Source organism: Hordeum vulgare, chromosome 2H (assembly GCF_904849725.1).
Source record: "Hordeum vulgare subsp. vulgare chromosome 2H, MorexV3_pseudomolecules_assembly, whole genome shotgun sequence".
NCBI classification, from domain to species: Eukaryota; Viridiplantae; Streptophyta; class Magnoliopsida; order Poales; family Poaceae; genus Hordeum; species Hordeum vulgare.
The window spans coordinates 355,915,861-355,987,949 of NC_058519.1; the positions used below are offsets into that span (position 1 = coordinate 355,915,861).

General features: G+C 45.9%; 3 protein-coding genes across 3 annotated transcripts; 2 read left to right on the top strand and 1 right to left on the bottom strand.

The window, feature by feature from the left end:
* Positions 1 to 37,581: 37,581 nt before the first annotated feature.
* LOC123426267 (pentatricopeptide repeat-containing protein At4g21065) lies at positions 37,582 to 40,334 on the top strand. The gene has a single exon (XM_045110066.1). The coding sequence runs from the start codon at positions 37,618 to 37,620 to the stop codon at positions 39,406 to 39,408; it is 1,791 nt and encodes a 596-aa protein (XP_044966001.1). The 5' UTR covers positions 37,582 to 37,617; the 3' UTR covers positions 39,409 to 40,334.
* On the top strand, positions 39,869 to 42,860 carry LOC123426268 (major pollen allergen Ole e 10-like). Its single transcript, XM_045110067.1, has 5 exons — positions 39,869 to 39,956; positions 41,051 to 41,757; positions 41,858 to 42,193; positions 42,361 to 42,391; positions 42,564 to 42,860. The coding sequence occupies exons 2-5, from the start codon at positions 41,703 to 41,705 to the stop codon at positions 42,661 to 42,663; spliced, it is 522 nt and encodes a 173-aa protein (XP_044966002.1). The 5' UTR covers positions 39,869 to 39,956; positions 41,051 to 41,702; the 3' UTR covers positions 42,664 to 42,860.
* Positions 42,861 to 43,016: 156 nt separating this feature from the next.
* Positions 43,017 to 46,770, bottom strand: LOC123426266 (factor of DNA methylation 1-like). Its single transcript, XM_045110065.1, has 7 exons — positions 46,581 to 46,770; positions 44,958 to 45,870; positions 44,622 to 44,803; positions 44,426 to 44,515; positions 44,068 to 44,352; positions 43,736 to 43,966; positions 43,017 to 43,446 (listed from the first exon to the last, which is right to left on the bottom strand). The coding sequence occupies exons 2-7, from the start codon at positions 45,838 to 45,840 to the stop codon at positions 43,207 to 43,209; spliced, it is 1,911 nt and encodes a 636-aa protein (XP_044966000.1). The 5' UTR covers positions 45,841 to 45,870; positions 46,581 to 46,770; the 3' UTR covers positions 43,017 to 43,206.
* Positions 46,771 to 72,089: the final 25,319 nt, after the last annotated feature.

A 72,089-nucleotide genomic window follows, 5' to 3' on the forward strand; every position in this document is an offset into this window, starting at 1 on the left:
ATGGCAAAACAAACAGCAAAGATTCACAGGACCTACACTCCCCTCAAATATCTCCTTCATGCCATCCAAGAACAAGGCACAAAATCAAAGACATGGATCCAAACCACCAATGCTCCTAACCCTAGAACGAGAACATCAACCAAGAGAAGAAGGGGAGGAGCTTTACCGGGATTCATGGCCCTTGGAGGAGGAAGGAGAAGTGGAGCAAACCCTCCAATCCAATGGAGAGAAGGAGCTCCACGAATAGAGATCAAAACAGGGGGATTTCGGGGTTTGGGAGGGAGGAGTCGCGAGGAAGAAGAAAGAGCCAGGGAAAAACGGGCTCCCCCTCCTTTATATAGCCCAAGGGGTACGGGCCAGCGGTAGAACCGCTGTGGACCAGGCGGTAGTACCGCTACCTGGCGGTAGTACCGCTGGGATCCTGGCGGTAGTACCGCTCCCCCTGGCGGTAGTACCGCTCCCCCTTGAGACAGCCCTAAAAATTTCCTAGCAGGTCGTGTGAGATGGGGATCCTGGCGGTAGTACCTCAATCCCTAGCGGTAGTACCGCTGGGGTCCTGGCGGTAGTACCGCTACCCTTGGCGGTAGTACCGCTGGGGTCCTAGCGGTAGTACCGCTACCCCTGGCGGTAGTACCGCTGCAAATGTCACAACGCGGCCTAGGATAAGAGAAGAACTTGGGCAAATGACAAGTAAGTGAAAAAGGAAGATAGCACCAGAAATATGTACTGACTTGTCATTTTATATCCTTTCTTCTATACGAAAGAAAGGTGTGGGGGCGGTGGCCGAGGCCACCTATGTTTGAGACAATGGAATGACACCGCGAAGAATTATCCTTGGGTTCATGATCAATGCTCGTCTTTGAAGCACAAGTGCCATTTGACAATGGCTAAAGTGAAAGACTAGATTGATTTATGCATAATGGGGGGAGGGAAAGTTCATTGAGAGAACAACACTCCCCCTATGTCCATGCCCACATCTAGACCAAGATGGAATGCAAAGTGAGGTGCAACATGCCTAGTTTCAATCCACATTACTTGAATCAATGATATTTAGCTCATGCCTTAACTCCCGGAACCTTGCTTCATCTAGAGGCTTAGTGAATATATCTGCAAGTTGCTCTTCAGTGTGGATGAAGTGAACCTCAATATCACCTAGCTTGATATGTTCACGAATGAATTGATGGCGAATATCAATATGTTTGGTTTTTCTATGTTGCACCGGGTTGAGGGAAATCTTGATAGCACTTTGATTGTCACATAGAAGAGGCACTTTGTCACACGTGACACCATAATCCTTTACAGTTTGCCTCATCCATAGCAATTGTGCACAACAACTTGCAGCTGCCACATACTCAGCTTCGGTGGATGATAAAGAGACGCAATTATGCTTCTTTGACGACCAACTTACCAATGAGCGACCAAGGAATTGGCATCCTCCAGACGTTTACTTCCTCTCCACACAATCTCCTGCCCAATCTGAGTCAGAATAGCCAACTAGATTGAAGTTTGCTCCTTTGGGATACCAAAGGCCAAAGTTTAGGGTATGAGCCAAATATCGAAAGATTCGCTTAACAGCCATGTAGTGACTTTCTTTTGGTGCGGATTGAAACCATGCACATATCCCTACACTCAACATAATATCCGGTCTAGATGCACAAAGGTAAAGGAGGGATCCAATCATGGAGCGATATACCTTTTGATCCACTGCTTTACCATTGGGATCACTGTCAAGCTTGCATCTTGTTGGCATGGGGAACTTGACCGGTTTGACATCTTCGAGCTCGAACCGTTTGAGCATGTCTTGAGTGTACTTGGCTTGTTTCATGAATGTCCCTTCTAGACCTTGTTTAATCTCGAACCCAAGGAAGAACTTCAACTCTCCCATCATGGACATCTCAAACTTCTCAGTCATTAGTGCAGCAAATTCTTCATTGAAGGAAATGTTAGGAGAGCCAAAGATAATATCATCAACACATAGTTGGCATATGAACAAATCCCCTTTAAACCTCTTAGTAAAAAGAGTGGGATCTATCTCCCAATTTCAAACCCACGATCTTGTAACAACTCAGTAAGATACTCATACCACGCACGTGGGGCTTGTTTAAGGCTAGGCCTGGGCGTTCGGTAGAAACCGAAATTTCGGTTTCTGCTGTTCGGTCTTTTTTTTAATTCGGTTAGCAAAGATGAAAACCGAAATTAGTTTTAAAAATAAGCTAACCAAAATTTCGGTTAACCGACCAGTTCGGTTCGGTTTCAGTTTATACTGAACAGACAATTTGTTTAGTCTGGGTATGAGTGCTTCTGGTCTCAACAACTGCTTATATCGCTAAGCGCTTTGTCCTCATCTGCATGGCTAGTCGAGGTGGGACTAAACCACCATCCCCTTTTGCATGGACAATTGCACATGTAACTAGCCCACAAAAGCACGTCAGGTTGGTATGGACTTTGAAATAATATGCTCGGCCCATGCCTACCTAGCTGCTGGTAGCTACCAAACGTGGCTCCCTAAAAAGCTACTTGTACAATTATAACGTGGCTGGCTGGCTGCGCATTCCATGTAGGCCATGGGCCGTTAGTCATGGCCGGACATGCGCGTGGCTGCATACAGTTGACTAGACGCGTGATTGACTGACGAGGGACTCCCCATGTTATTTCAGTTATTTGGTCGGTGAACAGGTATAATACCGAACCGACTAAGCTCTATTCGGTTAGTAGAACTAAAAACCGAATTTGGTTGTGTGAGTGAGAAAAACCGAAAATTCGGTTTTTTCGGTATCGGTTTCGGTTCGGTGTTCGGTTCATCGGTTTTTATGCTCGGGCCTATTTAAGGCCATAGAGTGCCTTATTAAGTTTGTACACATGATTGGGGAGCTTGGGATGTTCGAATCCCGGGGGTTGTTTGACATAGACCAACTCATTTAAAGGACCATTAAGAAAGGCACTTTTCACATCCATTTGTTGTAATTTGAAGTTATGATGAGAAGCAAATGCAAGCAACATGCGAATAGATTCTAGACGAGCAACAAGGGCAAAGGTTTCACTGTAGTCGATACCCTCGACTTGGGAGTAGCCTTGAGCCACCAATCTAGCCTTGTTCCGAATCACAATCCCATTGGCATCTTGCTTGTTCTTGAATATCCATTTGGTCCCGATGACATTATGTTCCTCCGTTGGCCTAGGCACTAAATCCCAGACTTGGTTGCGCTCGAAGTTGTTAAGTTCTTCGTGCATGGCCATAAGCCAATCCTCATCATCGAGCACTTCCTGTACCTGTTGAGGTTCACAATATGAAACAAACGCGTGATGCCCACAATAATTCCAAATCTGTTGACGGGTGGATACTCCCCTTTTTAAACTGCCAAGTACATTCTTCATAAGATGTGACTTGACTCTCAGCTTGTTCGCAATCTTGGCTGCTCGACGCTCCAAGAGTTCTTCATTAGATAACGGGGGAGCATCGACTTGTTTACTTTGCTTGCCCTTGTGTCTTGAGCCGGCTGTTGGTGCTGCAGAAGGGAATTGTGAGACAGTCTCCTGATCATCTTGTCCTTCGACTTGAGCAGGTTCACTAGTTTGTTCTTGTATTTGTGGTTGCTCTTGATCTTGATCTTGTGTTTCTACTTGGTCTGGATCTCGGGGTTGCACTTGATCTTGATCATGAGCAGGTTCGGAGTCTTGGGGTAGTGCTTGAATATCCTGAGAGACATCATCATTGTTGGGCAATTTATCTTGACCTTGAGCTTGTTTATTTTGTTGAGAGTCTTCTCTTTGTTCATCGGAAGCGTGTGGGACTTGTGGAGGTGATGGCTCCACTTGAGTAGAGCATTGTCCTTCTCCTTCGGCCACAAGGGGTTCCTCAATGGGGAGTATTTGACCAATCCCCATTCTTCTTATGTCTTGGGGAGGAATTTCATCACCTACATCACACAGACCACTTTTCTCCACTTGGGAGCCATTATTTTCATCAAACTCTACGTTACACGTCTCCTCAATTAGTCCAGTGGACTTGTTGAGGACACGGTAAGCATGAGAGTTTGTAGCATAACCAACAAAGATACCCTCATGTGCTCTAGAATCAAATTTAGCTAACCGTGCACCTTTCTTGAGAATGAAACACTTACAACCGAATACCCGGAAGTACTTGAGATTGGGTTTGTTTCCAGTTAGAATCTCATACGGAGTCTTGTTCAAGCCTTTGCGGATATAGAGCCGATTGGGTGCATGACATGCTGTGTTGATGGCCTCTGCCCAGAAGTTATATGGAGATTTGAATTATGCCATCATTGTCCTTGCAGCGTCTATCAAGGTCCGGTTCTTCCTTTCTGCCACGCCGTTTTGTTGAGGGGTTTATGGTGCAGAGTATTTGTGTTTTATTCCCTCATCACCTAGAAACTCATCCAAGGTGTAGTTCTTGAACTCGGTGCCGTTGTCACTTCTAATCATCAAGATCTTTGCTTCATGTTGACGTTGCGCTTCATTAGCAAAGTTGATGACTGTTTGTTGAGTCTCACTCTTCTTTTTAAAGAAATATACCCAGGTATATCTTGAGTAGTCGTCAACAATCACTAAGCAATACTTTCTGCCTCCAAGACTATCAAATGATGAAGGACCAAACAGATCCATATGGAGAAGTTCCAATGGCCTCTTAGTGTAGATAAGAGTCGTTGGACGATGAGCAGTTTCATGAATCTTTCCTTCAATGCAGGCACTGCAAACACGATCTTTAGCAAAACTCACATTTGTTAGTCCACGAATATGGTCCCCTGTCAGAAGGCTTTGCAAAGATCTCATATTAACATGAGCTAAACGGCGATGCCAAAGCCAGCCCACATCAACTTTAGCCATTAAACATGTCGCAGTCTTAGTGGGTCGCTTTGAGAAGTTCACCACATAAAGACCATTTTCGACATATCCAACATAGGCTACTTTAAGAGTCTTGCTCCTCAGCAGGACCACAGTATCAAGATTAAAGAAAGTGGAAAACCCATAATTGCGAGTTGACGAACGAAAAGTAAATTGTAGGCAAGTGACTCAACAAGCATGACCTTCTCAATAGATAAATCTTGAGAGACGACCACCTTACCAAATCCCAATACCTTTGAAGAGGATGCATCCGCGAATTGGACATGGGTGGGCATAAATGGAGAAGGATGCACATCCACCACTAAGTCCTTGCTTCCGGTCATATGATTTGTTGCTCCACTATCGAGCAACCATGACACCCCACCGGAAGCAAACTCCTGCAATAGATCAAGGCTTGGTTTTAGGTACCCATTTTTTAATGGGTCCTTTCATGTTAGAGACAAGGGTCTTAGGAACCCAGATAGCCCATTCAATATCCTCATCGTAGGAACCAACAAATCTGGCATAAACATGCCCATCACTAGCACAACATAAGACATAAGAAGAATTGAGTTTGTCGGCTGTGTTAGTAGGAATGGTTTTGCCTTTCTTGAGGTTTCCATAGTCCACCTTGTTCCTGTTCGCCTTCTGAGTCCCCTCACCCTCTTTGACAAAGATGTCCATGAGGGTGGGAGATCGTTTGTTCCTGTTCCTCCTTTTACCTTTTGACTTGGAGGTAAGTCCAAGTCCCTCCTTTCCTACAACACCCTTTTGAGTGCTCAAGAGGTCGTTTAGACTCTTCTCACCTTGTATGCATGCCACAAGGCCCTTCTCAAGTTTCTCCTTTAACTTGGCATTTTCCTCCACAAGATGTACATGCTCACAACAGGGGTTAGTTGCACAAGCATTATCAATTAACACAAAGGGAGGGCAAGTAGAGATCTCCTTGGTAAGCTTTGCTTGGAGTTGATCATGAGACTCTTTTAGAGAGAAATGAGCACCTTTCAAGACCTTGTGGGCCTTGTCAAGTGTGTCAAACTCCTCTTTGAGTCTGTCATGGCCAACCTCAAGAGCATACTTTTCAAACTTAAGCATACGAGTAAGAACAACATCATGATCTAGTTTCTTTTGCATTTTAGCGCAGTCATCGTTATATGACTCCTCAAGAGCCAAACGAAGAGTGCGCTCCTTTTCTAGAGCATTAGATAATTCGGCAATTTCATTGGCATAGTCACGACTGTGTCCCTGAAGCTCGGAGATGGTCTCCTCATGAGACTCAATGAGGTCAGTGGCCTCACCCAGTTGTTCCAAGAGAGCAACAAAGTGCTTCTTGGGTTCTCCCTTAATAGTGCACAGAAACTTGTCAAGATAATGCTCATTAAGTTCCCCAACATCATTATCTTCAACACAATTTAACAATGAAGGGGCGGAAGTAATGTTGGTATTAATGATGGGAGTTACCTGATTGATACCTTTTGCCATGAGGCACTTGGTGATGTGGTTCTCGTTGGGGGCGTTGAAGAGAGACACCTTCTGGGGAGGTGTAGTGGCAATAGCAACAGTTGCCGTTGCCACTGTATCATCATCATCATCATCATCGGAAGGGTACTCTTCAAGGGCCACCATCCCTTTTGGATGAGGTTTCTTCACAAAGTTGTTCTTGATTGGAAATGATTTGGTTTTGTCTTTGCGAATGAGCTTGCCTCCGTTGTCTTCCCTTTTATCATAGGGACATTCGGCCACGAAGTGACTCACTTTACCACAGTTATAACATGTCCTTACTCGTTGTTTGGGTTTGAATCCACTCGAGTTGTTCTTGGTGAAGGAGGGTCTTGAGTTCCTCTTGTTGCCCCAGAATTGCCTTGATGCAAGAGCCATGTGCTCATGATAGGCATACTTTGTGTCTTCAGGGCAGCCCTCCTCTTCCTCATCTTCTTCTTCTTCTTCAAGCATTTATTTTGCTTTCAACGCAAGGTTGGGTGAAGTTGTCTTTGATCGAACATGAGCAAGTGCATTGTCGGCTATTTCGTTCATGATTGACATTGCAATGAATTCATCCAACACCTCACTGGAAGACAAGGAGTGGAAGTCTGGCCGCTGACGAATGACAGATGACATGGCTTTGTTGAAAGGCATGATTGCTTTAAGGAACTTGCGCTTGACCCATGTATCATCCACATCCTTGCTCCCATGATCCTTGAGTGCCACAGCAATAGCAGTCACCCTCCGATAGAGATCACGAGGGTCCTCGTCTTCCTTCATCACAAACTCATCGGCCTTATCAAGTATCACTTCATAGTTGGATCGTTGAATGCTTGAGCTTCCCTTGTACAACACCATAATATGCTCCCAACAATCCTTGGCCAAAGTGAAGGGACGCAAGTGAGGAAGATCTTCAGGTGGCACTGCAGACTGGAGGATAAACAAAGCGGAGTGATTGTATTGATTGTGTGCATCTTCTCTTGGAGTGAGGTTGCTTGGATCATGGGGATAATATCCTTGCTCGATGATTCTCCACAAGTTTGTTGAGTTGTGATTCAAATGAGACTTAATAGAAAATACCCAGTTAGCAAAGTCACCTTTCACAAGCTTAGGAGGAGGACCAACAGGATTAAGACGTGGTGCGGGAACGGATCCTCCATAGACCATGGGGGGTGGAACTGAGGCATATGTTCCAGTCCCATCCTTTTCGTGAGATGAGGAAGGTCGCATACCTTTAGCCGCTTCCTTAGAGGAGTTGGCCTCCGAATCGGTGACGGTGGGTTTAACCACTATAGCCGGTTCGGGTGAACTTTTAAATCCCTCAATTAACTCTTTAAGCATGGTCTTGACTTCGTTCGTCAAGGACGTCTTGAGAGCGGCCATAGCCGTATTCAAGTTGTCCCTTGTGACTGAAGTCAAGTCCATGGCCTCGGGTTTCCCATGCTTAATTCCCTCTTCGTCTTCCATACTCTTCGGGTGGTTAAACCCTTAATAAAGAGACATGGCTCTGATACCAATTGAAAGGATCGATATGGTTGACTAGAGGGGGGTGAATAGACAACGACCACTTTTTAATTAATCTTAGCAAGTTAAGGTAAACAACATATGGGTTCACAAATATTACGACAATGAGGTGAACCCTAATGAAGCTAACAACGAGAGATATTAAGACAAGTAGGATATAGTCAGCAACGTAAGCATACACAAAGTAAAGGATAGAGATAACCACAAGTGGAACCGATGGAGACGAGGATGTGTTACCGAAGTTCCTTCCCTTTGACAGGAAGTACGTCTCCGTTGGAGCGGTGTGGAGGCACAATGCTCCCCAATAAGCCACTAAGGCCACCATATTCTCCTCACGGCCTCGCACGATGCAAGGTACTGTGATTCCACTATAGGTGCCCTTGAAGGCGGCAACCAGACCTTTACAAACAAGGTTGGGGAAAACTCCACACAAAGCTTGGAGGCTCCCAACTAGACCACAAAGCTTCACCACAATGGAATATGGCTTCGAGGTGACCTCAACCGTCTAGGATGCTCAAACACCCAAGAGTAACAAGATCCGCAAGGGATTGGTGGGGGAATCAACTTTTCTCTTGGTGGAAGTGTGGATCTAGGCCTTCTCAACCAATCCCTAAAGAATCAACAAGTTTGATTGGCTAGGGAGAGAGATTGGGCACTTTTGAGCTTAGGGAGCAACAATGGAGCTTGGGGAGGTAAGAGATAAGGTTCCACATCTAGAAGAACCCTTTATATAGTGGGGGGGGAATCCAACCGTTTTCCCACTCTCTGCCCGAGCTCCAAAGGTACTACCGCTGGCTGCAGCGGTACTACCGCTGGCACTCCAGCGGTGCTACCGCCGACTAGCGGTACTACCGCTGGTTGCAGCGGTACTACTGCTGGCACTCCAGCGATACTACCGCTGGGCCCCTGGTAGTGCAAAGACACTACCACCGCCAAGAAAGTCTTCGCAAAAAGGTTCGTCCACGAACAACCGCTAGGCAGGCGGTACTAAGCTCCTGGAGCGGTACCACCGCTGACCAGGGGTGGTACTACCGCCAGCCAGCGGTACTACCGCTAGCACTCCAGTGGTACTACCGCTGGGGACTATTTTGCAAGAAGGAAAGAAACAAAGTGGCGGGGGCCGCTCCAAAGATGAAGGTAAGGGAAAATATGTGAAGTGTGTGCGTGCATAGATAGATTCCACCCAAACCTTTCCACTACGGTTCCCCTCTTAATAGTACGGCTTTCCTATGACTCAATTAAAGAGAATCGTAGAGAGCGCCCTGCTTCCGTTCCATGAATGAGGAGGCAAGTCGTCTTGTGCCGTTGACGTGTGTTATCTGAAACCTTAACACAGACGGTTAGTCCTTTACGGTACTGTCATCAATCACCAAAATTACTTAGGCATAAACTATGCCCCAACAAACTCTTTGTGCTTCCATTCGAGGTGAAGATACCCCGAACAAGCCCCTCAAAGGATTAGTATCCATAGTGACAAGTGACAATAAGTTTTAGCACACTATATGAATGTTTCCTTACCAAGTTCCACTTACCAAAGGCGCTTCACTCCCCGGCAACGGCGCCAAAAAAGAGTCTTGATGACCCACAAGTATAGGGGATCAATCGTAGTCCTTTCGATAATTAAGAGTGTCGAACCCAACGAGGAGCAGAAGGATCTGACAAGTGGTTTTCAGCAAGGAAATATCTGCAAGCACTGAAATTATCGGTAACAAGTGATTGTGTGGTGAGATGATTCGTAGCAAGCAACAAGTAACACAAGTAGCAACGGTGGAGCAAAGTGGCCCAATCCCTTTTGTATCAAGGGACAAGCCTGGACAAAGTCTTATAGGAGGTAAAACGCTCCCGAGGACACACGAGAATTTCTGTCATGCTAGTTTCATCATGTTCATATGATTCGCGTTCGTTACTTTGATAGTTTGATATGTGGGTGGACCAGCGCTTGGGTACTGCCCTTACTTGGACAAGCATCCCACTTATGATTAACCCCTCTCGCAAGCATCCGCAACTATGAAAGAAGAATTAAGACAAAGTCTAACCATAGCATTAAACTAGTGGATCCAAATCAGCCCCTTACGAAGTAACGCATAAACTAGGGTTTAAGCTTCTGTCACTCTAGCAACCCATCATCTACTTACTACTTCCCAATGCCTTCCTCTAGGCCCAAATAATGGTGAAGTGTTATGTAGTCGACGTTCGCATAACACCACTAGAGGAAAAACAACATACAACATATCAAAATACCGAACGAATAGCAAATTCACATGACTATTATTCGCATGACTTATCCCATGTCCTCAGGAACAAAAGTTACTACTCACAAAGCATAATCATAATCATGATCAGAGGTGTAATGAGTAGCATCAAGGATCTGAACATAAACTCTTCCACCAAGTAATCCAACTAGCATCAACTACAAAGAATAATCAACACTACTAGCAACCTTACAAGTACCAATCAGAGTCGCGAGACGGAGATTGGTTACAAGTGATGAACTAGGGTTTGGAGATGAGATGGTGCTGATGAAGATGTTGATGGTGATGAGTCCCCTCTGATGAGATGAGTGTTGGTGATGATGATGGCGATGATTTCCCCCTCTAGGAGGGAAGTTTCCCCGGCAGGATCGTCCTGCCGGAGCTCTAGATTGGTTCTGCTCAAGTTCCGCCTCGTGGCGGCGGCGAAACAACGAAAAAGCTCCCTTCTAATTTTTTTCTAGACGAAACCCTCCATATAGCAAAAGAGGGGGGCAAGTGGGCCAGTAGGGTGCCCACAAGCCCCCATGGCGCGGACTGGGGGGTGGCCGTGCCGTGCTGGCTTGTGGCCACCCCTTGGCGCCCCTCTGGCACTTCTTCGGCCCAGTATTTTTTATAAATTGAGAAAAAAATCTCCGCTGATTTTCACGGCGTTTGGAGTTGCGCAGAATAGGTATCTCAAATTTGCTTCACTTTCAGGCCAGAATTCCAGTTGCCGGTATTCTCCCTCTTCATGTAAACCTTGCAAAATAAGAGAGAAAAGGCATAAGAATAGTACCGTGAAGTGAAATAACAGCAAAAGAAGCGATAAATATCAACATGAAAACATGATGCAAAATGGACGTATCAGCAGTCGTCCATTGGATGGCCGATTTCGTCGTGCTGCATCTTATTCCACAAATGACGACACTACCTCAAAAGACTTTGCTGCAAAGTCCTCACAGCAAAAGCCTAAAAGTTTTGCCCTTGTGTGATGGCTGATCGCAAACTTCTACAAGGTGTTCATCACAAAGTCGATCACAATCGCAAGCGGGTCAAGTGTTAGTTTGGTGCTATTCTTCAAAACATGGATGTGAAGAAAAACTCTGTGTGTAAGAATCACTACTATGTGCATGAAATCTTCAACCGCACCTGGGCCATTCCATCTCAACTCAATACACATAAAGAACTTGCTTAGATGGAACTTCAGTAGAACTTTGATTGGTCGTATCCACCCAAGAAGAAGTTTAAGAAAGTTCAAGTTCATCAGCTTGTTACAAGTTCATATTCTTCATCACGAGAGACGGATGAAGCTGAGGACCTTGACGATACTGCTGAAGTCCCTGCACCAACAAATGACCCCAACAACAATGTTGGTGCTCCACCACCACCTTCAAGATGAAAATCTTCAAGGGAATTAGTCCTCAATTTTCGACCCTTTTCATCACTTGATGACAAGGGGGGGATTAGACGTCCGATGGTGGTGTGAATCTTTATGTATGGGCTATTTTTTGTTTAAGTTACAAGTCTTGCTCTTTTTAGGTGTTTGTTTGGATGAGTTGTAAACTTAAGTCTGATGGTGGTCTGACTCTTTTGAACTGTTTGTTGCATGCTTATTCCTCAAGTTCATTAATGCACACATGTTGAATTTTGTTAGACACCATTTTTCATATTGCATTTCAAATCCCTCGAGTTATATGTTAAATGCATGTGTGGATTACAATATATAGGGGGAGATCTCCAAGATTCTAACTAACCTGACATGTGCATTTTCCGTCCAAAGCAAATTCCTCAAATATGCACATCTTCAGGGGGAGTTCCTCTATATCTTGCAATCAAATTCTTCAAATTCAGTACTTACACTTCATATGTTTATACCCGTTGAAAACTTAACCTATTTGTCATTAATCACCAAATAGAGGGAGATTGTAAGTGTACCTAGTGCCCCTTAACGATTTTGCTGTTTTCAAGACTTACAGGTTAACGGACTAATATGTTTGTGAGTGTACAAAGGCTCTTTAAGTTGCTCAAGAGTTTGTTATATCCGATGAACGTCGGCCCCTAAAAATGAATGTCTTCAACTCACAACTTTGATTCTTTCTTGAAGACTTTGAAAATGAAGAGAATGGTGTGACCTTGAAGATATTGATGTGAGGACTATGAAGCGTGAAGACTTCTGTTTTCGTAGTTTTGTTTCCTTTCTTTGAGTCATAGGAAACACCTTACTATTAAAGGGGGTCGTGGTAATACCAAGAAAAAATTTCCAAGTGATGCTCATCTCAAAAGCCTACACATAACCAATCCTTCGAGCAAAGCCTTTGGAAACCTCTTGCAACTCAATCAAGTTCTTCAATGACACATACGAAGTTCTTCTAATCTATGAGGAAATTGGTCTTACTAAGGAGTTAGGATTTCGCTAGTGTGAATTGCCTACTGTAAGGAACATGATAGCTTTGAGGACTTTCATAGTTTTATTTTTTTGCATGAACGGTAGTGGGAGCGGTAGTTGGACCAGTCCTTCCGCTTTAGGCGATAGTACTACACGAAGATATAGTACCACCCCAACTGCAGTGGTAGTATTGCTCATTGCGGTACTATTGGCCACACTACCGCCTTGCGCGGGCGCTTGCCCCCTCTGCCCCTTTTAGCGGCAGTAGGAGCGGTGGTAGGCGCGGCAGTACCGTGTAACACCTTGGATTTTGCCCATTTCTTTTTATTTTGATTTTGGTCTGGTTCTGCTTTTCTGTGGCTTAATAATTTTGAAACCTAAAGGGATCGCCCTTGATTCCTTTTCCCTAGTGGCTTGCCAACCTCCAAATCATCCCAAGACCTTGCCAATTTCAATTTGAGCCAATCCCAATAATATTTTCCCTCGGAATATTCCTTTTTCTTTTGAAGGAATAATCATGTTTACTATGGGTTGTGAAGCAACCCACATTTCTATCATTCCAAAAATTCCCAAATAATTCTCATAAATCTCTTGGGTCATATCTTCCTCAGATATGAAAAAATTCTTCCTTGCCATGTTCAAAACTATTTCTCAAATATTCCTTTTCTAATTCTGCCCTATCTGTCAAGTTGTGAAGCAAGTACCCTTTATATGTTCTTGCTTGCTCTCAAAAATTGTGGGCACTCTTTCCTATCCATATCATTGCCTCATGACAAAATTCAATTCAATTTGGATAGTAAATAATTCTTGGCAAATTTCCAAACTTTCTGATCCAGGGGAAGCTTTGTGAAGCAAGTGTTAGATAAATGTGTTCAAATGAGTTGAAACTTTGCCATCATCTCAATATGCTCAAATCAGGCCTCTCCACCAAATTTGAGAATCACCTCATCAACCATGTGACCACAACATCAAATATGTGTCTCTGGTCATTATTTTGGATTGTGAAGCAACTATAAATTATGTTGCTCTATAAATTCTGAAATTTCACCAGGGCATTCTCCTACCTATAAAACATCTCTCAACCAAATTTGAGCTCATTTTATCTAGCCATTTTTCCATAGTAATTTTCCTAAGATTTTGTCCACTAGGATGTTGTGTGAAAGAAGTACCACTTTGGTTCATCCAGATGATATGAAATTTATACAACATCTTCATAATACTAAATAACTCATCTCCTCCAAGTTTCAGCTCCATCCAAGCCAGTATGCGAGTGCCACATCAAAATCTTTGTTCTGGACCAGATTAGTCACTTACAAATCAACCCTATTAAATATTGGTCCTGTGTTTCTCAAACTTCACATGATTGTAGTCCTTCCTACCCTAAACCTCTCATACATGATGTTTTGCCCTTATCTCTTGTCTGTTTATCACAGTAATAGGGCCAAGTTTGCTACAGCAAACTTACAGTGACCCTTGCCATCTCACGACTTACCGATTTGCTGATATTTCACTTCCAGTCTGCCTTGGGGAGCAAGGACTTCACCCCAGACAAGGTGTGCCAGCATCTCTTGTCCTCTCAGAGCTAGTGCATGCGGTGACCACGCAGCCGACGTGCAATAGTCGTGCTCTGTGCAGTGGAGCCCTCGGCCTCGTCGGATTCCTCCTCTCCCTCGACCCTTAGGCATGTCCAGCAGCTTCCCCGCGTCGTCTCCTTCCTCCTGGACCCCTCTCCCCCTCCAGATTCTTCCTCGTCGCGCCGCGACAAGCCCCACCCCTGTTCTGCCTCTGACCGTCGTCGTCGTCTTCTTCCCCGAGCTCTCCCAAGTCTCCCCGAGCCCGCCTGAGCCGTCCCCTCCCCTCCGTGAAGCCTCTCGAGGCCGCAAGCGTCCAGCCAGCTCACCTGCATGCTCCACTGCGTGGCTAGGATCGCCACGGCTGCTGTCCTCATCTCCTCTCGTCGTCGCGGCTATTTAAGCAGCCCCGAGTTGCCTCGGCCTCTCCATCCTCTCCACCTCGCTCCCCTATGCCTCCCCAACCCATCCAACCATCACTCAAGTCCCCCATGCCCTCCAATTGCCGCCATGGCCGTCGTCGGCCTCCGCCTAAATTCCAGTAAGCCGGAGCTCCTATCGCCCTCCTTTCTTCACCAAAAGAGACATCAAAGCCCGACAAAGCTCCCCATCTCCTCGGTTCATCCTTAGTACGTCGGTATGCTCGAGGCCAGACCTCGCCAATGGCCTCCGCCACGGGTGCGAGTGTCGTCGCCGCCTCGGCCCTCCCCGGTGTCCGCACTCGGCCGAAACAAACGCGATGCTCCTCCCCGAGCCCGTTGGTACCCGCAGCTCTGCCGGAGGTGGCCCGAGTCGCCAGAACGACCGTCGGCACTAGCGGCCCTCCTCTGCTCTGCGTGGAGCATTGGGAGGAAGAAGGAGGAGCGGAGGAGAGAGAAGAGGGACCCGACAGGTGGGCCCCGACCCCACCTGTCGGTGAGAGAGGTTCTGCCAGCGTGGATAAGTGGAGGCGCTAGCCGCCGGTACATTTCCCCCTCTGGGAAGCGTATTTCTCACAAGGCGCCATCTGTTGTGCTCTCAGGGACCCGGTTGCTAATATTTTAATTGCATATTGGTCCCTAAATTTCGTCTAGCCATATCTTTGCATTCGTGACTCTGATTCCGGTGACTCCAAAGCCCACGTCTTCGCCTCGTCGAGCTCGTCATGTTGGTATCATTTTTACTATCTGATCACGCAGTGGAAATGACCATGTTGCCCTTCCCCGTAAATAGCTCCTCCGAGAGAGAACTGTTTCCAGCAACTCCTTGCGCGATCTTCTCCCACCTCTCCCTGATGGTTCCATCACCCCAGGCAAGCAACAACTCACATTTGCTTAATTGCATTGCAATATCATAGTTTAATTAACTATTTCAATCACAAGTATATATGTTTATCGTATGGAATTTAAGTATGCAATGTTTGAATAGATTACTACTATGTTGAGTACAGAACTGTTAATGACTAGTATCTTACCTACTTGTGATCCCATGATGTTGATATCACTGTCTATGATTACTTTGGGTTTCATCCGGCAGTTTGTGGATATGAATCAATAGCAGTGGCTTGAGCTTATTGGTTAGTGGATTACTATGACATCAGAGTGTCAACTATGGCAGAAATATGATTCGGGGATAAGCTACTTAGTTGGTTGATCAAGAGTCACTTGTTTGGGCTTATCCGTGCAGCCACATTTGCCGGTATGGGGCGGCTGTGACTTGGGCTGATCGTGTGTTCTTTCACCGGTATCACCAGAGAGGGAAGGTTATGCGCGCGCGCTACCTTGGGCCGGTAGGCGGGATAACCTTGTGAGCCTAGTTGAGTTGTTTGGGCCCGTCCCCGTTTGGGATAGTTTAGTTTGTCCACAACAGTGGCAGCTGTCATGAATACACATGGGCCGCCCAAGGCAAGACTTCGGGTCAGGATGAATGCTGGTGGTACGATGGGAGAGTCACGGGTCACACAAGTTTCGTTGGAGCAATGTTGGTCCACCCGAATGGGATCACGAGTTCAGTGCTCCATGGTGTGGGTAAAGTGTGCAACCTCTACAGAGTGTCAAATCTATTCGAATAGTCGTGTCCACGATATTGGACAGCCCGTCCAGACCTCATTAGGTGGTCAACCATAACTATTATATTAATGATGGAAGAACTCGTCTGAGTATGATAGCAGTTGGGCATCATGCCGATGACAAGTCTTGAGTATATTCGCTGAAGGTTCTGAGTAAGATCACGAGAGTTCGTATCACCAGAGTACGGTGAGAGTAGAATGATATAGTTATTTTTCAACTACCCCTTTGGTGATGACAAATCTTTACCTAATCTTGATTGCTATGATGTTGTCTTGCCTTAATGCTAATGTTTGTTGTGATCTTGCGAGTACATTCAAAGTACTCAGCTCGCGTGTCATGCGAGTTTGCACGGCATGCCATGATTGATTGTTTGTCGAGGATTCTGAGTTGCGAGCTAGGATACGCGTTCCAGCCAGAGTCCCTGCGGAGTGGAGTTCATCACATCCGTCGTTGTTCCGCTGCTAGCGTATAATTTATCGTAGGGAGGTGTAGTATCATTGTAATCCGCGTACCCTTGTAATTTTTCCATAATAATAAAAAGATGATTTGTTCTGTGCCAACGGTGCCATATTCCAGAAGACTTGTCTCTGGGCTGGAATACGGGGCGTTCCACTTTCCTATGAGCTGGGGTGCCACAAGAGTTGGTATCAGAGCAGGTCTGGCTATAGGACGCCCTAGAGTGCGCGAGCGTTAGTAACCAGTAGTATAGGATCTAGTTGGATTGTCGCACTTGTTTGTTGCATTTGTTTGTGCATAGCATGCATATAGATAATTTATTTTATCAGTAATGTTGGATCTGGTGGGTGTAGGTGGCATCTGCTTTGATTCACAACATGCGCTCTCCAGCTTGCATTCTTGTTCCTTGGTGTAGTGTCATCTTCGCTCCAACGGAATGATGCCAAGGTGCATGGTTGTGTCGATTCCTTGTCGGATTGATGCACCGGTACCACACCAACTCATTCTCTTCAGCCGCCCTATGATCTCGGTGATAGAGATGCTTCTATTTCGGATCTTGCCCATCCCTCTAGCCGCGTTGGCAACCCTTACAGATCTTTCTTATCAGAAAAGGGCAATGCCCGCAAGCCCTTCTTTCCATCGCCATCCTTCCCTGCCATCCATCCTCTGGACGAGTACTGATGGGGTTATAGTCCTAGGGTAGGGTCATAGGCCTGCCCTTTAGGTCCTACCCAAGGACTACCCCTCATAAGGGACAGGGCCCTTAGTCAGTTCCGGCTGAACTAAGGAGTTCCCATCATCCAGTCGGTAACAGATCCTCGACCATCCAGTCGGAGACGAGCATTCGGAGAATATCAAACTAACCGACTGGATTCCACTCTGTGCATCGTAACCCCCTTGGAGGGAAACGGTCATACGTTTCCATGTGCCTTTATTAGCATTTAAGACATACGTTACCTGTAATGTAGGCATTTATTCGCCACTACTCCACCCCTGTGCACCGAACCGTTGTGGAGGGAAGCGCACTCTATATAAGCCACCCTCCCCCACTGGTGCAGGGGTTGGAAAATCACGGTATTCTATATTCCACTCGACAACAAGCTCCTAGAGCACTGAGACGTAGGGCTATTACCTCCACCGCAGAGGCGCCTGAACTCATACAACCTCGCCGTAGCTAAGGCTCTGCCATCCTTTCGTACCCTACACATCTACTGTCAGACTTATACCCACGACAGTTGGCGCCCACCGTGGGGCAGGCGTCTAAGCGACTTCCGGCGAGCTTGCGATTACATCGTTTCGTCATGTCGTCTGGTGGAGATTCGAGCATGGGTCACGAGATCCTCTTCGGCGCTCTCTCCTTCATCGTCGATGATTCGGCATGGCTTCGGGACGCCCCTCTCGACGTCGAGGCGCTTCCCCGCCGCGGGGCTACGCACTTCCGTGCCGGCGCCCGCGACATTCTTCTTCTCCAGCAGTTGGCTCCGGTGTCGACCTACACCGCCGTCACGCGCCGCAACAAGCGATCCCGCCGTCCGCGGCTCCAGCGTTGGGTGCAACACGCCCAGGCGCCAGAACGCGTCTTCACAAGTGGCGGTCCTAGAGTCGGTTGTGGTTGCCCCGCCGTCCCAGCGCTCGGACTCGGTTCCGACTGAGTTTCCTTCCGAGTACGTGGGTCGCGGGCCTGCAGCAGAAGTACACATGGCCAACTCTCATGAAGGTCCCCGTCAAGCTGACCGGAACGAGCACGAGATCGGTGAAACATCCGGCGCTCGCCGTCCACCTCGCCGTTCTCCCAGGGGGCACACTCGGCGTAGCAACGTGGAGTTGTTCCGCACACCCATCCTCAACTTGGCTGCGGCTGCCAAGATAGTCGATTCCCTTCAGCCGACTGATTCAGAGGCTCGTAGGGGGATCGAGCAAATCCGCGCCCTGTTGCACACGGCGTAGCAACAAAATTCGGCGGTCTCCCAGTCACACAACAGGATCCACAATAGTTCTGTTCATGCGAATACGCATCGGTCAGTTCACAGCCCTGGTTCTCATCAGCGACACAGGGGAGGCAGCCGTTCCATAAATCCCGAAGATCGTCGCCGCTCACGCACCCCTCCGAGGGGTGGGCCCTACGGGCCCCGACATCATGATGATCGGCGTTCAGTCGGTGACACTTACGACCCAAGGCCTGACGCGAGAGGGCATATCGCCCAGCGGAGGGTCGACAGGGGCCGAGCCCACCGCGATGGTTACGATATTGACCGTCCGAGTGGAAGCAGGACCATCATTTCTGGTCCCGAGTGTTTCAGTCGAGCAATCCGTTCGGCTGACATCCCTCCCAACTTCCGATTGGCAACGGGGATCAGCAAGTTTACAGGAGAGTCCAAGCCAGAAACGTGGTTGGATGATTACCGAGTGGCAGTCCAGATCGGAGGGGGGGACGACCACGTCGCCATGAAGCACCTTCCTCTGATGCTCGATGGCTCGGCGCGAGCGTGGCTGAACCAGTTGGCCCCCTCAAGCATCTACAGCTGGGCAGATCTGGCCTGAGTGTTCATCAGGACCTTCGAGGGGACGTGCAAGCGCCCGGCTGGCCTTGTGGAGCTCCAGCACTGTGTCCAGAAGCAGAATGAGCCCCTGCGCGATTTCATTCAGCGTTGGACGACCCTCTACCACACGGTGGAAAATGTCACAGAACACCAAGCAGTCTGCGCCTTCAAGGCAGGCGTGTGGTACAGGGATCTGTACCTGAAGTTCGGCCGAACAGGCGACATCTCCATGAGCAAGATGATGGAGATAGAGACACGCTATGCAAATTGTGAAGCAGAGGACCGCATCCGAAGCGGCAAGCACAAAACAGTCGCCGACGGAGATGGGAGTAACACTGGGAAGCAGAAGCAAAAAGCTCCGTCCACTCCGCAGGCAGAAGCTGCAGCTGTTACCAACGCCAAGTTCAAAGGCAAGGGGAAGGCTCAGTTCACCCCCAAGAAGAAGCAGTTCAACAATCCCATCCTGGACCAGCCATGTCCGATTCATACGAGGATGGATGAAGAGGGCAACGCCATATATCCGAGGCATACCACGCGGCAATGTCGCCTCCTGATCCAGGGATTCGGCGAAGGGCAACCGAGTGAAAAGGACAATGAACAGGATGAGGAGGATAAGGAGGATCTGTTCCCCCAAGTCCACGCAACACTGATGATTTTTGCTGACATTGAGAGCAAGAGTCGACTGAAGCTGGTGAACAGGGAGGTGAACATGGCCACCCCTACCAACCCCAAGTTCCTCAAATGGTCTCAGACTGCGATCACCTTTGACCAGTCGGATCATCCAGCACACGTACCCACCCCAGGGAGACAGGCTCTGGTCGTCGACCCGGTGGTAGAAGGAGTCCTACTGCGCAAAGTCCTCATGGACGGCGGCAGTGGCTTGAACATCATGTACGCCGACACTCTCAAGGGGATGGGCATTCCGATGTCCAAACTCAGCGAGAGCAGCATGCAGTTCCATGGAGTCGTCCCTGGACGAAAGGCCAAGTCACTCGGCCAGATCGCGTTGGACGTCGTTTTCGGCTCCGACAAGAACTTCCGCAAGGAAAAGCTGAGTTCGAGGTGGTGGACTTCCAGAGCGCTTACCATGCAATTCTGGGCTGCCCGGCGTATGCGCGTTTCATGGCCCGTCCATGTTACGTATACCTGAAGCTAAAGATGCCAGGCCCGAAAGGTGTGATCACCATCACAGGCAATCGACAGCGGGCTGAGGAGTGTCTGCAGCAGGGATCAAGAATCGCCGACCAGCAGATGGCTGTCCTCGAGCTTGACGAGTACAAGAAAACAGTCGACCCCGCTGACTTGATGCGTTCGAAGAAGCCAGCTTCGGAGTCCGCATTCCAGTCGGCGGGAGAGACGAAGAAGGTCAGCATCCACCCGACGGACGACACTGCTGCCTCGACGAACATTTCCACCACCCTCGATCCTAAATAGGAAGCCGAGCTCACCCAATTCCTCCGTGAGAACTGGGACATCTTCGCATGGAAACCCTCTGACATGCCAGGTGTGCCCAGGGAATTGGCTGAGCACTGACTGCATGTGGATCCCATCGCTCGGCCTGTCCGAGAACGCCTGCGTCGGTCCGCCGCGCACAAGAGGAAGGCAATCGGGGAAGAGGTGGCCAAGATTTTTGCAGCCAACTTCATTCGCGAGGTTCACCGCTCCGAGTGGCTCGCTAATGTTGTCATGGTGCCCAAGAAGGACAAGTCGCTCCGAATGTGCATCGACTTCAAGCATCTCAATAAGGTATGCCCGAAAGACCATTTTCCGCTCCCCCGCATCGATCAAATTGTCGATTCGACTTCGGGTTGCGAGCGTTTGTCATTTCTTGATGCCTACTCGGGCTATCATCAGATCCGTCTGTATGGCCCCGATGAATTAAAAACAGCCTTCATCACCACATTCGGGTGCTTCTGCTACATCACTATGCCATTTGGTTTGAAGAATGCAGGAGCAACCTTTATGCGCATGATTCAAAAATGCCTTCTCGACCAGATCGGTCGAAATGTGGAGGCGTATATGGATGATATCGTAGTCAAGTCACGCAAAGGTTCCGACCTGCTGACTGACTTGGCAGAAACATTCGCCAACCTTCGTAGGTACGATATCAAGCTCAACCCCTCCAAGTGTTCATTCGGTGTTCCCAGCAGAAAGTTACTCGGTTTCTTCATTTCCGAACGAGGGATCGATGTCAACCCCGAAAAGATCGGGACCATAGTCCGAATGGAGAGGCCGGTCAGAATACACGATGTTCAACGCTCACAGGTTGCCTAGCGGCTTTGAGCAGGTTTATCAGTCGACTCGGCGAGAAAGCACTCCCTCTGTACCGACTCATGAAGAAATCAGATACTTTCGAGTGGACAGATGAAGCCCAAGTCGCGTTCGATGACCTCAAAGTCCTACTTTCCACCCAGCCGGTTCTTACTGCTCCGCTCAGTAAAGAGCCCCTTCTTCTGTATATCGCGGCTACAAATCAAGTCATCACCACTGTTCTTACAGTCGAACGAGAAGAAGAAGGCAAAGCATACAAAGTTCAGCGGCCAGTGTATTACGTCTCCGAAGTCCTGACCCCTTCCAAGCAGAGGTATCCCCACTATCAAAAACTTATCTACGGGATTTACATGATTGAGAAGAAGGTGGCTCACTATTTCCAAGACCACTCGGTGTCTGTCGTTTCTGATGCTCCGTTGTCGGAAATCCTCCACAATCGGGACGCATCGGGCCGAGTGGCGAAGTGGGCAATGGAGATGTTGTACTGTGATATCAAGTTCGAGGCCAAGAAAGCTATAAAGTCTCAAGCTCTGGCTGACTTCATAGCAGAATGGGTAGAACAACAGCAACCGACCCACATCTACTCGGCTCATTGGATGATGTTCTTCGATGGGTCCAAGATGTTGAATGGCTCCGGCGCTGGCGTTGTGATCGTATCGCCAAAGGGCGACAAACTCAAGTATGTGCTGCAAATACACTTTGATTCCTCCAACAATGAGGCAGAGTATGAAGCTCTCCTTTATGGACTGCGCATGGCCATCACACTCGGCGTGTGTCGCCTGATGGTCTATGGCGATTCAGATTTGGTGGTTAATCAAGTGATGAAAGAGTGGGACGTCAGGAACCCCACCATGACCACATACTGCAATGCAGTGAGGAAGCTCGAGAAGAAGTTTGAAGGTCTAGAACTCCACCACGTTCCGCGATTGAAGAACCAAGCAGCTGATGAGTTGGCAAAACTCGGATCCACTCGGAGACCAGTCTCGAGTGACGTCTGCCTCGAGCACCTCCACCTTCCCTCAGTTAAAGAAGATACTTTCACAGAGGAACCAGTACAACCAAAAATCTTGACAGATCCGACTGAAGTCGACGTACCTGCTGTGGTTGATCTGATCATGGAGATTCTTGCTGTCATCCCCGATTGGAATGTGCCGATCATCGCATATATCCTGAGGCAGGAGTTACCAGAAGACGAAGTCCAGGCCAGGCAGATAGTCCGCAGGTCGAAGTCGTTCACTGTCATTGATGGCCAGTTGTACAAGGAAAGCGTTTCAGGTGTTCTTCAACGATGCATCTCCCAAGAGGAGGGACAGTTGATCCTGGAAGAAATTCACTCGGGGACCTGCGGTCATCACGCCTCTTCAAGAGCAATCGTCGCCAAAGCATTCAGAGCTGGCTTCTTCTGGCTACAGGCGAACGAAATGGCTAAAGATATGGTCGACCGACGTGAAGGCTGTCAGTTCTACTCCAACAAGTCCCACAAGCCAACATCTGCGTTGAAGACAATCCCTCTTGTTTGGCCGTTTGCGGTATGGGGATTAGATACAGTCGGTCCATTCAGGACAGGCCAAGGAGGATACACACATCTATTGGTGGCAGTCGACAAGTTCACAAAATGGATTGAAACCCAGCCCATCAAGAAGCTCAACGCCCTAACAGCCATCAAGTTTGTCAAGGACATCATCTCCAGATTCGGGGTACCTCACAGCATAATCACGGATAACGGGACAAACTTTGACTCGGACAGATTCAAAGGTTTCTGTACAAGCCAAGGTATCCGAGTGGATTTTGTATCTGTTGCACATCCTCAAACAAACGGACAAGCAGAGCGGGCGAATGGACTTATTCTGCAAGGTTTGAAGCCCCGATTCCTGCGAGAGGTGGGACATGCCGCTGGTGCCTGGGTCACCGAGCTACCTTCAGTGCTTTGGGGTCTCCGCACAACCCCGAACAGATCTACAGGGCGATCATCGTTCTTCCTCGTTTACGGAGCAGAAGCAGTCCTTCCGAGTGACTTGCTCCACAATGCTCCACGAGTCGAACTCTTCTCCGAAGCTGAAGCAGAACAAGCAAGGCAAGACGGAGTGGATCTTCTAGAGGAGGAGCGCGAGATGGCACTGACTCGCTCAACAATTTATCAACAAGATCTGCGGCGCTTCCACGCGCGACACGTCAGGAGTCGTACATTCCAAGCTGGCGACCTGGTGCTCCGAGTGGATCAGCAAAGAACTCATAAGTTGGCTCCCGCCTGGGAAGGACCCTTCATCATCTCCAAGGTGCTGAACAACAGTGCATACCGACTCTACAACATCGACAAGGAAATAGACGAGCCGCGAGCATGGAACGGCGACCTCCTGAAGCACTTCTACACGTGACCATCGACTGAAGCAATGTAAAGAACAAGTATTGGTGAAATACTACAAAGCGGATTGAGTTTTTGCAGATTCAAAATGCTTCCGCGGTCGCAGACTCCAGTCTCAAAAAAAAACTTAGCTGCGATCACGAATCGCCTAAGTAATAACTTTCTCCGAGTGTGCACTAAACGTCGCACTTGGGGACTTAGTTGCGATCAAGAATCGCCTAAGTACTGACTTTCTCCGAGTGTGCACTAAACGTCGCACTCGGGGACTTAGCTGCGATCCAGAATCGCCTTAGTACAAATTTTCTCCGAGTGTGCACGAAACGTCGCACTCGGGGACTTAGCTGCGATCCAGAATCGCCTAAGTACAAACTTTCTCCGAGTGCGCACTAAACGTCGCACTCGGGGACTTGGCTGCGATCCAGAATCGCCTAAGTACAAACTTTCTCCGAGTGTGCACTAAACGTCGCACTCGGGGACTTAGCTGCGATCCAGAATCGCCTAAGTACAAACTTTCTCCGAGTGTGCACTAAACGTCGCACTCGGGGACTTAGATGCGATCAAGAATCGCCTAAGTACTAACTTTCTCCGAGTGTGCACTAAACGTCGCACTCGGGGGCTTAGGTGCGATCCAGAATCGCCTAAGTACAAACTTTCTCCGAGTGTGCACTAAATGTCGCACTCGGGGACTTAGCTGCGATCCAGAATCGCCTAAGTACAAACTTTCTCCAAGTGCGCACTAAATGTCGCACTCGGGGACTTAGCTGCGATCCAGAATCGCCTAAGTACAAACTTTCTCCAAGTGCGCACTAAATGTCGCACTCGGGGACTTAGCTGCGATCAAGAGTCGCCTAAGTACTGACTTTCTCCGAGTGTGCACTAAACGTCGCACTCGGGGACTTAGCTGCGATCCTGAATCGCCGAAGTACAAATTTTCTCCGAGTGTGCACTAAACGTCGCACTCGGGGACTTAGCTGCGATCAAGAATCGCCTAAGTACTAACTTTCTCCGAGTGTGCACTAAATGTCGCACTCGGAGACTTAGCTGCGATCAAGAATCGCCTAAGTACAAATTTTCTCCGAGCGTGCACTAACCGTCGCACTCGAGGACTTAACTTTGATCAAGAATCACTTAAATAAGAAAGCTTCCTTCGACTGTATCCTACAGATACACTCGGGGACTCAGCAGACCCTCATTGAGGCTCATGTGGATGTCAAGACCACTGACAATTACATGAGTAGCAGACCCTCATTGAGGCTCATGTGGATGTCAAGACAACTGACAATTACATGAGTAGCAGAACCTCATTGAGGCTCATGTAGATGTCAAGACCACTGACAATTACATGAGTAACAGCCCGTTCCGAGTACGACCTTACAGCCGCACTCGAAGACTTAGTCGCGATCACGAATCGCCTAAGTACTCTATTGCCTTCGAGTGTATCCTGCAGGTTCACTCGGGAACTCAGCAGACCCTCAGTGAGGCTCATGCAGATGTCAAGACAACTGACAATTACATGCTCTGCATGTTTGCCATTGGCTTCACCAAGAAACGCCAAACAAAAACACGAGCCAAATTCGTATCAGCAACTCTTTGGCAAAAGAAGAGCACACGGTTCAATTCAAATTCAAAGTTCACCTAAGGATAGTTGGCTCGGTGTCGATCACCGAGCCAAGAATGTGACGGCCAACAGCAGTGGCCAAAGTTTATTACAATCAACACTCGGCATACCGAGGTAAAAGTTTTCTTAAGCGTCATCAGGACTGGTGATGGGACTGGCGGGCTCTACGAACGTATCGAGGTCGATCCCGTCGGCGATGCGGGTGGCGCTCTCAAGGAAGGTCTCCATGAAGTCTTCGAATCGAAGCTTTTTCGTGTTCGCGACCTGCAATGCCTTCAGCTTCTCTTCGCGCACCTCCTTGCAATGCACTCGGACCAGAGACAGAGCGACGTCCGCACCACAGCGAGCCGCAGACTTCTTCCATGACTGCACTCGGTTCGGGACCTCCTCCAGCCGACTCATCAAGCCTTCCATCTCGTGCCGAGACTCGTCTTCAGGCCAAAGCTCCTTGTCGATTTGGCCGACGAATTCTCTCAGTCGACCGATGAAAGGTCCAACTTTGCCCAGCCGAATGTGCGCTCGGAGCAGATCTCGATTGGCGTCCTCGCCGAGTGGAATGTTCTCAAGCATCGACCGTTCAACGTCAGTTGTTTCAACCTCAGCGTCCATGCAAAAAATCTGCAAAGACAGGACGACCAAACAGTCAGTGCAGAATGAAATGCACGGTCCACAAGCACTCGGAAAAAGAAGACTTACCACCCAGAAGCGCTATCATCTTCCGGGCCCAATCACTGACGTAATTTTCCTGTGCTATGCACCGCCTGTTCAGCGTCTTCATCTGCCCCATCAGCTCGCTCCTTTGTGCCTTCATTCTCTCCACTTCAGCAGTCAATGCCTTGTTTGCCTCACGGGCATGCTCCAACGACTTTTCTCGTTTCGCCAGAACATCCTTCATACCAGCCATTGCAACCAATGCCACATCCAGTTCACCAGCAAACTGAACCTTTTCAGCCCTAACAGTCTCGTACGCTGTCCCCATCTCGCAAGTTTTCTGCCAGTCAGCACCAAGAGACGGTCAGACAAATTCAACAATAAAAAATCTAAGTTCTTTAGACCCCTGCCGACGCAAGCAGTCGACAGCGGTCTCGGGGACTACACCCAGTGGGTTCACTAAGAGTGACCCCACTGGCATGAAACTCAAACAGGTCCGCCCTATTGAGCTACATGACAACACCTAAGCCTATGAGGCTACTACTACCCGACCTGAGCAAAATTACTCTCGAGGACTCATTCAATAGGTGCACTCCGAGCGCCCCAACTGTCTGCATTCGAACAGATTAATTTTTGATCTGCTCAAGTCAAAGAAATTGTGTATAAAGACAACTGCCGGTGCAAGCACTCGACAGAAGTCTCGGGGACTACACCCACTGGGTTCACTAAGAGTGAACCCATTGCAAAAATCTTACGGTATCCGAGCACACCCAGTGGGTTACAAGAGAAAAGTAAGTACTTACTAGCCCACTTACTTGGATATCGTCTCGTAGTTCCAAACTTCGCTGGTACAGGGACGCGATGGAGTCGTACGCCTTCTTGGCCTCTCCCGCCATCAGCTCTGCCTGCACCATGGCCCCCTTGGCCGCTCCCACCTGATCCTTCGGGAGGCGCTGGACGTTGTACTCGACAGTCGACGGGCCTGGGCCTGGCATCGTTGGAGGCTCCTTGGGCATCCCAAGGCCCGCTCCAGCTGATTCAGCAGCAACCAGCGCCGTTTCAGTCGACGGCATCGCCTCAGTCGGCGGCACGTCCGCGGCGAGAGCAATAACTGGCGGAACAGCCTCAAGGACAGGCATCGCAGCTTGCTCAGACCTCCCCTGGTCACCCTCATCCACATAAATCGCCCCTGAGGGAGACCCGACCGAATGGCGTGAGATCACAGGAAAAAGGGCAAGACCGAAGAACAGAATTCGTGATGCGATAATGTAAACTTCGGATTCGCTACGACGCACCTGGCTGGGACGAGACAACATTATCCATGTCCATGGGATCATCCCCCTGGCGTGCCGGAGACGTGGCAGAGGTAGCAACTCTGTCGAGTGAAATTCATTCGACCAATAAACAGGAGTTCAATCGAATGTCGGAAGAAGTTAAAGAACAATGCACTTACGTTGAGGTGACGGGCACGATGACCCTCATCCGCGGCAAAGCCTTCCGAGGTTTAGATCCGCTCGGTTTGGCCACCTTGGAAGGCTGACCCGCAGGATCAGCAGCAGCGTCCCTGGTCCTCTTGATGCTCCGAGCACTCGGAACCACGGGAACAGTTGGCGAGGCGCTCGGGACAGTAGGAGCGGTTGGCGGAGCACTCGATGATGCTGGAGGGGCCGAGGGAGCCGCAGGTTCATGTCGGCGTTTGGTTCGAAGCTCTGGTGGCGGAGGTGGCGAGCTCTGCTCTTCGTCTTCCTCCTCCTCTTCCCCAGACTCCTCCTCCGTCTCCCCACTGTCGGAGACGTACTCGACGCTCTCCACGCTGCCCTCCTCCTCCTCAACCGGGTTCCCGTTCGAGACAGGAGAGAACCAATTGGTCCACTTCTGCATAAAATACAGTCGGCGACATCAGACGTCAGACAGTGATTCAAGAAAGCGATAAATCTAAGACAGTTATGTGCACTCGACAAGTTGTACTCACCTCGTTCGGAGGAGGGTTGTCCGCGCGGAAAGCCCTCATTCGCCGGGACCCTCTGGGGTTCTCGCAGGCGCCCGTGATCTGGAGCACCCACGACGCCACCGTCTCCCCGGTCACGCACTCGACGTTGGTCCGAGTGGAGTCTTCGGGCCCCGTGTAGTGCCACATGGCGTGGTCTCGGGCCTGCAGTGGTTGGATGCGCCGGCCGAGGAAAACCTCCAGCAAATCTATGCCGGTGACTCCCCTTCTGACGACTTCTACGAGTGCGTCGACCAGAGGATGGATATGGGTCTTCTCCGCCTTTGTGAGCGCGAGCTGCTTAGGCGGAGCTGGTCGATCTAAGCTAAAAGGAGGCAACCCTGTCGTTGCATTCGGGCAAGCAACGTCCTGGCAGTAGAACCATGTCGACTGCCAGTTCCTAACCGATTCACTCAGCTGAAGAGCGGGATAACTACTTTTGCTCTTCTTTTGGAAGCCTAAGCCTCCGCAGAGTTGGAGAAGGTGGGTCTTATCATCCGACTGATTAAGTCGTTTGATGGTTTGGGATCTAGCAGAGAAGATATGTTTGAAAAAACCCCAATGGGGAGGACAGCCGATGAAGCACTCGCACAAGACTACGAAAGCAGAGAGATGAGCTATGGCATTCGGGGGAAAGTGGTGGAGCTGCGCCCCGAAGTGGTTCATTATGCCTTTGAAGAAAGGATGCGGGGGCAGGGAGAAACCTCGATGCACGTGGCTGAGCAGCAGGACGCGCTCCCCCTCCCGGGGCGCCGGCTCGGTCTCACCCTCCACCAGCAACCTCCACGACTTTTGCGCGATCATCCCGTGCTCCACCAGCTCCAGCAGATCCTCCTCCGTCACCGTGGAGGGGAGGAAGTCCCCCTGGATCCATCCCGCCGGTAGCGTTCGCTGCCTCCACTGAGCAGGAGTCGCCGCCTTCCCCCTCTTCTTCCGCGCCTCTAGCTTGCTAGTCTGCCCCTTTGTCATGGCGGAAGCTGCGGACTCGCGAGGGAGAAGGAGAAGGAAGAAGCTTGGCGTGCGCGGAGAATGGCGAGGGAGGCGGAGCAAAGGCAAGATATCCGGCGAGCGTAACGAAAAAACCCTCGCCGCCGAGGTTTAAGTAAGGTTCCGACTGGGTCGCTGGCAAGTGGCCCCGAAATCTTATCCCCCAACCGGCCGCGGCGATATCAGTGGAGAAGATGAAGGCACGGGATTCGAGGCATCAGGCACTACTCGAGCGCGATGCCGTCATCCCCGCTGAGCGCGCGATAACCGAAATTTGAGGACCCCGGAAAATCCGCCACTGTCAGTTGACCGGTCATGTCAGAAGATACCACGGAAGCACTCGGTTTCCGACAGTTTGTTTCACAAATACTTCCACTCGGATCGTTGGTCAGAAAAGATAAAATGGATCAAGGCAAGCAATGCCAAAGTCACATCCGTACCAGTCGGATCCAAACTTCAAGCATCGCTTCGTCGTTCCAACCCTAATCCATTCGGGGACTAATGATGGGATATAGTCCTAGGGTAGGGTCATAGGCCTTCCCTGTAGGTCCTACCCAAGGACTACCCCTCATAAGGGACAGGGCCCTTAGTCAGTTCCGACTGAACTAAGGAGTTCCCATCATCCAGTCAGTAACAGATCCTCGACCATCCAGTCGGAGACGAGCATTCGGAGAATATCAAACTAACCGACTGGATTCCACTCTGTGCATCGTAACCCCCTTGGAGGGAAACGGTCATACGTTTCCATGTGCCTTTATTAGCATTTAAGACATACGTTACCTGTAACGTAGGCATTTATTCGCCACTACTCCACCCCTGTGCACCGAACCGTTGTGGAGGGCAGTGCACTCTATATAAGCCACCCTCCCCCACTGGTGCAGGGGTTGGAAAATCACGGTATTCTATATTCCACTCGACAACAAGCTCCTAGAGCACTGAGACGTAGGGCTATTACCTCCACCGTAGAGGGGCCTGAACTCATACAACCTCGCCGTAGCTAAGGCTCTGCCCATCCTTTTGTACCCTACACATCTACTGTCAGACTTATACCCACGACAAGTACGGTTCTCTTTTGTAAGCTTGATGATGACGTGGTCGATACCCCTGTGTTCCGACCCACGATCACCAAGTTCATCCTTGCCACTGTGTCCGTCCAGACGGAACCGGTGTAAGCCCCTGTTTGGTGTAGCTTTGTTTACACCAACTCCCTTCCACACATTGATTCACTTTCGTGCACAACGCCACAACATGTTAGACCGTAGTATCAGAGTCCTTGCGAGATCAGTGTGCTTAAGTAGGAATGCATATTATTGATGTGAATAGGTGTAGAATATGACATTGCCCGTGTGTGATTTTGCTGCTTTGTGTGTTTGTCGTTTGCTTCTTTCTTTGGGCCCTTGGTGTTACCTTATTTTCCCCTTATGGAAGTTGCTCACCGACACTGGACTCAAAGAATCAGTGAAGAGACAGTCATTTGGAAGCTTAGTTCAACAATATAGAATTTTCAGCACACGGCATTATATCGAGAATATCGGGCCTGAATATAAATGATATCCTAACTAGATGGGTTATCAGCATCAAGTATACATCAGTGCAACTTTCGCATCTACAATCATCGAATCAACAAGAAGGCAAGGATGTGTACCTTTCGAGTCAAAGGTATGATTCGTATATGCGGTTGAGTCTGTTATTAATACAATTTGAAACCTGCTATACTATGGAAGGAAGCCAGAATGAGCTATGAACTTAGTGTTCAACAAGAAGGATAGTTGAATACTCTGTTGCATACAGCAAGTAACCAACAACATGAACGTTAAGGATATATACATGCACTTAGCTTGCATATGGCAAAAAGAAATCTTTGCGTATAAGCAACCCATTCTTTCCCCCACAAACTACCAGAAAGGATTACGACACAAGGTTTCTGTGACTTCCTCAATATGACACACGGATCTTTGTTCATACAAGGCACCCATGCTTCTCCAGTAATTTATCACAACAAGTTTCCGGCATAAGGTATTGAGTCTTACCCAGCAAGTCTTTAAAGGGGAAAGCATTTGAGATATGGCACCCAATCTTCTTCAGGAAGCTACCCCGGCAGAAGCTTAGAGCATAAGCTATCTGGTCTTCCTTGACACTATACTCTTGATGACTTACAACACAAGTTAAGTAACCTTTGTCGGGAAGGCATCACATTCTCACTAGTACAAGCTATTCCACCAACAAATAGAAGCATATGACCAAGCATCTCAAGGGTCTGCACCGCAACAGTTGGTCAGAAGGCAAAAAGTCAGTCAGGACACAAGCCTGCTTCAGGAATCAAGCACTCAGCCACATAGGCCCAATATATATGGTGGACATGCTACCAAGGCCATATGAGTTAATCATACAACAATGTTAGCCTGATGAGAATCCGACTATTGCATGAGCTATAAGTCGAAGAAGAACGCCAGTTATACACTTCAGTGAGATGACCAACAACCTATGGATAATCTGTATGGGACACGGATGAACCCTTGCCCGTCTTTCTTCGATGACGGCACCACGCTTGTGTTCTGAGCTGTTTTCGGTCGTCCAGGGTGGATGCTAACTTTTATTTCTCTTGTCAGTAACTAGCCAGTTCTGAGTTGCTTTTCGGTTGTCTCGGGCAGCTCTTGAATTTCTTTCTGTAGTAGTGACCCTATGCTCTGAACCGTTTCTTGGTCGTCTTAGGGAACTGCTACTTTCTTCTTATCGACACCGTCTCATGCTCTGAGCTACTTTTCAGCCGTCTTGAGTCGGCGTTGTGTTACTCCAGTAATGTCCCAGATCTGAGTTGTAAAGACCGTTCTAGTGGCCACTGGTTTATTTGTCGGTTTTATCCAAGGGTTCAGACGGTCGTTACCCTACATCTACAACTTGTTAAGTAATATGTGTGCCGGAATATTGCACCTGGCAGCACCCATGGTCATCCGAAGGATAAAGAACACATCAGGCCAAGCTCTTTCAGCTAAGGATCCAGTCAAGAGAACCATAATGAAGGGGCAAGATTGGCCATACATGTATGATAATGGTTGCAAGATCAACATGGTGCATATACTCAAGACAGTCTGGATCGATACCAATCACCGTGGGTACACACCCAATGGGTCTATTCCATTTGCAAGGACTGGGTACACACCCAATGGGTCTATTCCATTTGCAAGGACCCTATATCGAGTCAACCCACTCAGCCCAACCAGATATGCTCAGAATCGTCAAAAGAGGATATTCAAATCTGTGAGGATGACTCAGTAGTTAGATTGCAACAACAGTGTTAGAGCATTACACGGCCTACTGTTCATTTAAAGGATGTCGACACACGGTACGACCAGAACGTTGGACAACAAACTCGGAGCATGTATGGGAATCAGTCAAAGGACAACCTGTTGTGAACAAGATCTTTCTGCCAGAACCTCCGACAGTCAAGTCAGCATACGTAAACGGATGGAAGTTAGAGTAACATATGAGGATCCAGTGAAACAAACCACCTCGAAGCCACACATTTAGTCAGTTGATATTTACCGGGAGCATCATACCAAGGCAAAAAAAGAAACCAGAGTTGGAAACGGTTTCCTCAAGTGGGTATATTTATGTTTAACTCCTGAGCAACCAAATATCGAGGACGAGATTTCTTTAAAGGGGGTAGGTTTGTAACACCCTGGATTTTGCCCATTTCTTTTTCTTTTGATTTTGGTCTGGTTCTGCTTTTCTGTGGCTTAATAGTTTTGAAACCTAAAGGGATCACCCTTGATTCCTCTTCCCTAGTGGCTTGCCAACCTCCAAACCATCCCAAGACCTTGCCAATTTCATCTTGAGCGAAGCCCAATAATCATTTCCCTGGGAATATTCCTTTTTCTTTTAAAGGAATAATCCTGTTTGCTCTGGGTTGTGAAGCAACCCACATTTCTGTCATTCCAAAAATTCCCAAATAATTCTCATAAATCTCTTAGGTCATATCTTACGCAGATATGACAAAATCCTTCCTTTCCATGTTCAAAAATATTTCTCAAATATTCCTTTTCTGATTCTGCCCTCTCTGTCAAGTTGTGAAGCAAGTACCCTTTATATGTGCTTGCTTGCTCTCAAAATTTGTGGGCACTCTTTCCTATCCATATTTTGCCTCGTGAAAAAATTCAACTCAATTTGGATAGTAAATAATTTTTGGCAAATTTCCAAAGCTTCTGATCCACGGGAAGCTTTGTGAAGCAAGTGCTAGATAAGTGTGTTCAAATGAGTTGAAACTTTGCCATCATCTCAATATGCTCAAATCAGGCCTCTCCACCAAATTTGAGCATCACCTCATCAACCATGTGACCACAACATCAAATCTTTGTCTCTGGTCATTAGTTTGGATTATGAAGCAACTATAATTTATGTTGCTCCATAAATTCTGAAATTTCACCAAAGCATTCTCCAACCTATACAACATCTCTCAACCAAATTTGAGCTCATTGTATCTAGCCATTTCCCACAGTAATTTTCCTAAGATTCTGTCCACTAGGATGTTGTGTGAAGGAAGTACCACTTTGGTTCATCCAGATGATATGTAATTTATACAACATCTTCATAATACTAAATAACTCATCTCCTCCAACTTTCAGCTCCATCCAAGCCAGTATGCGAGTGCCACATCAAAATCTTTGTTCTGGACCCCTCTCCCCCTCCAAATTCTCCCTCGCCACGCCGCGACAAGCCCCGCCCCTGTTCTGCCTATGACTGTCGTCGTCGTCTTCTTCCTCGAGCTCTCCCGAGTCTCCCCGAGCCTGCCTGAGTCGTCCCCTCCCCTCTGCGAAGCTTCTCGAGGCCGCAAGCGTCCAGCCAGCTCACCTGCAAGCTCCAGTGCATGGCTAGGATCGCCACGACGGCCGTCCTCATCTGCTCTCGTCGTCGCGACTATTTAAGCATCCCCGAGGTGCCTCGACCTCTTCATCCTCTCCACCCCGCTCCCGTATGCCTCCCCAACCCATCCAACCATCACCGGAGTCCCCCATGCCCTCCAATTGCCGCCATGGCCGCCGTCGGCCTCCGCCTAAATTCCAGCAAGCCGGAGCTCCTATCGCCCTCCTTTCTTCACCAAAAGAGACATCGAAGCCCGACAAAGCTCCCCATATCCTCGGTTCATCCTTAGTACGCCGGTATGCTCGAGGCCAGACCTAGCCGAAGGCCTCCGCCACGGGTGCCAGTGCCGTCGCCGCCTCGGCCCTCCCCGGCGTCCGCGCTCGGCCGGAACGGACGCGACGCTCCTCCCCGAGCCCGTTGGTACCTACAGCTCTGTCGGAGGTGGCCCGAGTCGCCGGAACGACCGTCGACGCCGACGGCCCTCCTCTGCTCTGCATGCAGCGCCGGGAGGAAGAAGAAGGAGGAGCGGAGGAGAGAGAAGAGGGACCCAACTGGTGGGCCCCGACCGCACCTATCGGTGAGAGAGGGCTTGTCGGCGTCGATAAGTGGAGGCGCCAGCCGACCGGTATGTTTCCCCTTCTGGGAAGCGTATTTCTGAGAAGGCGCCAGCGGCTGTGCTCTCAGGGACCCGGTTGCAAATATTTTAATTGCAGATTGGTCCCTTAACTTCGTCTAGCCATATCTTTGCATCCGTGACTCCGATTCCGGTGATTCCAAAGCCCACGTCTTCGTCTCATCGAGCCCGTCATGTTGGTATCATTTTCACTATGTCATCACACAGTGGAAATGACCATGTTGCCCTTCCCCGTAAATAGCTCCTCCGAGAGAGAACTGCTTCCGACAATTCCTTCCGCGAGCTTCTCGCACCTCTCCCCGATGGTTCCATCCTAGGCAAGCCACAACTCTCATTTGCTTAATTGCATTGAAATATCATAGTTTAATTAACTATTTCAATCGCAAGTATATTTGTTTACCGTCTGGAATTTAAGTATGCAATGTTTGAATAGATGACTACTATGCTGAGTACGGAATTGTTAATGACTAGTATCTTACCTACTTGCGATGCCATGATGTTGAGATTACTGTCTATGATTACTTTGGGTTTCATCCGGTAGTTTGTGGATATGAGTCAATAGCAGTGGCTTGAGCTTATTGGTTAGTGGATTACTATGACATCGGAGTGTCAACTATGATAGAAATATGATTCGGGGATAAGCTACTTAGTTGGTTGATCAAGATTCACCTGTCCGGGCTTATCCGTGCACCCACATTTGCCGGTATGGTACGGCCATGACTTGGGTTGATCGCGTGCTCTTTCACCGGTACCACCAGAGAGGGAAGGTTATGCGCGCGCACTACCTTGGCCCGGTAGGCGGCGATAACCTTGTGAGCCCACTTGAGTTGTTTGGGCCCGTCCCCGTTTGGGACAGTTTAGTTTGGCCACGATGGTGGCAGGTGTCATGAGGACATAGGGGCCACCCAGGACAGGACTTCAGGGAAGGATGAATGATGGTGGTACGGTGGGAGAGTCACGGGTCACACAAGTTTCGTTGGAGCAATGCCGGTCCACCCGAATGGGATCACGAGGTCAGTGCTCCATGGTGTGGGTAAAGTGTGCAACCTCTGCAGAGTGTCAAATCTATTCAAATAGCCGTGTCCACGGTATTGGACAGCCCGTCCAGACCTCAGTAGGTGGTCAACCGTAACTATGATATTAATGATGGAAGAACTCATCTGAGTATGATAGCAGTTGGGCATCATGCCGATGACAAGTCTTGAGGATATTCGCTGAAGGTTCTGAGTAAGATCAAAAGAGTTGGTATCACCAGAGTACGGTGAGAGTAGACTGATATAGTTATTTTTCAACTACCCCTTTAGTGATAACAAATCTTTACCTAATCTTGATTGCTATGATGTTGTCTTGCCTTAATGCTAATGTTTGTTGTGAGCTTGCGAGTACATTCAAACTACTCACCTGACGTGTCATGCCAGTTTGCAGGTCATGCGATGATTGCTTGTTTGTCGAGGACTCTCAGTTGCGAGCTAGGATATGCGTTCCAGCCAGAGTCCCTGCGGAGTGGAGTTCATCACATCCGTCGTTGTTCCGCTGCTAGCGTAGAATTTACCGTAGGCAGGTGTAGTATCATTGTAATCCATGTACCCCTGTAATCTTTTCCATAGTAATAAAAAGCTGATTTGTTCTATGCCAACGGTGCCGTATTTCAGAAGACTTGTCCCTGGGCTGGAATACGGGCCGTTCCGGTTTCCTCTGAGCCGGGGTGCCACCTACCGTCTCAAGTGGTATTGTCGCCTTGCCTCACGGTACTACCCCTTGAAGTTCTATTATGCTTTTATAAGCGGTAGTACTGCTCGTCTGAGCGATAGTATCGCCTGTAAGCCTCATAGCGGGGGTAACGGTTGGATTTACACTACCACTATATAAAGGAGTCTTCTTCCCCAATAAGACCTCACCACTTTTCCCCGAAGCTCTATTGTTGCTCCTAAGATCATTTTTTCCCGATCTCTCTCTCTAGCCATCAAAACCTATTGATGTTCTAGGGTTTGGAGGACAAAGCCTTGATCTACACTTCCACCAAGGGAAATTTGACCCCCCCCATTAATCCCTTGTGGATCTTGTTACTATTGGGTGTTTGAACATCCTAGACGGAATAGTTTCACCTCGAAGTCACAATCCATTGTGGCAAAACTTCGTGGTGGTGTTGAGATCCTCCAATTAAGTTGTGGAGATTGCCCCACCCTTGTGTGTAAAGGATCGGTTGCCGCCTTCAAGGGCACCACTAGTAGAATCACGACTCTTTGTATTGTGTGAGGGCGTGAGGAGAATACAGTAGCCTTAGTGGCTTCTTGAAGAGCATTGTGCCTCCACACCGCTCTAACGTAGACGTACTTCCTCTCAAAGGGAAGGAACTTCGTTAAGACATCCTCGTCTCCATCGATTTTACTTGTGGTTATTTCTTATCTTTAGTTTGCGCAAGTTCTTATCGTGTTGTTTCCTTTGATTGCTTGCTAGTTGGTGTTGTTAGCATCACATAGCTCACCTAGTTGCATTTCTAGACAACATATTTGTTGGTAAACCTAATTTCTTAAAAAATGATAAAATTAGTAGTTGCCTATTCACCCTCCTCTACTCAACCATATCGACCCTTTCACCTGTGTTCCCCATCCATCGTCGGCATGTGATAGAGCCCAAGAATACTTGGGTTGCTGGATTTGTCGACAATCGTCAAGGAACGCTAAAACCATAGCCCACGGCTCATCTCGCCACCCTTCTTCGGGTGGGACCTGGTATACACCAACGTTGTCACAACATAGTTGACACCACCATGGGCAAGGGCAAACGATCCCACGTCACCTTCTTTAGATATTGTTTCGATAGCAACACACGGATATTTAGCTAATACTACCTCCGTGTGGGTTTATTGGCCCCCTTCACATTTTGTGTCAAATTTTGACCTTAAGTTTAAATAACAAAATATAAGTTGCATGTCACAAAAGTCATTATTGCTGGATTCATATTTGAAAGATGTTTTCAATGATACAATTTTTATGGTATATAATTTATTTTTTGGTGTTAAATCAAATGTTAAAGTTTGACTTAAAATACAAGGGGACTAGTAAACTACAGTACAAAAAAAAACTACTACAGTGTACACCATTTTCGTTGCGCCGCCTTCCCTCCCAAAAGCAACCACGAACCCCTACCGGGCGCAGGGCATTGCCATGCGCGAGGCAATCGCTCCCGCACCTTCCACGCACCCGGCGCTGCGCCACTGCGTCGCGCTCCTCCGCCTCCACCTGCCGTCTCCCTCCGTCGCTGCCGCCAAGCAGATTCACGCGCGCGCTCTCCGTGCGGCTGGCGTGCCCCTCTCCCACCCTCTCCTCGCCAAACACCTCCTCTTCCACCTCGCTTCTCTCCGCGCCGGCCCTCCACCGCTCCTCTACGCCGTCACTGTCCTCTCCTGCCTCCTCCCCGACCCGGACCCTTTCTCCCTCAACACGGTCCTCCGCATCGCCGCGTCCTCGGCGCACCCACGCATCGCGCTCGCGCTCCACCGCCGCCGCCTCGCGCCGCCCGACACGCACACCTACCCGCCGCTCCTCCAGGCCTGCACGCGCCTCCTTGCACTTCGCGAAGGCGAGAGCCTCCACGCCGAGGCCGCCAAGAACGGCCTAGTGGCGCTCGTGTTCGTCAAGAACTCGCTCGTCCACCACTATGGCGCGTGCGGCCTCTTTGAGAGCGCCCACAGGGTGTTCGACGAAATTCCGGTGCTGGAGCGGAACCTCGTCTCCTGGAACTCCGTGATGAACGGGTTTGCCGCCAATGGGAGGCCGAACGAGGTATTGACAATCTTCCGGGAGACGTTGGAGGCGGACCTCATGCCGGATGGATTCACCATCGTCAGTGTTTTAACTGCATGTGCGGAGATCGGGGCGCTCACTCTCGGCAGGAGGGTGCATGTGTTTGCGTCCAAGGTTGGGTTAGTAGGGAACAGCCATGTCGGCAACGCGCTGATTGATCTGTATGCCAAGTGTGGCGGAGTTGAGGATGCATGGAAGGTGTTTGAGGAGATGGGGGTGGCAAGGACCGTGGTCTCGTGGACGTCACTGATCGTGGGTTTGGCAGGGAATGGGTTTGGGAAGGATGCCCTTGAGCTGTTCGGTCTGATGGAGAGGGAGAGGCTTATCCCAACTGATATCACTATGGTAGGAGTGCTGTATGCTTGTAGCCACTGCGGGTTGGTCGACGATGGGTTTCGATATTTCAATGAGATGCAGGACAAGTATGGCATAGCACCAGGGATCGAACACCTTGGATGTATGGTGGATCTGCTGGGAAGAGCTGGAAGAGTTGAGGAAGCGCACAATTATATCACCACGATGCCAATGGAGCCCAACGCTGTTGTGTGGCGGACATTGCTAGGTGCTTGTGCTATGCACAAGAAGTTGGAACTCGGGGAGGCTGCTTGGGCACGGCTGGTTGAGCTTGATCCTGGGCACAGCGGCGATTATGTCCTCCTCTCAAATCTGTATGCTGCTGTTGGGAGGTGGGCAGATGCCCATGTGCTTAGGAAGACAATGGCTACACATGGAGTGAGGAAAAACCCAGGGCATAGCCTTGTGGAGCTCCGCAACTCTGTGTATGAGTTCGTTATGGGCGATAGATCACATCCTGAGAGTGATCAGATATACCAAACGCTAGCCGAGATAGCTGAGAGATTGAGGTGCCAAGGTTACGTCCCCCGCACAAGCAATGTATTGGCAGATATAGAGGAGGAAGAGAAAGAGACTGCTTTAAACTACCATAGCGAGAGGCTGGCCATTGCCTTTGCCTTGCTGAAGAGTCTTCCTGGCTCTCCTATCAGGATAGTGAAGAACTTGAGGATGTGTGGAGACTGTCATTTGGTAATTAAGCTAATATCTAAGGTATATGACCGTGAAATCATTGTTAGGGATCGCAGTAGGTTCCACCATTTCAAAGGGGGGGAATGTTCATGTAAAGATTATTGGTAGTTGATTCATGTATTGATTGACAGTGATGAATGCAATGTTTATGAGGTTCCGTGCCGTATAATCAGGGGAATGGCGGTGTCTTATGGTTGCAGAACAGTTCTGTAGAACTTCATTTGTTGACAGCTCATGTTTTGACTCAACCACAGCATATGGTTTCTGTTGCACATGACTACTGCAGTGAAAGCATTGGGGCAACCTCATCTATTACAGCCTTACAGGTCGCTGCAATCTTAGTCTTGGTCTAACTCATTAGATGTCTAGTGGAAAAAATAAGCTTCAGGACATGGCACATCAGGAAGCAAGGTTGAAGCTGGATACTGCTAGCACCACTCTAGCATTGGAAATATTATGATGAAAATTTCCAAGTTCTGGTTGCATAACAAGTTCTGTAGAAGTTCAGATGTCGACACATCTGTTGATTCAACCACAGTATCCAATTTCTGAAAGGAAGTGTGGGGGTAACCTCATCTATTATTCTCATATCTAGTCCCAACTTACAAAATGTGGAAGCGGGAAACAGAAGCAACCAGAGATACAGCAGAAATCAGGTTTGGAGCTGATACTGCTAGTATATGCTACAATTCTAATGCTGCACCTCTTGCCTATCGTATTTCAGAAATTGCTACTCTAAAATAGTCTGCATGGTCAAAGACTCTACCAGCTTCCAGCGGTGTTCTAACTGCTTGGCTGCCCTGCTTTACTAGGCGATCCTAGAAAAAGAATACAAGCAAGAAAAGTACAACGACACGAGCCATATTTTGTTTTCTGAACAGACAATGACATGAGGCATGTTTTTCGGGTGGTCCTGTAACTAGTATTATTGGTATGTGTGTAAGATACCAAAATGGCACCTCTCCCATGAATCCATTCTTTCTGAGGATGTGCGAGTTACAGACTTTTTGAATATATTTGAGTACTTTTAGTTATCCATATGTAACCAAAATTAATCATTTCAGTGGAGACAAAACTGAGATATGACTGTTTGCCAGACTGCGATTCGAAATCTACATTCCAACAAACACAGTTGTAGTTACTTGCAGGCTTCCCTTGTGTGACAAGTATTCGCTGTAGATTTGCATGTGAAAAGTAGGTCCGCAGGACATGATCAGGTTGTGTTTTGACGATGCCTTTTTCAGTAAATGAATGCAAGACCCTATATATTGTCTAAAGATACAAGTTTCTTCATGACAAACATCAAAGGTAGGTTAGCCCAATATTATAGTTATAAGTCCTCTTTAAACTTTATAGTTGGTGTTGCTTTGTTCCATATGTCTCAACTCATTGGGATCACCACTGATGGTTTCTGCTAGTATAGTTTCCATTCTCAAAGAAGTTTCTGGCACCACTTTGTGCCAGTGGTTTCTTGTTAAGCTTATAAAGTTTCTCGCATGTGGCGGTGGCTGAGCCAAATTGAGTTCTCGCCAGCTACTAGCAGGGAATGAGGATTGGCCTGTTGGGCGACCGAGCTGAGGAGCCTTGTATCAGTTTTTCTTTTTCACTCCTAGCTGCTCCATTCTATTTAGTATGCTATGTTACCTGTCCTGTTTATCTGTTTCACTGCAGCTTGCTTGTTTTTTCAAGCCTTGTTACTTCCCTTATATATATGCTTCAGCATGTCATTTGTTCCATTGGCACTTGGCAGGTGGTGTAGGTCAGTCAAGGCAATCTGGTTCACCAAACCTCATTCATTAGGCTTGAGTCTAGCTTTGTAAAGTGAATGGAGGTTCTTCCCTTAATCCACAAGAAAAGCTTTTGCTCGTGAAGCTCCGACACATTCTACCATGAAACAGCAAAAAAAGTAAAGGTAACACAGCATGCACTTGGCCCCTTTGAGAGATCTCGTGGAATCCATTGCCTGGTTTCCTTTTGTCCCTTTAGAAATCATGGCCATGCATGCATATCTCCACCGCATGGCAGCAGAATCTATGGTTTCCTGGCCTTCAAGTCATCCGATATTCTCGGTGTTGTTTTATATTCATAAAGGCATCTGATCTGCATTGGTCTACACAGCACACGCAAGCCGCTCTCTGCCATGGCCATAAGTATGCACCATGCACGGTGAGCAACCTGGGGACTTTTTTTGGTTCATGAGTTGCTTAGTGACTCGAGTAGTGAACTGAAATCCAGTGGCCTTTGCATGGACAGTAGCTTCTTTCCTGTTGACACAGGCGCTCTTCGCTCAGACTCCCATTATATTCCCTAAGGCTTACACAGGGGAGGGAGGGAAAGAGACGGGTCAGAGAGAGAGAGAGAGAGAGAGAGAGGTCTTCTTTTGAGTTAGTTTTGTTTCACACATGAAGAGAGAGGAGCTGATCATGAAGGGTCTTTTGATCCTTGCGTGCTTCATTGGTGAGTTACACCACATATATGCATGTCTCTTGTTTCCTTTGCCCGTGCCTTCTTATGTTACTTGCTCTACCCTGTCATTTGAACGCTGCTGTGTGATCAGTGTGTGTGGCAGGCGCGCCGCAGGAGAAGGCGGAGTCGACCACCCCGATCCCTACCCTGTCTCCTCCGGAGGGAAACACGAGCTTCATCGACGGTGTCACCTGGTGCGTCGCGCGGCCGGGCGTCCCCCAGGAGGACCTCCAGAATGCGCTGGATTGGGCGTGCGGCCAGGGCGCCGCCGACTGCTCGCCGCTGCAGCCGGGCGGGCATTGTTACCAGCCCAACACACTCCTGTTGCACGCCTCCTACGCCTTCAACATCTTCTACCAGCAGAACGGCAATTCCGACATCGCCTGCAACTTCGGCGGCGCTGGAACCATCACCAAGAGGGACCCAAGTAAATTTCTCCTCTTTTTTTTTTTGAAATATATCTTCTGCTCCATTCCATCCATCAGCGGACGTAGAGTACTTACTCTTGATAAGTCGGTGGCGGAGCTACATATTTTTATTTTAATGATGAATTGTTCGGTGGTGTGACCTTTTTGCTGTCTGTCTGCTTGCTAGGTTTCGGGCTATGCAAGTTCCTGGCATCTGAGTGAGTCTACTTCACACTTCACACTTCACACTTCACACGTACTACTATAGTATACTAAAGGCACTCCAGTTTGGAACACATGAATTTCACAAGAAATCACACGGAAACGCAACTTACTGTTCAGTTATTGTACTAAGTAGCAATATTAAGTGCTTCTGCTGGGCTGGTGCAGGACTTCTGCTGCTTCAGCGCTCATGTTGACGAGCATGAGGATGATCTGTGCTACGTTTCTGACCGTGCTTCAGCTCAGAGTTTTCCAAGCTGTGTACTGAGCGCCATGTGTCGGTGGCTGTGAAGGGATGGCTTTGGTGTGGTGCTACCAAAGTATAGTATGTAATGCAATGCTATGGTGGTTTCCACTTTTTGCACTTATGTAAGGAGCTTTTTTCTGTAATTTTACAAGGACATGCCTTCCGAGTACATATTTGTATTTCATTAAAGGTGATCGAATGCAAACTGAATACAGGAAGTGCCAACTGCCACCTTTTCTCCTCAGCGTTCCATCTCAGATTTACAGAAATACTCCCTCCGTCCCGCTTTTGGAACCTAACATAGCTTCCAAAAACATCTGTCTTATATTGTGGAACGGAGGGAGTGTCACATAAGTTAGATGTTCATACATATCTCAGTAAGTTGAACCAAAGCTAGTTCTGATGTATTCCTCTAAAATATCCAATGGTTTTCTAAAACCCTCGCCGCAATTGTGTTTTTTGAGTTTTTGCAATTAACTGAGCATCAAGTGCTGTTACTAAGATACAATTTTACAGGGCCACAGGCCATAAACTATAGCTAGGACTTGGAGACGTCGATCACACTCAGCGGCAGTATGTTCTCTTGCCCTTACTCGCCTTCCACTGCTTGAGAATGTACGCTACTGCCTCATCAAGCGGCGCTCTCCGGTTCTCCTTGAAGTTCCACAGCGCGGGGACGGGGTACCTGCCGCTGGGGTTGTTTTCGTTCAACTCAAGAAGGGCCTTGACCACAACATCGTGGGCCTCCTGCCCCAGCTCTTCTTTCAGGGCTTGCAGCTTCTCATCGTCTTCCTTGACTATTTCCTGCACCATCAAACATCTATCAGAATCATAGGCTGCAAATTCATAACAGTGGTTTCATTACTGGAACAAGGATTCAAATCAGGATAGCAGTGTATCCAGTTGAAATTCAAATACTACTTCCGTTTTTTTCCTTTCTTTCCTGAAAATCTAACAGTCAATTCAAAAATATAATACACAAACAAACATGCATGGAACAACAGAAGCATGGACCAGGACACCCTCTCAACCAGTATATGTTGTTCTCCTAAAAGGAATAGTATAATAATATAAGTAAAATAAAAAGGTTTACCTTTGCCTGTCCATCAACATCGATAACTTTGTAAGGATGCCAACCTGGTTGCATGATCTCATCTTCCCATCTTGATAGCACAAGTGTTGCCTCTACATCATACTTTGCTTTTTTCTTAGAGACAACATTTCCTGCTTTCTTTTTGCATGCAGCAATAAAAGCTTTTTCATCAAGCACACCCATCCTTTTGACACCAATAGTGGACCGAGTTACTTGTATCTGTTGTAGGCCCTGCACAGCGAGTAATTTGTTACCCGCGAAAAGGACGAAGCGATATATATAAGGTCTCACAATCAATAGCAAATTAAGCATGCAATAGAGGTCATACATACATCTATAAGTTCTTTCTTGGCTTGTTCAAGCTCATCATTGGTCCTTCGTTCCATAATAATAAGGGCCTGGTTTTCAGATTCCATGGCGTCAAGCTCTTCATCTTTCTCTTTCAGCTCTTCAGATACCTTATCAAATTCCTTTGATGTTGTATCTGCCTCAGCTCCCATGTGCTTCATTACCTCTAACTTCCCTCTCAACTGTGCTAATTCCATCTCAAGATTCTGCTTAGAAGTTAAGTCCTCTTCCAGTTTGTATTGCCTCCTGAAAGCATCTTCTTTCTCTTGCTGCAATTTCAGGAAGTTAAACAATGCATTTTCACTAGATACCCAACATACAAACATTGCTTGAAAGCAATACCTCGTGTTTCTTGAGAAGCTGCCTGAGCTCCTCACGTGCCTTCTTATGCTTTAGGGTTGCTAAGTCGAGAAGAGCATTCTCGTTTGCATTCTGTAAGAGTTTTGAACAGCATACATAAGTTGCAATTCAGTTCATTAAGATATAACAGAAGGAATGGAACATAAAATAGCATTGGAGGAGATGAGGAAAAAAAAACCTTTTCTTTCTCTGCTTCGACTTTTGCTCTGTCAATATTACTTTTCCTAGCCAGCTCTTCAAGTTGCTTATGTCTCCGGATGACTTGTTCTCTCTTGGTCTTCAGTTCCTGTTGCAGTCTTTGATTGTCTTCAACTATTTTACTAGAATTCCTACGAGCGCCTTCCTGCATCTTTCTTATCTCTGGTTATCGAATAGGAAAAGGAACTCAGTAAGTTCAGTGAGTACAAGATGATATTATTGCTGCCAGCAGTATCCAGCAGTATTGTAGAAAACAAGTAAGATCATTATTACGCAAAATGTGGCAAAAACACACAGTATCGAAATATGTCCGTACTTTCATTATGTTCCTCAACCATTCGATCCTTGTCTTTCATCATGCTATCAAGTTTCATGGCATTTTGACTGTTCTTCAGCTCCAGATCTAGTACATGCTTATTCTTCTCTTCCATTTGGTGAGTAAAATGAGCTATACGCTCAATTCTCTCATGTTCCCGATCACCAATACTTTTTAGAACTCCAATTTTCCTCAGATGCTCTCCTATTGTTCCATGAGAGTTATAATCATCAGATCTTGCAAGCCATCCATAAAGATCGTCCATTCTACAGTTTCTTCTGTTCCAATCAGTCTTACTGTACTGCTCCACTATGAAATGCTTTTCAAAAGCTAATGCATCCTTCAACCCAGTCCAGTCTTCAGCAAACTTGATGATGGAGTGATCAGTCTGGCCCTTGGAATCCAAAAGAATGGTGACTTCGCATGGTCTGAACCGTGATAACTGTGATTTTAACATATGCTCACTCTCCCTGACAGAATTTGTATCCATCAAATCAGTTGTTAGATTAACCAGAATGCCCATCCACGGCCATACGAACTTCTCTTCTTCAATCTTAGGAGGCTTATACTCAACGATGGCAAGTTGCAATGATGGTTCCAAGGAGCTGCCCAAATCATTCTTTACATACTCTGCAAGTGCTAGGTGTGCTGCCCTCACCCTGGGCTTGCGTTTCAGAGCAGCCCCTATTCCTGAGGCATGCTGCAGAAGATCCTTGACGTTGTAATCTTGCTTCTTTTTTCCTAGGCAGAACGGGCATCGGAAGATTTTCTCACCATACCGCACTTTCAATTTTTGGGAGCGCAGTTGAGCGTAGATCTTGTCCTTGTACTCATCGATCTCAGAATCGCTAATCTCAGATTCTTCTTCAGAGGTATGCTCCATCAGGATTTGGATGTTGAGAGATAAAATGCCCTGAGGATGAGCACAAAAAAGCATTCAGTCAGCGCTATCAACTGAAATGCCCTGAGGATGAGCACAAAAAAGCATTCAGTCAGCGCTATCAACTGAAATGCCCCGAGGATGAGCACAAAAAAGCATTCAGTCAGCACTATCAACTGAAATGCCCTGAGGATGAGCACAAAAAAGCATTCAGTCAGCGCTATCAGCTGATTTGAAGTGATTCACCATATGGTAAAGAGGCATACAAATTAAAGTGAATGGAAAGCTATTCTAGTCCTAGGAAATGATTAAATAGCCAACATTTCATTTATACACACTTTAAATTCGTATATTGATAAGGAAACGAGAAACGCTACCAATTTCTAAAATAGTCAGAAACAAAACAAACCTAAAACTTATCCATGGAATGAATAATAATCGAGTCGATACAGATGTGAGGATTTCCTCTGCCATTCAGAACGATTTTATTTACACCAGTGTTGTACTCAACGTGCGTGCGGGGATTTAGCTGAACGAACCCCAGATATTGTTTGGGGACAAGAGGAATCCAATTACTATTGGTCAATGTTAAATTTGCCCCTCCCCCCATTCTTGTTAATAATCGGATTCCTCTTGTCCGTGGAAAATAATCAAAGAATGGAGGATGGATTACCACACACACAAAGAATAGGCACCGAACCGCAAAAATCCCCCCCAAAAACGATCACGCTAGGGTTTCTTACCAAGAAAGGAATGAAGGAAGAAGCGATCCACGCAAATCAGGCGCCAGTAGGCCTCGCTTCTTGTGCGCCGGCGCCGTCGGCACGAGAATGCGAGGAATTTTGGAGAGAAATCGGAGAAGAAGGGCTGAGAAAAGGAAAAGCACGGGGGACCGAGGGTTTACGAACGGACTCGAGTGAGGAATTCTGATGGGGGTTTCACCACCTAACGTATATCATATTTAACCCCTTCGCCTACTCGTTATTCACAACCCAGGCCATCTTTGTTCGGGAGTAGCATAGTGCAGTAACATACATATCTTACTAGTCTAAGTTACCATTTTCACATTGAATACTAATATAGAAATATTAACATTAAGTCTTTCATTTATTAGCTTAGATACTCATCTTGCCTTGATATGCGTTACTTTACTCATAGGGGTAGTAACATGTTAAGGCCCTGTTTGTTTCAGAAGTCCCACGACTTTTTTTAGTCCCAACTAAAAAGTTCTTAGTCTCTATCCGTTTGTTTTCACAGACTAAACAGGGACTAGAGGTCATTAAATGACATGAAAAAAGACCATGTTATCCCTAGTAAAGTACTAGAAGTTATTAAATGACATGGTAAAAGTAGGGGCACTGTTGGAAAAAGTGCCAAAAAGTCCCAAAAAGGCCCTCCCATAGGGACTTCTTCCTTTAGTCCCAAATACCCCCTTTTAGTCCCTAAAAGTCCCTCCTGTTTGTTTCACATGGGACTAAAAGGGAATTTTTTTAGTCCCTACACCAAAAGTCCCTGGAAACAAACACCCACTAAGTTACCCAATTTCTCTTTCTTCTCATTAATTAGTTGTCACATCATATTTTTTCTTAGATAACATCTATGACACTACCTATGTTACTTTTATTATGGATAGTCTAAGACGAAAATGTGCATGTCAGTTCTTTTGGTGTTTATGGATGGCTGCTACAATAAGTAGCCACTTTCTCGCAGCCAAACTGGGTATGGGGTAGTTATTTTGGTAGCTCATAAACCATGAAAAAACTTTATAGATCACCTAGGGATGTCTACAAGTACTGGAACAAACCGAAGGTGTGTCGTCATCATCGTTCCTTCCTTACTAGAACCGGATGAACCTAGTTGTAATAGTCAGTTAGAAAGTCGTCATGCTAAGACTCACCAGAACGAGCGCCCCAAAATCACACTTGTTGTCGATGAAGTGAAACATAGATCGAAAGGATCGAATCTATAGGCACACACAGGTAAACGAACAAAGACCGAATTCAGCCGGATCCATCAAAGACAAATACCAACCAAATCCCATGAAGGGATACAAGGCGAACGACTGCTAACTTTCATTTTAAGATGGAAGTGTTTCTTTTCGTTTCTATTTTGAAGGTGGAAAGATAATTAATTATATCACTTTTAGTATTAAATTGCTGTTAGAAGAGCTGATTGCGTTCAAGACTTCTGCGATTTTTCCAAGCACCCACTAATACTACCTCTAATGCGTTATAAAACAAAAATAATCATCAAAATTTCAAAAGTAAAAATTAGTTCATCATTTTTCATCATTTGTTCCGTTGAAATCTAAGTTTGTCCTAGAAGATTTTGGCAGCCTATCCTCACTTTACTAGGTTGGTTCCTAAAGTTTTGTTGGCTATGAGAACTTACCCACCTTTGACACTCCTTAGTCTCTTCATCATTCTCCTCAAAATTTTGGCCTAAAAAGGGTCAAAAAATCTTTTGCTTTTTCTTCGGTTAGCCAATGGTTGGAAAGAGATTATATGATATGATATGGTATCATCCCAACCTACATTAAGACATGTCATAGCCTTTTGCACACATTAAACTACATGTCATGTAAGCTTCAATTCCCGTCACTGGTTACAAAGCTCATGATATAAGATTATTATGTGTTTGACACCCCCATGGCTATACATGACGGCGCCATACAATAGGGGTGGCTCGGTACCTATCCAACGAGAGGGAGGAGCCTGGAGACCAGGCCCTTGGATCATTGATCCCCAAGGTGGTGGTGGTGACCACCCGGATCGCATCTTCATTTGCAAAACCCTAGCCCCCACCATGTATATAAGGGAGGCCAGGGGCCTCTCATGCCAGGCTCTACTCTCCGTAGAACAACTATCGGTAGCAATCTCCATCTACATCAATGTAACCCCTCGCACGAGGTATACCACCATGAATGGGGACAACAAGCAGGACATAGGATATTACTCTCCAAAGGCACGAACCTGGATAAACTCGACATGTGACCTTCGATATGTGACTTCCACCTACGCTAGGTGATAACCCACAAGTATAGGGGATCACAAGAGTCTTCACGGGTAGTATTACATCCAAATTTATTGATTCGACACAAGGGGAGCCAAAGAATATTTATTGGTCATAGCGGTTGAGTTGTCAATTCAACCACACCTGGAATTTCTTTTTGCAACAAAGTTTTAGTAGCGAAGTAACAAGAGCAATAGGAACAATAGTAGTAGCGATTGTGGTGATTGTAACAGCAGCAACAACAATAGTAACTTAACGAAGATCAATATGCAAAAAAGCATAGGCATTGGATCGGCGATGGATAATTGTGTTGGATGACATTCATCATGTAACAGTTACATGCTAGAGCGACACGGAACTAGCTCCAATTTATTAATATAATGTAGGCATGTATTCCGTATATAGCCATACATTCTTATAGTAAGAACTTGCATGAAATCTTTTGTCCTACCCTCCCATGGCAGGGGGGTCATAAGAAAATCTAAGGGATATTAAGGCCTCCTTTTAATAGATAATCGGAACAAATCATTAACATATGGTGAATAAATAAACTCCTCATACTACGGTCATCACCGGAGATGATCCCAACTATTGTCACTCTGGGGTCTACGGATCATAACACATCATAGGTGCATATAACTTGCAAGATAGGATCCAAAACATTTTCATATTCACGAAAAAACAATAGGTTCCGATCTGAAATCATGCCACACGGGCCATAGTGACAAGCATTAAGCACAACAATGTCATAGCAACATCAATCTTAGAACATAGTGGATACTAGGGAGCAAGCCATATCAAAACAACTTGATTACATGGAAAATCTCATCCAATCCAATCACCGTCTTGCAAGCGTACAAAGGAATTACTCACTCCTTGTGGTAAATATCATGGAATTGTTAATGGAGAAGGGTTGGTGATGACGACGATAATGAATCCCCCTCCGTGGAGCTCCAAACGGACTTGAGATCAACCCTCCCGAGGAAGAACAAGAGGTGGCGACGGCCCCATCTCGTAAAACGTGATGGAATCTTCTCTCTGATTTTTCTCATGACGGGATAGAACTTATAGCGTTGGAATTAGGTCAGTCGGTGCTATGAGGGGCCTGCAAGTTCAGAGGGCGCGCCCTAGGAGGTGGCGTCCTCAAGGCTTGTGACTCCTGGGTGGCCCCCCTCCGGTAGATCTTGATGCCAATATTTTTTTATTAATTTGAAAAATATTCTCCATGATTTTTAGCTCAATCCAAGAACTTTTATTTCTGCACAAAAACAACACCATGGTAGTTCTGCTAAAAACAACGTTAGTCCAGATTAGTTTCATTCAAATCATGCAAAGTAGAGTCCAAAACAAGAGCAATAGTGTTTGGAAAAGTAGATACATTTGGTACGTATCAACTCCCCAAGCTAAACTTGTTGCTTGTCCTCTAGCAGTTCACTTGACAAACTAAAAGTGATAAAGAAAACTTTTACAAACTCTTTTGTTCTCGTTGTTATATATTTCCTTAGCTAGTGTTCAGGTTTTCAACAAAGATCATAACTAACCATGTCAATGATAACACTTAATAATTATATTTACCCATGAGAGTAACATAACCAACTAGCAAGTAATAATACGATATCTCAGATACCAACAATTTTCAATACTAGCGAGGTTGTATAACACGACCAGACATTGTAATTCGGGGTAGAGCAGATCCAATCATGCTCGCATCCAACATTAACTAGACTCAATGCATAAAAATGACAATAGTGATCTCTCGTCTGGTGCTTTGATAAGAAGGTGATGACGCAACAATAAGATAAATAACATCAATGTAAATAGAAAGGCCCTTCGTAGAAGGAAGCATTGATTTGCAGCGGTGTGAGAGCTCATGGTTTATAACTGAGATGAAATTGTATTTTTGGGTGGTGTGATTTTCATGTCAATGTCATGACAAAAGGTTCCGGTATCTTCCATGCTAAACACATTATCAGTGGTTCCCAAGCGGAATTGTGAAGTTTTACCCCCTCCACCATACATACAAGCCATGGCTATGCTCACACTATGGACACTTGAATGAAAAAATGAGAATTTATGGTGATTTTCGTCGGTTGATTAAGAACGTCGAACGGATTGCAATAAGAAATGAGTGAATATTTTGCTAAATTAAGTACCTTCTACATGAAGTAAATCCCCGGCCCAATTCCATAGAAAACCCCAATCTACTAGAGTCCAGAAAGTCGGTGCAAGTCGGTGCAGATAGGCGGTGGCAAGCGGTAGGGGTGAAATCCCATGCCGTTTCGAGCGCGACCTTCACCCACCGTCGAGCTTAGGGTGGCCGCCACGATAGAAATCGATGAGGTGCAAAGTTGCAAGGAGTGTGCGGCGAGTGGGCAGGGGTTGAGGCTTGTTCCCTTTTGGATTTGTGGGTGAACGCACACTTTTCGCACAAGCGACGGAGATGAATCATGTGCGATAGTAAATCACCGAAATTGAGGGGGAATCCAAATTTCCCTCTTGATTTGTCATTCAGTTTTTTTCTACGATGAACATAACACCTCCAATGCAACGTGTTCAAATTTGGCATTTTTCTGGGCTCATTTACTATATTTAGGTGATTATATGCCTTTTCTAGGCCTTAATGAACATAATTCAGATTCAAACAATCAATGCATGAAAAAGTGAAAAAAATCGGTCTGGAGAACCATGATCATGGTATTTAGTAAATTCTCATGCCTTTTACAAGGAATGGGAAATGAAATCAAGGATACGTGTGGCAAGAGTCAACAACAAACGTGTCGTTTATTTGTTTTTCAACTATAGAAAAATGGAATGCATGCTTAAAAATATGAAGTCTGTCGTGGTGCCATGGTATGGCCTCACTAAGCCATGGTAAAAGTTTGAGAAGGTTTGGCTTATGTTGTCATGCACGCCCTTCATAAATCGAACCATCACCAAGGAAATTTCATGGTTTCGAGAGGGAAATCACCAAGATTGAAGGGGAATCCAAATTTCCTTCGTCCTTTGTCCTTGAGTTTTTTTCTAGGATGAACATACACCATGAAAATCTCTGTGTTCAAATTTGGCATTTTTCTGGGCTCATTTTCCATATTTAGGGATTACATGCATTTTATAGGCATTAATGCACATAATTCAAATTCAAACAACTCGTGCATCAAAAAGGTGCACAAGAACAGTGTGGAAAACCATGCTCATGCTATTTAGTAAATTCTCATGTCTTTTGCAAGGAATGGGTAGTGATTTCAAGGATACGTGTGGCAAGAGTCAACCACAAATGTGTCGTTTATTGGTTTTTCAACTATAGAAAAATGAAATACATGCTTAAAAACACGACGCTCGTCATAGTGCCATGGTATGGCCTCACTATGCCATGGTAAAAAATTGAGAAGGTTTGGCTTATGTCATCATGCATGCCCTTCATAATCAACCATCACCGAGGGAGTTTCATGGTTTCGAGAGGGAAATCATCGAGATTGAAGGGGAATCCAAATTTCCTTCGGCCTTTGTCCTTGAGTTTTTTTTTCTAGGATGAACATGCACCGTGCAAATCTTCGTGTTCAAATTTGGCACTTTTTCCGGACTCATTTGCCATATTTAGGGGATTGTGTGCATTTTCTAGGCATTAATGCACATAATTCAAATTCAAACAATCGGTGCATGAAAAAGGTGCACAAGAACGGTCTGGAAAACCATGCTCGTGCTATTTAGTAAATTCTCATGTCTTTTACAAGGAATGGGCAGCGATTTCAAGAATACGTGTGGCAAGGGTCAACCACAAACGTGTCTTTTATTGGATTTTCAACTATAGAAAAAGAAATACATGCTTAAAAACATGACGCCTGGCATGGTGCCATGGTATGGCCTCACTATGCCATGGTAAATTTTTTGAGAAGATTTGGCTTATGCCATCATGCACGCCCTTCATAATCGAACCATCACCGAGGAAGTTTCATGGTATCGAGAGGGAAGTCACCAAGACTGAAGGGGAATCCAAATTTCCTTCATCCTTTGTCCTTGAGTTTTTTTTCTATGATGAACATACACCCTGCAAATCTTCGTGTTCAAATTTGGCACTTTTTCGAGGCTCATTTGCCATATTTAGGGGATTATGTTTATTTTCTAGGCATTAATGCACATAATTCAAATTCAAAAAATTGGTGCATGAAAAGGTGCATGAAAAGGTGCACTAGAACGGTCCGGAAAGCCATCCTCGTGCTATTTAGTAAATTCCCATGCCTTTTACAAGGAATGGGCAGTGATTTCAAGGATACGCGTGGCAAGAGTCAACCACAAATGTGTCGTTTGTTGGTTTTTCAACTATAGAAAAATGAAATATATGCTTGAAAAACATGACGCTTGGCATGGTGCCATGGTATGGCCTCACTATGCCATGGTAAAATTTTGAGAAGGTTTGGCTTATGTCGTCATGCACGCCCTGGTAAATCGAACCATCACCTTGGAAGTTTCATGGTTTCGAGAGGGAAATCACAAATATTAAAGGGGACTCCAAATTTCCTACGTCCTTTGTCCTTGAGTTTTTTTCTACGATGAACATATATACACCCTGGAAATCTTCGTGTTCAAATTTGGCACTTTTTTCGGACTCATTTGCCATATTTAGGGGATTATGTGCATTTTCTAGGCATTAATGCGTAGATAAATCCAATCCAGCTACACTTGCGTGGGTGAGATGCGAGGTGCGTGGATTTCTGTTTGATCGCGGTGCATCCTACGGTGCACATGCGCGATCCGCATGGCTGGGGTTCCGGCCAATCATAACGCAACACACAATAGGCTCAGCGCACACTATTACGGAGGCGACGGAGATGAACCGTGTGCTATAATGAATGGCCAAGATTGTAAGGGAAGCCAAATTTCCTATATCGTTTGTCCTTGAGTTCTTAAAAACCGCTGCACTGTATGGTTGTCCGGCACTCCACCCTAGAGCTCTCTCAAGCGTCGTTTGCGTTGTGTGTTTTCCCCGCCCAAGTTTCAAGTTTTGCAGCGAAGTTTTTGTTAGGCGCGCGATTTCAGAATTTATTCCTCCCACCAAATCCCCACCCATCACATTTCCGTAGTATCTCCCCCTCCCAGCAGCTCAAACTGCCGCCGCTGCCGCCGCAACCACATCTACGTTCTGCCTGAGCATCGTCGAACCAGTCAGGTAGCCCACCGATCTCTATTACGGCCACGGTCTAATTTATTAAATGGCGCGTGTGAAACATCCTCCTGCCTCCAAATCCCCACTGCCCCTACCTCTAGAGCATCACCGTGCAAGACCAACTACATATCACGTGGAGGTCGAGGAGCTGATGACGGTCGATGGTGAGATGGCCGCTGTGCATGTCGACCCAAAGGAACACATCGCCTTGCCTGCTACCGACTTGGTGCAGGCTCTGGCTCAGATGAAGTGCCCATCGACTACCCCCAGGGCTTACCACGTATGATCTGACCAACTCAATCTTACTAATACAAGTTGCAATGGCTATGTTTTGTACGGTTGATATATTAAGCATGTTCGTGCCTTGTTTATTTCAGTACCTCATACTATGTGATGTTCAAGTATTAACTATCGAGCTCAATTTCACCAAAACCAGCAACAAACTTACAATCCATGACATAGGATGTTATTAAGCTTGTTGCAACTGACAGTTGTATCCATTTTTTAATCTGTCCCTTTGCTACCGTGCCACTCCCCGCAATGAATATATCACTAAAGATGGTGTCGTTTTATTTCCATTTACTATTTTTGATGGATGCTAACCCTGTTGTACTTAACATGCCTTTGCACGTACTTACGGAGGGCCATAACGGGTGTTGTTGTTGTTTGCCATCGAGGTTAGCTGCTCCCCGTGTCTTACAGTATTTCACATCATTTGTGCAATTGCAGTTTAATTTCTAACATTTATTGGTTGCCTGCAGGTACACATATCAGCTGCACTGATCCATGCTTCGACCCGGAGGAGCACCTCGCCCCCACCGCCGCTGACTTGGGGCTAGCTCTGGTCAAGTTGAAGTGCCCCAACAACTATCCCTCAGGACTTACCAAGTATGAACTGACCAGTTCAATCTTACCAATACCAATTGTGATGCCTATGTTTTGTACGCATTAGCATGTTGTAGTAAATAGGCCTAACATGTCTTATCTATGTTCCCTACCTTTTTATAGACAAAAGGGCCATTCTCTGCTATGGTAGCACTTGCCTTGTGATGTTTAACTCTGACAATTGCATTTTTATCAGTACCGGTTTCATTAGCTATACTAGGTTGTCTGTAGTTAAACATGCCTTGTTATTTTCAAAACTGCAGACTATGTGATGTTCAAGTATGAAATGTCCAGCTAAATTTCACCAGTAGAAGCTACAAACTTACAAAATATGACTTATGATGTTGTTAAGCCTGTTGCAATTAATAATAGTATCCATTTTTTAATTTGTTCCTTTGCTACTGTCCTACTCTCCGCAATGAATATATACCAGAGCTGTTGTCATCTTATTTCCATTTGCGATTTTTGGTGGATGCTAACCCTATTGTAGTTAACATGCCTTTCTATGTACTTACGCAGGGCCATAACGGGCAATGTTGTTGTTTGCCGTCGAGCTTAGTCGCATCCCATGTCTCAGTATTTTACATCATTTGTGCAATTGCACTTAAACTTCTAACATTTACTTGCTTCTTGTAGGTACACATGTCAGTGGCACTGAGCCACGCTTCGACCCGGAGGAACACCTCGCCTCCGCTACGGCTGACTTGGGCCGGGCTCTAGCCCATATGAAGTGCCCCAGCAACTACCCCTCAGGACTTACCAGGTATGAACTGACGAGTTGAATCTTACCAATACCAGTTGCAATGGCCATGTTTTGTACGATAGATTTATTAAGCATGTTATAATAAACATCGCCTAACTCGTCTTATCTATTTTTCCTACCTTCTTATAGACAACAGGACCATTCTCTGCTCTAGCAGGACCTGCCTTATGATGTTTAACTCTGTCAATTTCATTTCTATCAGTAGTTCACTACCAGTTTCAATGGCTATACGGTTGTCTATAGTGAAACATGCATGTTGTAGTAAATAATTCTATCCATTTTATAAACCGCCCCTTTGCTACCGTGCTACTCTTTCGCAATGAAGATATCACTACAGATGTTGTCGTATTAGCATTTACTATTTTTGGTGGATGTTAACCCTTTTGTAGTTAACACTGCCTTTCCATGTACTTACGCAGGGCTACAATGGGCGATGCTGTAGTTTGCTCTCGAGGTTAGCTGCACCCATGTCTTATACACCATTTGTTCCTAAATATAAGTATTTTTAGAGATTCCAATATAGACTACATACGGAGCAAAATGGGTGAATCTACATTGTAATCTAAATTATGTCTATATACATTGTTACTACAACAAAAGACCTTCCAACGGCGCCAGAAGCAAGCATGCTGATGGGAGACTATTCTTGTCTTGATTCTCCTCAGCAACGGCACCAGGAATCCTTCTGCTACGGCTACGCCTTTAGGGACTTCCTAGGCAAATATGCAAAGGATTCCCCCGTGGCCATGGAGCCTTGCGTTGGTGTTCCCTCGAAGCGGAAAGGGCGATGTAGCACAGTGGTGGTAAGTATTTCCCTCAGTTTAGAGAACCAAGGTATCGATCCAGTGAAGGAGTATCACAAGTACCTGCACAAACACAAAGAGCTTTCTCCCAACGCTATGAAGGGGTTGTCAATCCCTTATAGATTGTTTGCCAAGTGAGAACTGAAAGCAACAAAGTAACAAAGCAAAGTAAAAGCGAAGGTGGAAACAATAGGTGTGAATAGACCCGGGGGCCGTAGTGTTCACTAGTGGCTTCTCTCATGAAAGCAAGTAGACGGTGGGTGAACGAATTACTGTCGAGCAATTGATAGAACCGCGCAAAGTCGTGACGTTATCTATGGCAATGATTATATCTATAGGCGTCGCGTCCAAAACAAGTAGACCGATACTTTCTGCATCTACTACTATTACTCCACACGTCGACCGCTATCCAACATGTATCTAGTGTATTAAGTTCATGAGAACAGAGTAACACCTTAAGCAAGATGACATGATGTAGATGGACAATCTCATATCTACGACAAAGCCCATCTTGTTACCCTTGATGGTAACAACACGATGCGTGCCTTGTTGCCCCTACTGTCACTCGGAAAGGTCACCACACGGTATGAACCCAAAACCAAGCACTTCTCCCATTGCAAGAATCATAGATCTAGTTGACCAAACAAAACCCAAGACTCGGAGAGACTTACAAGGATATCGAATCATGCATATAAGAAATCAGCAAAGACTCAAATATATATCATAGATAATCTGATCACAAATCCACAATTCATCGGATCTCGACAAACACACCGCCAAATAGGATTACATCGGATAGATCTCCATGAAGATCATGGAGAACTTTGTATTGAAGATCCAAGAGAGAGAAGAAGCCATCTACCTACTAACTACGGACCCGTAGGTCTGAAGTGAACTACTCACGAGTCATTGGAGGTGCGATGATGTTGATGAAGAAGCCCTCCAACTCCAAAGTCCCCTCCGGCAGGGCACCGGGAAGGGTCTCCAGATGAGATCTCGCGGAAACGTAAGCTTGCGGCGGCGGAAAAGTGTTTTCGTGGACGCCCTGATTTTTTCTGGATTTTTAGGGAATTTATAGGCCAAAGACATAGGGCAGGGGAGCGCCAGGGGGGCCACAAGCTTGGTTGTCGCGGCCTCCCCCTGGCCGCGGCAACAAGGCTTGTGGGCTCCTTGTGGGCCCACTTGCTTGGCCCTCAAGCCTCCCGATCTTCTTCCGTTCTGGAAAAAAATCATTTTGGGGATTTTATTCCGTTTGGACTTCGTTCCAAAATCAGATCTGGAAAGAGTCAAAAACACAGAAAAAATAGGAACTGGCACTTGGCACTGAGTTAATAAGTTAGTCCCAAAAAAGATATAAAAGGTAAACAAAACATCCAAAGTTGACAAGATAACAGCGTGAAACCATCAAAAATTATAGATACGTTTGAGATGTATCAAGCATCCCCAAGCTTAACTCCTGCTCGTCCTCGAGTAGGGAAGTGATAAAGAATGAACTTTTGATGCTTTCATGCTACCTAACATAGATGTCCTTTGTAACTCCTCTTATGTGATGTGAATGTTCAGATCCATTAGATTCAAAACAATAGTTTTCTATTGACGTGGAAACAATAATACTTCAAGCAAACTAGCAAAGTAATCATGAACTTTCAAAATAACAAGGCCAAAAGAAAGTTATCCCTACAAAATCATATAGTCTGGCTATGCTCTATCATCATTGCACAACGAATTTAAATCATGCACACCCCCGGTATTGGCCAAGTAATTGTTTTGACACCTTTACTTTCTCAAACTTTTTCAACTCTCACACAATACATGAGCGCGAGCCATGGTTTTAGCACTATAAGTGGTGTGGAGTGTGGTGGAGGTTGCAAGAAAAACAAGGAGAAGATGGTCACATTAACTAGGCATATCAATGAGATGTGGAGATGCTCATCAATAGATATCAATGTGAATGAGTAGGGATTGCCATACAAATGATGCACTAGAGCTAAGAGTATGTGAAAGCTCTTAAAGAAAACTAGTGGGTGTGCATCCAACTTGCTTGCTCACGAAGACCTAAGGCAAATTTGAGGAAGCCTATCATTGGAATATACAAGCCAAGTTATGTAATGAAAATTTCCCACTAGCTATATGGTGGTGACAAAACGAGAGACTCTCAATCATGAAGATCATGGTGCTTAATATGCACAAGTGTGGAAAGGTGGTAGCATTGTCCCTTCTCTCTTTTTCTCTCATTTTTTTGGATGGGCTCTTTGGCCTCTTTTTTTATGGTGGGCATCTTTGGCCTCTTTTATTTCCTCACATGGGACAATGATCCATCAATGATGATCATCACACTTACAACTCAAAACTTAGAGCAACGATGACTCTATATGGAATGCCTTCGGTAGTGTACTGTGACAATGATCTAGTATGGCATGGACATTAATGGAAACATCATGCTAGCTATCTTACGATCATGCAATGGCAATGCAAACGTGGTGGCACATGTCATGGTGGCAGTTGCATGGCAATATATCTTGAAATGACTTTGAAAAAGCCATAGTAGGTAGGTATGGTGGCTGTTTTGAGGGAGGCTAATGGTGGGTTTTGTGCACCGGCGAAAGTTGCACAGCACTAAAGAAGATAGTGATGGTGGAAGGTGAAAGTGCGTCTAAACCATGGACTCAACATTAGTCATGAAGAACTCATATACTTGTTGCAAAAGTTTTATTAGTAATCGAAACAAAGCATTCAACGCATACTCCTAGGGGAAGGGTTGGTAGGTATAAACCATCGCGCGATCCCGACTACCACACAAAGGATGACAATCAATAGACTAATCATGCTCAGATTTCATCACATAGCGGTTCACCATACGTGCATGCTACGGGAATCACTAACTTTAACATAAGTATTTCTAGATCCACAACACCTTACTAATATAACTTCAATATTACCATAACCACAACTCAAAACTAGTTGAGATGAATCAAACTTCTCTAACTATTCAATGCACATGAAGGTGGAAGTTTTCGTATCCCTTTGGATAACTACCCCTTTTGAGACTACTTTCAAAGCATAGATCAACTACCAAGCCATGCACCGCCGTGCTCTAAAAGATATAAGTGAATCACATAGAGCAAAAGCATCTAGCTCAAAAGATATAAGTGAATCACATGTGAACTGAATTGTCTACCAAGGGATATAAGTGAAGCTCGACAAAATTACGGTGAGTGCATGTCTCTCTCTATAGGTGTGCAGCAAGGATGATTGTGACACAACAAAAATAAAAGACTCCTACGATACAAGACGCTCCAAGCAAAACACATAACATGTGGTGAATAAAAATATAGCCCCAAGTAACGTTACCGATGGATTGAAGACGAAAGAGGGGATGCCTTCCCGGGGCATCCCCAAGCTTAGGCTTTTACGGCATCCTTGAATCATCTTGGGGTGCCTTGGGCATCCCCAAGCTTGAGATCTTGCCACTCTTTATCTTTTTTTCCATAAGAACTTCACCCAAAACTTGCAAACTTCACAACACGAAACTTAAACAGAAACTCGTGATAACATTAGTATAAGAAAGCAAACCACCACTTCCTTAGGCACTGTAGCAAACTTAAATTCTACTTATGTTGATGTTGGGTTACTGTATTTTCAATTTTCCATGGCTAATACCCCCCGATACTATCCATAGTTTCATCAAAATAAGCAACCAACACAACAAAAACATAATCTGTTAACAACAGACCAGTCTGTAGCAATATGTATACTTAGTATGCTTCTGGTACTTCAAAAATTCTGAAACATTACGACATTCTGAAGAATTTGCGTATCAATCAGCAGCAGAAAGAATCAACTCAAAAGCTCTTACATAAAAAAAATGAAAATTCTTTTCGTGAGCAGAAAGTTTCTGTCTTTTCCAGCATGACCAAACGATCATCCCCAAGACTAATCATAACGGTTTTGCTTGGCACAAACGCAAAAAGAAACACAGAAAACACAATCATAACAGAATTATGAAAGTGTGGAAAACACAAAACAGAAAGAAAAATGATAGATTCGTTGGGTTGCCTCCCAACAAGCGCTATTGTTTAACGCCCTTAGCTAGGCAAAAGGTGATGGAATCACGTATAGTCATCTTTGGTGCTCAAACCATAAGTAGTGTGATCATTTATCATCTTAAGATCTTCATCTTTATTGGATGACTCACCACTAGCTTTAGGAACAAAAACATACTTGACGGTCTTTTTGAGAGTGAGATTTGGAGTATTTTGCACAATGGCAAAAGTGGAACCCAAGTTGGTTATGACATCCTCTAGTTTGCCAATTCTAGAGGAATCCTTAACTATACGTTGGCTCTCCCTTAAATTTTTCAAAACATTTCCCACTTTGGATCCGCACTGAGTAATTTGATTGTGGATCTTTCTTTCCAAACCCTCAATAAGTTCAACTGTGGCAATTTTGTTTTCAATAGCGTCAAGCCTTTGCATCACGTGTTCCAAGGTTAAGGTAGTTCCATTAACCATGAGCGGGGGTGAGCCTACCAAATTCATGATAGCTCCATAGGAGTCAACAGTATGGCTTCCCAAAAAATTCCCGCCTACGATGGTATCAAGAATATACCTATTCCAAGGAGAGATTCCAACATAAAAACTGCGAAGAAGAACGGTAGTGGATTGCTTACGAGTAGATCTACTCTGAGTATTGCAAATCCGGTACCAAGCGTCCTTTAAATTTTCTTCCTCATTTTGCCTGAAATTGAGGACTTCGTTTTCAGGGGTATCGTTTGGAGTAGTGGGTCTAGCCATTGATGGACTATCCCACACACAAACGAGCAGGAAGTAAGCGAGTGAAGCGGGCAAAAGAGAACGGCAAAGGAGGACAACAAAAAGGCAAAAGAAAAAGGCAAAGGAGAAAGGCAAATGAAAACGACAAATGTGAAGTGGGGGAGAGGAAAACGAGAGGCAACTGGCAAAAAAGTAAATGCAAGAGATGAGTTTGTGAGACCTACTTGGATAGATCTCTCCTTCCTCGGCAACGGCGCCAGAAATACTTCTGCTACTGCAACAAAATACCTTCCAACGGCGCCAGAAACAAGCATGCTGATGGGAGACTATTCTTGTCTTGATTCTCCTCAGCAACGGCACCACGAATCCTTCTGCTACGACTACGCCTTTAGGGACTTCCTAGGCAAATATGCAAAGGATTCCCCCGTGGCCATGGAGCCTTGCGTTGGTGTTCCCTCGAAGCGGAAAGGGCGATGTAGCACAGTGGTGGTAAGTATTTCCCTCAGTTTTGAGAACCAAGGTATCGATCCAGTGAAGGAGTATCACAAGTACCTGCACAAACACAAAGAGCTTTCTCCCAACGCTATGAAGGGGTTGTCAATCCCTTATAGATTGTTTGCCAAGTGAGAACTGAAAGCAACAAAGTAACAAAGCAAAGTAAAAGCGAAGGTGGAAACGATAGGTGTGAATAGACCCGGGGGCCGTAGTGTTCACTAGTGGCTTCTCTCATGAAAGCAAGTAGACGGTGGTGAACGAATTACTGTCGAGCAATTGACAGAACCGCGCAAAGTCGTGACGTTATCTATGGCAATGATTATATCTATAGGCATCACGTCCAAAACAAGTAGACCGATACTTTGTGCATCTACTACTATTACTCCACACGCCCATCGCTATCCAGCATGCATCTAGTGTATTAAGTTCATGAGAACAGAGTAATGCCTTAAGCAAGATGACATGATGTAGATGGGCAATCTCATATCTACGACAAAGCCCATCTTGTTACCCTTGATGGCAACAACATGATGCGTGCCTTGCGGCCCCTACTGTCACTAGGAAAGATCACCACACGGTATGAACCCAAAACCAAGCACTTCTCCCATTGCAAGAATCATAGATCTAGTTGGCCAAACAAAACCCAAGACTCGGTGAGACTTACAAGGATATCAAATCATGCATATAAGAAATCAGCAAAGACTCAAATATATATCATAGATAATCTGATCACAAATCCACAATTCATCGGATCTCGACAAACACACCGCCAAAGAGGATTACATCGGATAGATCTCCATGAAGATCATGGAGAACTTTGTATTGAAGATCCAAGAGAGAGAAGAAGCCATCTAGCTACTAACTACAGACCCGTAGGTCTGAAGTGAACTACTCACGAGTCATTCGAGGGGCGATGATGTTGATGAAGAAGCCCTCCAACTAGAAAGTCCCCTCCGGCAGGGCACCGGGAAGGGTCTCCAGATGAGATCTCGCGGAAACGGAAGCTTGCGGCGGCGGAAAAGTGTTTTCGTGGATGCCCTGATTTTTTCTGGATTTTTAGGGAATTATAGGCCAAAGACCTAGGGCAGGGGAGCGCTAGGGGGGCCACAAGCTTGGTTGCCGCGGCCTCCCCCTGGCCACGGCAACAGGGCTTGTGGGCTCCCTGTGGGCCCACTTGCTTGCCCCTCAAGCCTCCCGATCTTCTACCGTTCTGGAAAAAATCATTTTGGGGATTTTATACCGTTTGGACTCCGTTCCAAAATCAGATATGAAAAGAGTCAAAAACACAGAAAAAACAGGAACTGGCACTTGGCACTGAGTTAATAAGTTAGTCCCAAAAAAGATATAAAAGGTAAACAAAACATCCAAAGTTGACAAGATAACATCGTGAAACCATCAAAAATTATAGATACGTTTGAGACGTATCATACATCCATATGTAGTTCATATAGAAATCTCTAAAAATACTTGTACTTAGGAACGTAGGTAGTTGTATTTTACACCGTTTGTGCAATCGCAGTTTAGCTTCTAACATTTGCTTGTTGCATGTACTTACATATATCAGCGGTACTGATCCACGCTTTGATCCCTTTTTCGTATGGGGCAATGAGTTATTCATGAACAAGCGTCAAGTAAGAAAACTAAGAACGATCATTAGGCGAAAGAGATGGGTGGTAGGAATTAAGCTCTTTATTTACACTTTGTCTAAGACAACAATGAACTTTAGGATGATAAGTATTGTGATGCCTTTTCCCCCTACCCATAGAGTTACTCTATTAGGCATGAGTATTTGATAGTTTTCTCTTTCGAGTGGTTTCCGAAGCAATTTACTGATGATTACCTTGCAAACTACACGACCGGAGTGAAGGCAACTAAGGTTAAAGTATATAATTCATACTACCATGATAATGGTCTAGAAGTCTTCGTGAAGGCGGTGAAGGATGGGTGGACGATCATCACAAGGGGATGGACAAAAGTTGTTCGTGCCTATGGCATGCAGGAGGGCACATTATGGGCATTCCGCTTCTTCAACACCATCAGAAGCTAAAATGATTTACACCTGTATCTTCACCTTTACCGCCTCTAAATATTGTGGTTCGTCATGGTTAATTGGTGCCTAATCCTGTAATTACTGAACATATTGTACTTAGAATTTTATTTGTGGATTGGTTGTTGAACTATTCTGCTGAGAATTTGAATTCCACATTTCACATTTCAAAATTTCCAATTCTAATAATAAATTGCAAGGAAAAATAAAATTAAACATGAGTGAATTAAATAATGTACACATGGTTAGAAAGAACACCCGGTTCTTTGACGTGAAATGTTTGCGATGGTCGACGGACGCACACACGATTTCTTCTCATATGTGTGTGTGATTCATGGTAATACGACAAATGTTTCAAATCTGTATGCGTCTGTAATATTGGATAAAAGGAAAACGGTGCATATATGGAGCCCGTGTGTGATAGGAATACCTATCGCACACAGTTACGAAAATGGACACGTTGGCGATAGTAGAGGCACCGCACACATTTTACATTTTAACTATGTGTGATAACGTACATATCGCAAACACATCGGTAGATTATATGTTTGTGATATCCAACTTTCCCACACGAATATAGTGGTGTAATCATTTCGGTTGTCTCTTGGATCACAAATGTAATGTTGAGACGTAGCGTGTGGGACATCCGCGACTTCTCATACGTTTATTCTGTGGCAATCATCAGTAGCCGCTCCCCTCGATGGTTTCTGGGTCGTGTGGGAAGGACCCCCCTATCGCCCACACTCACTAGGCGATGGTTTAGAATTCCATCATGGAAAGGGGGTAAAAACCATTTGCATAGCACAGAAACGGTGTCAGTGGTGGTTGTGCATGTTTGCCATGTTTTATTTGACATCTAATTGTGTGAGCATGTTGGTATGCATATTTTTGCTCATTCAAGGATATCCAATTGTTGTTATTTGGATTTTCCTTTTCTTTGGCCAATTGGATATACAAGAATGCCTAAGTGCTCCTCTCAAGCTATCTATGCTTTCCCGTCTCAAATTATATTCATGGTACATCACAAAATTTGAGCAAACACTTTAGGGACCCTCCGTGTGAGGAGCACTCGGAGTTCCTTCTCGACAAGAGGTGACTTCCAAAACCTCCCATATGCCACTCGATATGACCAATTCCAAAATATTGGTCCCGTCGAAGCATTAGGGTTGATCTGATTTTGCACCTCGGTAATACCGATCCCTAAATCTCGGTTTCACCGAGTTTGACTATCATCTCACAGTTAAGAAACTCGATGGAACGAAAATTTGCGAATCGATGCTATCGACAGCAGGGCATATATGTATATGTATATCCAATGGATCCAATTTTTGAAATCAATCTTAAAATGCCGCCCTCCGCAAACCCCTGCTATCGCGCTCATGTCTACGGACGTCACAACTTTGCCTTTGTGTGCCCTCCCCACCAGAGTTCCTCGCCGCCGACGGGAATCCCACATGCCGTCACCGCCATATGAGATCTTCACCAAAATAGGGCAAATATCTCGCCCCTCTTGTGCTCCATATACAGTTCTTGTGCATTAGGTCTCGTTTATCCTCGTGCCACAGTTTGCAAATCATTTGTCCACAAAAACCATGGTTAGATTATGAGAACTAAAATATTTATATTTAATCTTCTGCCTTGTGTGTCTCGGTTTCACCGGGTTAGGATATATCGGTCTTACTGATTTGTCACTTAGAATTACTCAGAACACTCTCCGCGATACCGAGTTGATCGTTTCGGTGAAACCGAATTGAGTGGCCAAGCCTCTATTGATGAGATTGTGTGTCTCAGTGGCTCTGAAAATTCTAACTCGATGGAACAGAATCCCACTTAGCAGAAAGTTAAATTTAAAACTTTGAGTTCAAACTTGCAAAAAACTCTGTGTTTTGTGATGCTCATCCATTCATACTCTTCTATAACTATTAACAAGTTCAGATGGTTAGCTTGTCAACATGCCAGGGTCTGAAGGTAGCCAGAATGCTTACACAGAGAAGAACATGGAAGTGGACTCACGCACTAGTCATGAGAAAACAGATTCTGATCGAGGCATAGTTTAAAAAACTAAACCAGAAATCAAATCGAAAAAGATGTCGGTTCAGGTTTTTACCGGTCGGACCGCCGGTTCACCGGTTTGATTGTCAGTTTTTTAAGAAATAGAATAATATATGTTGAGTAATATATGTGCTAATATAGTGTGAACTAGTGCTCAAATAAAATTATTACCATGTAGTGGACAACAAAGTAGCACATCCGAGTTGGTTATTGGGCTGGAGAGGATCCACGTACTACTCACACGACGTGTGATAAAATCTTGCTTCTCTCAATTTCCATTAAAAGATTTTCCTGGATTTTTCTGATTCAGTGGCCCAGTGTTTTCACCGGGTTTTTCAGAAAAGCAGCCAGTTCGACCAACTTTCTTTGGTCTAATTGCAGAACAGTCTTATTAGCTTAAAAACCCGTTGAGGCCGCCGGTTCCGGATTTTTCTGAATCGACCGCCGATCTGGTCCAATTTCTTAAACTAGGGATCCAGACACTCCCCGCTCTCATGATATGCCCAAGGCAACTACCACGTCGAGGAAGAGGCTAAACTCATATGAGGAAGATGGTGATTTCATTCCCGAGGAAAGCGCTTCTCACAAACAGAAGGAGAAGCTCACAGTCAAGAAAACAGTGAGAAAGGAGTATACCAGTTCGGATGTTATGAGAGATCGAGTGACTGCCAAGAAAGGGATAAAACTTACCCTTGAGAACCCAACCTCCAAGCTAGCCAAGAAGCGAGGACACAAGAGAGCGAGGAAGATGGTTGTACATGTTGTTGAAAGGCCAACCTCAATGTATGAAGATTCAGTAGAAGCTACTGAGGAAGAAGAGGAAGAGGTACCTGCTAATCCACCTCCTTCCAAGAAGAAGAAGCTGATGGGAGATGAAATGCATGGCAAGCCTACAACTAAGGCTAAAACTACTACTCTCAAGGCTAAAAAGCATGTAGCTCCTAAACCCAAGAGGACTACAAGACATGTTCCTGCAGTAGCGAAGAACAAGGGCTCTGCATCGAGAGATGTTGCTGCAGAACAGGGGGAAGATCATGCTGTTTTAAGGAAGCTGAGGCCCCACCCTCCAGAGCATAATGATGCTCATCCTGTTGCAGAGGACATGAAGAAGAGGAGAGATCAAGGGATCAGGACATGGAGAGCTACTGATCCATATGCATCTAGGAGGAAGACTGATGTTGATGACAGATTCCATACAAAGGAGCAGCATGATTTCTATGAGACTTTCCTTTTGGACAAGAGTCAAGCTGTGAGCGACATGATATATGTAGACTGGGACTACATCAAGGAACATGAGGACTACTTCCCTCATGTGAGAGAAAACTTCAGGGCCATTGACATAGAATATTTTGTTGACAGAGAGATAACTGCGTGGAACGATGAGATGATCATGCAATTCTACTCCACAACACATTTTTATCCTGATGGAAAATTGTATGGATGACTGTAGGCAACATGTATGAATCAACTACCGAGGAGTGGGCAACCATCTTAGGTGCTCCAAAAGCACTAGAGAGTGACTTGTATGTTTATACGGAGCCTAAGATGAATCACAATTCTATGGCTAACATGTATAACCTAGTGCCCAGGAATTATCTGAAGACCCACAAGCTTGGATCTGTTTACTTTCTGCAAGCTGGAATACCTACCACCAACACCATAATGAGATACACCTTGATGCCTAAGTCAGGTGATAATAAAATGTTCAAGGGGTATTCTGTCAACATGCTACACCACATAGACACCCACACCAGTATTAGGGTGATTGGTATGATTGTTGAGACAGTCAGAAGGACTGCTGGTTATCAAAAGAGACCATGTAGATATGCACCATATATTCAGATGTTGATCAATTCCAAGATTGGGAAGAATGTATATCTGCTTGATTGTCCACACCTGCCACTCCAGCCAGAGTTTGAATACAATGAAGTTGTGATGGACCCCAGCCATCCTAGTTCATCTTGAGATCGTGTTCAGGTAGAGGCAATAGCAGAGGCAGAGGCAGCTAGAGCAGCTCCAGCTCCACAGTTCAGGACCAGAGAGGACCAGATGAGTTTTCCTATCAGCACCATCCAAGCAATGCACAAGAACATTTCTGACATCTTGCTGAATCATAAGAGTCTCGATAGGATTGTGGAGACAAAATTTCATGACCTGGATATCAAGGTGACAGAGTTGACCAGAAGTGTTAATCAGTTAAAGCATGAAGTTGATGTAGTGCACACTCCTTGATCAAGCAGTGATGATGATGATGATGATACGTCTCTTTCGACTACCACTCAGTTTAGGCCCCATACCAACTCTACAACTATGTCAATTCTAGAAGCCATACCATCTTCATTAGCCCAGGCATCAGCTCAATCAGCTCCACCAGCTCCTGCACCTCCAGTGTCTACACCACCACCTTAGAGGACATTTGCTGAAGCCTTCATCAACGCTCTCCTGTCGACTCCATCAACAGCTATCAAAGGAGATCGAGCCCAGAGCGATGCTTAGTTCTAGACCTTTGAACTTTTTGGTAACTTGTTGCCAAATGGGGGGAAGTGTATAGATCAATAGGGCTTTGAGAGAGTGTTGGTTTTATTTCTCTCTTTGGTTCTCAACACATTTGGTCTTTTGGATGTCTTATACTTTATCGTGTTTTATCATACGCTTTGATTGTTGATGATACTATTTCATACCCTTGAACTATCTACATGATGATCATTCACTCACTTGTTTCGTGTTATGTGCATTACTATTTATTCATATCATTTATGTGCACCACCAAGATGTATGTGACATGGAAGATTGACCCACACTCCTAATCGATCGTGCATTTACATTCAAACGCAAATTCAAAATAATGCACAAATTTAGTGGGAGCTCTTGCTTATCACATACTTCTCAAAGCGACGATGCTTATCATTGATTATATCTTTTGTCGAAGATTTGATCTATATGTTGTTATCAATTACCAAAAAGGAGGAGATTGAAAGCACAACTTCTCCCTAAGGTTGTCTTGGTAATTAATAACAACATATGTGCCATTGAACTAATGATTTTATCTAGTATATTTCATAAAAGTTCAAATATGCATTGTCTAACGATTTTGAGGAGAACCCGTGGATGCAAGGACCATCTATTGGCAACAACCTTGAAGACTCTATATTTTATATTTTGTGAGAAATCACATTAGAGTCTGATATGTCTCCATCGTATCTACTTTTCCACACTCTTTTGCCCTTGTTTTGGACGCTAATTTGCATGATTTGAATGGAACTAACCTGGACTGACGCTGTTTTCAGCAGACTTGCCTTGGTGTTATTTTTGTGCAGAAATCAAAGTTCTCCAAACGTCTTGAAAATTTACGGGGAGCAGTTTTGGAAAATATCAAAAATATCTGCGCCAAGTTCCACCTCAGGGGTGGGCCAGTGGGCCACAAGCCCCTGCTCCGCCACCACCCCTGGTGGCGGTGGGCAGGCTTGTGGGGCCCACACGGCCTTGCCGCCCCCAACTCCAGCTCTATAAGTTGCCTTTCGTCCTAGAAAAAATAAAAAGAGAAGTTTTCGTCGCGTTTGCGATACGGAGGCGCTGCCACCACCTGTTCTTCATCTGGAGGGCAGATCTGGAGTCCGTCCTGGGCTCCAGAGAGGGGAAATCGTCGCCATCGTCATCATCAACCTTCTTCCCTCTCCAATTCCATGAAGCTCTTCGTCGTTCATGAGTAATCTATTCATAGGCTCGCTGGGTGGTGATGAGTAGGATGAGATCTATCATATAATCGAGTTAGTTTTGATGGGGATTGATCCCTAGTATCCACTATGTTCCGAGATTGATGTTGCCACTACTTTGCCATGCTTAATGCTTGTCACTAGGGCCCGAGTGCCATGATTTCAGATCTGAAATTATTATGTTGTCACCAATATATGTGTGTTTTAGATCCGATCTTGCAAGTTGTAGTTACCTACTATGTGTTATGATCCGGCAACCCTGGAGTGACAATAACCGGAACCACTCCTAGTGATGACCATAGTTTGAGGAGTTCATGTGTTCACCAAGTGCTAATGCGTTGGTCCGGTTGTTTATTAAAAGGAGAACCTTAATATCCCATAGTTTCCTTTTGGACCCCGCTGCCACGGGAGGGATGGACAATAGATGTCATGCAAGTTCTTTTCCCTAAGCACGTATGACGACACACGGAATGCATGCCTACATCACATTGACGAACGGGAGCTAGCCACATATCTCTCCGTGTTATAGCTGTTGCATGATGAATATCATCCAAACAAATCACCGACCCATTGCCTACGAGTTTGTCCTACTGCTGCTGTTGTTACTTGTCTTGCTTTGCTGCTGCTGCTATTACTGTTGGTACTGTTGTTACTTGTCTTGCTCTGCTGCTACTACTACTGTTGCTACTGCTGTTACTTGTCTTGCTCTGCTGCTGCTGCTACTACTGTTGCTACTACTATCGCTTGCTATTGTTGCTACTTGCTACTGCTGTCACTACTACTGTTCCTTGCCACTGCTATTGCTCGTTACACTGCTACTACCTACTACACTGTTGGTTCACCGGACATTGACGGGAACTGACAATTTCCGTCAACGCGGCAACGGAGGCGCCATTGATACAATCGTCAGGAATAGTCTGCCATCAACAGATCGTTTCTGACACCGTTGTTATCATATTACTTTGCTGTTACTACGGTGCTTGCAGATACTAATCTTTCAGGTGTGGTTGAATCTGACAAATTCAGCTGCTAATACTCGAGAGTATTCTCTCACCTCCTGACGGGCTTATCAACAAATTTGGGTCGAATACTCTACCCTCGAAAACTGCTGTGAACCCACGCGCTGGTGGGCCGTCAACAACATTCTTATAGTTTCGTTGCTGGGGAGTGCTAGTAGCATTCTTCTGGTGCCGTTGCAGGAGAAGGTTTGTTGTCATCAGCATTCGTCTAGCTATCGCCAGAGATTGCAATCAACATTTTTCTGGCGCCGTTACCGGGGAGGTATTGCTATATTCTCTGAGTGACTTGGGATTTATATCTGCTGATCACTATGAAGAATCTGAAGGATCCGAAGACCAAAGTTTTGCCCTCAACTACGAGGGGAGGTAAGGAATTGCCATCTAGCTCTGCACTTGATTCACCTTCAGTTATGAGTAAGTTTGCGACATCACCTCCTGCTAGAAATCTTGATATGTCGCCTGTGCTTGATGATGCTATGCTTGATACTGCTAGAGATGCTATGCCTGATACTGCTTTGCCTGATGATGCTAGAGATGCTATTTTGCCTGATGATGCTATGCTTGATACTGCTAGAGATACTCCTTTGCCTGATGTTCCACTAGGAGTGTTCCTTGATGCTCATATTGCTAGAGTTACTGACAATGCTCGTGATGCTTCTGAAACTACCGATACTATTGAGATAGAACCTGCTTTTGCTCCTGTTAGATCTAGCTCTCCTAGATATGAATTGCCTAATATACCTGAGGGTTACGTTATGGAGGGAGAGATAGCTGAGGATTTTCTTGCGTGTAAGGATGCCTATGACACTGAGAAATTACTTCTCAAGTGGAAGGAAAAATCTCGGGAAGCTAGGATGGAAAATGACCCGAAGTTTGCCACTTCGCCTATCTTTGTCACCGATAAGGATTATGAATTCTCTGTCGACCCTGAGATAATCTCTCTAGTCGAATCTGATCCTTTTCATGGTTATGAGTCTGAGACGGTCATAGCCCATCTTGCCAAACTATCTGAAATAGCCAACCTTTTCACTAATGAGGAGAAGATCCACCACTACTACATCCTTAAGCTCTTTCCTTTCTCTCTAAAGGATGACGCTAAAGTCTGGTTCACCTCTCTTGCTCCTGGATGTGTGCGTAGTCCCCAGGAGATGGTCTATTACTTTTGTGAGAAATATTTCCCTGCCCATAAGAAGCAAGCTGCCTTGCAGGAAATATACAACTTTGCTCAACTCCAAGAAGAGAGTCTTCCACAAGCTTGGGGGAGGCTCATCCAGCTACAGAATGCTTTGCCTGATCACCCTCTTAAGAAGAACGAGATACTTGATATCCTCTATAGCGGACTTACCGATGCCTCTAGAGACCACCTAGATAGTTGTGCCGGTTGTGTTTTTAGGGAACGAACTGTAGAACAAGCTGAGACCCTACTGAATAACCTCTTGATCAACGATAATGCTTGGACTATTCCCGAAGCACCTCCTAAGCCAAGTCCTAAGAAAAGAGGTATTCTATTCCTCAGTCCCGAAGATATGC

Bases quoted from the DNA above. Each gene is read 5' to 3' on its own strand.
- LOC123426268 (XM_045110067.1), top strand. From the start codon at position 41,703: ATGAAGAGAGAGGAGCTGATCATGAAGGGTCTTTTGATCCTTGCGTGC. The intron at 42,194-42,360 runs GTAAATTTCTCC...TCTGCTTGCTAG, and splicing joins CATCACCAAGAGGGACCCAA to GTTTCGGGCTATGCAAGTTC. The intron at 42,392-42,563 runs GTGAGTCTACTT...GGGCTGGTGCAG, and splicing joins TGCAAGTTCCTGGCATCTGA to GACTTCTGCTGCTTCAGCGC.
- LOC123426267 (XM_045110066.1), top strand. From the start codon at position 37,618: ATGCGCGAGGCAATCGCTCCCGCACCTTCCACGCACCCGGCGCTGCGC.
- LOC123426266 (XM_045110065.1), bottom strand. From the start codon at position 45,840: ATGGAGCATACCTCTGAAGAAGAATCTGAGATTAGCGATTCTGAGATC. The intron at 44,804-44,957 runs GTACGGACATAT...TTCGATAACCAG, and splicing joins GGTTGAGGAACATAATGAAA to AGATAAGAAAGATGCAGGAA. The intron at 44,516-44,621 runs GTTTTTTTTTCC...AAACTCTTACAG, and splicing joins TCGAAGCAGAGAAAGAAAAG to AATGCAAACGAGAATGCTCT.